Genomic DNA, 72,089 nt, shown 5'->3' with positions numbered 1-72,089 from the left:
AAGTGTATTGGAAATTTTGATGAGATTATAGCCCAAGTTCTTGAGGAGATAAAAAATAGAGTCAATCTTGAATCTCCTAAGCCTAGTATTATACTAGAAGTAGATGAGGAGGAGGAGCAGTCTGAAAGCTCAACCTAGGCTCAAAGAGGTAGGAAGAAAGAGAAAATGTTTGAAATTCCTCATAAATAAAATGATAAAGCCTTACTAGTTATGCCAAGGGTTAATGAGTATCCATAGTTTTAGTTTTAGTTTCTATTTAAATTTTTTTCATTTATGGATACTCATTTGGGTCAAATTAAGATTCCAACTCTCACAGCTCCACTATTGGTTTTCTAGGTTAGAGTTTTTTAGCACCTTGGGATACATGCCAATGTAGAAAATAGGTGCTTTTATAACTGAGCCATAATTATGACAAGTTGGAGGGTTTAAGTTGGAAGGATGATTATAATTATAATTTAAAGCACTATAGAAAAAGAATTAGGTCAAAATGCTTTGTGGTTTGAAAGTTGTTCAATTTTAAGTTGCTTGGAGACCCCCTAAGAGCACTTCAAAGTCAGATTTGAGGTACTAAATGGCCTCATATAGGCCCAAAAATGTAGGACAAGAAAAGATGATCCATAGAGCTATAGAGTGCTTGGAGAGATTTTCAAAAATGTAAACAATTCATCAATTGGAGTCCCAGATCAAAAGTTATGTCTCTTAGAAGTTGGACTACCATTTCTAGATTCTTCTAATTTTACACTGACTTCTGATGTGTTTTCTAGAACCTTCTATTTTGGAAATGGATGCCAAATGGAATATTCTTAAATTTATTCCTAAACCTAAACCTAATTTGGTTTACTTAAGGATATTTTTGGCATTGTAAAGGCAATTTTTGGTGGAGTTTGGAAGAAGGTATTGTGAAAAGGGCTTTCTCCAGAATCCGATAACATTGTAAGCCCATAGGAAATTTCATGGAGTCTATATTCATTTTACTAAACATAGTAGTAGATCACTTTTGATAATAATATTTCCCTTTTCCTGTGGCATTCATTTTTTTCTTGGGTTGTGTCTCTATCAAGTGGTATCAGAGCAGGTTTTCCTAAGCATGTAAACAGAGGGCCGATTGTGAGGTAGTTTGCCCCAGGACTGTGTGGTTGTGGGTTTTGATACAAGAAGATGCCTCTATTAAGGTAGTGTGTTCGAAGGGCTAGAGTTGTTACTTGTGAAGTTAGAGCCCTCTAGAGACAAGTCCAAGCATTGCAGGAGGAGATCTGTAGAGGGATAAATGTTATCGTAAGTGACGAAAGTGAGGAAGAAGACAAAGAAGAAGGAAATATTGGGTAGTAAGGGGAAGGAGATGGAAAATTTCTAAACCAAGTGGAGGAGTGGATTTTTAGGGCCATTTCCAAGCTTGCAAAAAGACCTAAAATTAAAGTCAGCATGTTTTCGAGAAATCTAAACCGGGATGAGTTGATCGATTGGATCAATGAGCTGGAGGAAAATTTTGAGTATGAGGATATTGGAGACCCTAATAGGGTTAAGTTTACAAAGGCCAAAATGAAAGTCCATGCAAAATCAAGTGGCAAGAGATTCAATTGGAAAGAAATCGAAGAGGAAAGGAGAAAATTACAAGATGGGATCCCATGGTGGACAAACTAAAGAAGCGGTTAATTCCTATTGATTACAAGCTTGATTTGTTCAAAAAGATGCAAGGGTTAAAGCAAATGGGAAAATCTATCCAGGAATACATAGAGGAATTTTACTAAGTCCTTATTAGGGTAGGGCATGCAGAAGCAAACAAGGAGAAGGCTTCCTATTACCTTAGTGGGTTAAGACCTAGCATTCAGGAGGAGTTAAGTCTGTTTAGAATGACTAGCATTGAAGAGGCACACTAGTTTGCCTTGCTAGTTGAGGAGAAGCTTAAAAAAAAGTTTGATAGAAGGAAAAGAGGGTACATTCGAGGAGGAAGGGGTGGTGGTGGGTCATTTAGAGACTAAAATGAGAACCAGAAGAAAAATGAAGATGTGGGTACTAGCTGAAATCAGAGGAATGAGGGTTTGAACCGCTCCCATGATCAAAAAATTCAAGATCAGAGAGGAAGAGGTAGAGGACATGGACAAGGTTGAGGAAGAGGAGGCTTCTGTGGTACCTATTTTCATTGCAATGAAGAAGGTCATCATGCCTTCGAATGCCCTCAATGCCAAAGAAGGACAAATAGGAAAGCTAATGGTCAAGCAAGGGTTGCTCATATTGATGATGATGTATAGTCATTGCATTCAAAGGATGTAGAAAAATGAGAGGTTCTAGTTAATGAAAGGGTCTTATTACGCAGTAAGACTAAACCTAGACAAAGGAGGAGTTTTTTTTGTACCAGGTGCAAGTGCGAGGGTAAATGTTGTGATGTGATTATAGATGGTGGAAGCACTAACAACTTGGTGTTAGAGGAAATGGCCTCAAAGCTAAAGATCAAGAGGGAGAAAGACCCCAAACACTATTAGATTGCTTGGGTACAAGATGATCATTAGGTCCTAGTTAGTGAGCAATGTTTGGTAAAGTTTAAGATTTGGAGTTACCATGATGAGGCTCTCTATGACATCATTCCAATGGATATCTGCCATTTATTATTGGGAAGGTTGTGGCAGTTTGATAGGCATGTTATACATGATGGTCATGCAAATACATACTTTTTGACAAAGAATGGAGTTCACCACAAATTGTAGCCCTTAATAAAGGAGGGTGAAAAGGTATGCAATAGTGCTAGGTTATGTCTTGTCGATGGAAAAATATTTCTGGATGGCATGAAACATCAGCATATGTGTTATTTTTTAATTCCTAGAAAAGATAAGGAAGGTAGTAGTGAAATTCCACTTGAAGTTATAGGTCTATTTAGTGAGTATGGAGATGTCATCTATGATAATGTTCTAGAAGGGTTGCCACTAGTAAGGCAAATCATTCATCAAATAGATTTAGTCCTTGGAGCTAGTTTCCTTAACAAGGTTGCTCATAGGATGACTCCTACTTAGACTGGGGAGCTAAACAAACAAGTTTAGGAGCTGTTGAGGAAAAGTTTGATTCAAGAGAGCCTGAGTCCATATGTAGTACCTGTAGTGCTAGCACCAAAGAAGGATGGAGAGTGGAGAATGTGTACAGACTCTCGGGCTATAGATAGAATAACCATCAAGTATCAGTTTCTTTTGCCAAGAATGGATGATCTTATGGATTGTTTGAGTAGAGCTCAGTACTTCACAAAGATAGATCTCAAGAGTGGTCATCACTAGATATAGATACAAGAGGGAGATGAGTAGAAGACTACATTCAAGAATAAGGAGGGTATATATGAGTGGTTAGTCATGCCCTTTGGATTGACCAATGTGCCAAGCACCTTCATGTGGCTTATGAATGAGATATTAAAGAAATTTTTGAGAAAATATGTTATTGTCTATCTGGATGATATTTTGATTTTTAGTAAGTCTTTGGATGAACATTTATTTCACATTCATAGTGTCCTTGAAGTTTGAGGGAAGAGAAATTGTTGATTAATTTGAAGAAGTATAGCTTTGTCAAAAGGGAGTTATTCTATTTGGGGTTTGTTGTATCAGCTGATGGTCTCAAAATGGACCCAGAGAAGGTGAAGGTCATCTTGGAATGGCCTACTCCAAGGTCTACCACTGAGGTGAGGTCATTACACAATCTGGCTAGTTTTTATAGGAAATTCATTAAGAATTTTAGTAGTATATGTGCACCCCTAACTAAAACAATGAGGGGAGATAGAAAAGAGTTCAAGTGGACTACAGAAGCTACCAAGAGTTTTGAATTGTTGAAGAAGAAGGTGACAGAGCAACCTATGTTGGCACTTCCTAATTTTATTAAAGTGTTCTAGGTGGATTGTGATGCTAGTGGAAGTGTTATTGGGGCTAAGTTGAGCCAAGAAGGTAAGCATATTGCCTATTTCAGTTAAAAATTGAATGACGCAAAGAAGAAGTATTATGTTTATGATCAGGAGTTCTATGCAATAGTTTAGGCCTTAAAGAAATGGAGGCATTATTTGTTGCCAAAAGAATTTTTCTTGTATACTGATCACTAGGCATTACAGTACCTAAATAGCCAAGGTAAATTGAATCAGAGACATTTGAAATAGGTAAATTTCATGCAAAGCTATACATTTATATTGAAAGATAGAAGCGGAAGGCCTAATAGGATTACAGATGCATTAAGTAGGAGACAATTGTTGTTGACAGTAATGCAGGTTGAAGTGGTTGGGTTTGATGAACTCAAGAATTTTTACCCTGAGGATCCTAACTTTGCAAAGGCTTGGGAGGCTTGTAAAGAACTTGTTACTCTAGATAGAACCAGGTGGTTGGATTACTTGATTCAGGATGGTATGTTGTTCAAGGACAGTCAATTGTGTATCCCAAGGTGTTCTATGAGGGAGAACTTGATCAAGGAGAAACATAATGGAGGGATGTTAGGACACTTTGGTCAAGATAAGACCATTGCCATTATTAGAGAACATTATTTTTGGCCTCAATTGTCACAAGATGTGAAGAAGTTTGTGTAGAGTTGTCAAGTATGTCAAATAGCCAAAGGATCTAGTCACAGTACTTGACTCTTTCAGCCATTGCATATTCCATCAAAGCCTTGGGAGGACATGAGTATGGATTTTTTTCTTGGATTGCCAAGGACAAAAAGGGGTAATGACTCAATATTTGTGGTGGTTGATAGGTTCTCTAAGATGGCACACTTCATTCCATACCATAAGACTCATGATGTAATACATATTGCAGATTTTCTTTTTAGAGAAGTGGTTAGGCTACATGATCTCCCAAAAAGTATTGTTTCTAACAAAGATACTAAATTTGTAGGGTATTTCTAGAGGACTTTGTGGAAGAATTTGAAGATAGAATTAAAGTTTAGTTATGTATATCATCCACTGACTAATGGACAAATAGAAGTAGTGAATAGGAGTCTGGGCAATCTGTTGAGGTGTTTAGTAGGAGATAAGCCAAGGGATGGGATTTGCTTCTACCACAAGCAAAAATTTCTTACAATAACTTTGTAAATAGGAGTACTGGTAGATCATCATTCCAAATAATGTAGGGGAGTACTTCAAGGATTGCACCAGAACTGAGGAAGATGGAGCAAGGGGAAAGGACAAGTGTTGAGGCAGAAGACTTTGATAAACATGTCAAGAACCTACATAAGGAGGTGCGAGCACATATTACCAAGATGAACCAACATTATAAAGCTAGGGAAGATCAAAAGAGGAGACATAAGGAGTTCCAAGTTGGAGATCAGGTTATGGTATATTTGAGGAAGGAACAATTTCCAATGGGTAACTACAACAAGCTAAAGATGAAGAAATTTGGCCCCTGCAAAATTTTGAGAAACGTGATTCAGGGAATGCATATGTGGTGGAGTTGCCAGATGGGATTCACATTTCTCCTATTTTCAATATTGCAAACTTAACAAAATATCATGATGATGGTGCAGATGGGGAGTTGATGCTAGAGCCATGTCTAATTCATACTTTCACGAAGGAAGAGATTGAAGAAATTATGGATAGTCATGTGGGCTGGAGTACCAAAAATAAGTAGTATGAAGAATACCTGGTGAAGTGGAAAGGACAACCAATAGAAGAATCAACTTGGATATCCGCAACATAGGTTGCCCATTTGGGTTTTTCTCTACTAGTTATAAAGTGACAGGGTCACTTTTCAATCCACCATAGGTGTCTAATCGAGGAGCATCCACTAGTGTAAGGGCAATCCTGTATCACCCAAAAATATGCTTAGTGTTAGTTTCTATTTAAATTTTTTTCATTTTTGGATACCCATTTAGGTCAAATAAAGATTCCAACTCTCATAGCTCCACTATTGGTTTTTTGGGTTAGAATTTTTGAGCACCTTGGGATACGTGCTAATGCAAAAAATGAGTAATTTTTTAATTGAGCCATAATTATGACAAGTTTTAGGTATGATTATAATTTTAATTTAAAGCACTCCAAAAAAAGAATCGGATCAAAAGACTGCGTTTTGAAAGTTATTACAGTTTTAAGTTGCCTGGAGACCCCCTAAGAGCACTTCAAAGTCAGATTTGAAAGACTAAATGGCCTCATATGGGCCCAAAAATGGGGGATGATCAAATCTGGTCCATATGGCTATAGAGTGCTTGGAGAGCTTTCCAAAAATGTAAATGGTTCGTTAATCAGAGTCCCGGATCAAAAGTTATGCCTCCCAGAAGTTGGACTACCATTTCTGAATTCTTCTAATTTTACACTAATTTCTAACATATTTTCTAGAACCTTCTATTTTGGTGGTGGATTTAAAATGGCATATTCTAAAGTTTATTCCTAACCCTAAACCTAATTTGGTTTACTTAAGGATATTTATGGCATTGTAAAGGCATTTTTTGATGGAATTTGGGAGAAGGTATTGTGAGAAGGGTTTTCTCTAGAATCTGATAACATTGTAAGCCCATAGGGTATGTCGTGGAGTCTATTTTCATTATACTGAATGTAGTATAAAATCACTTTTGATAATAATATTTCCCTTTTTGTTGTGGCATTCATTTTTGTCTTGGGTTGTGTCTCCATCAAGAAACTAGAACTAGAGGCTATGATGATAGATGATAGATGATAGGATCATACAAGCTAGAGAATTAATGAAAGATGACAATTTCATAAAAATAGAAGAGTTTAAAAGATTCATTTTCAAAATTAATAAAATTGAATTGTAATTACAATTAAAGTCAGGTGACTCCAATGAAAAGGTAGCAAAAATGGTCAAAAGGCTACAGGAGTATGATAATGAGAGTGAAACCCTAATTGTAGAAGAAGCAAGAGATGTGATAAAGAGAAGTGGCATGATCATCTTTCCAAGATGGGAAATCAGCTCTTCATTTTTGCTTGACCAAATGAGAAGACAAAAGAAAACAGTTTCTTTTAAAGATGTGAATCAACAAGGAGAATTAAGAGGGTCTAGTTACAGTATTGATGCACAAACCATGGCAATATGGGGCCTAGCTCTAGAAAATGAAAAGCCAACCCTCATGGAGGTTTGAGATTCCCCTAGTTGAAATGTAATCTTCTAGAATGTTCATTCTACTTCCAGTAATGAAATTTATGGACTAATGACTTCAGCATCATTGTTGGGAAATAATAGAATTGATGTGTTGGAGGAAAAACTATATGCAACCTTTGAGAGGTATGTGGATACAAGGAAACACTATGAAGAGGAGATGAAAAAGACATATGTCTTAGAACAAAGAACTCTCCAGCTAGAAAATGAGGTAAAAACATTGAAAGATACTATTAGGCATGTTGTTGAGGTAGAAGACAAAGATATACAAATAGATGATTATGCAAAAAATGCAGGTGATATAGCAGGCCAACCTATGGTCATTGACGAGGAAGAGATAGAATCAAGAAAGGAGACAAAAATTAGAACAATGCAAAATTTGTTCATTCATAAGATATGTTCTTCGAAACATTCTTCAAAGAATGTACATAGTACCTACATTGCTTTGCAAGGGGTTGAGTATCAGTGTTCAGAAGAAATTTCATTATTATCTCCTTTATTCACAATGTGGGGCTAGTATACACCATTCTTTGAAAACCTTGTACCAATCCTGACACAGAAGGAGTTACCCAAGGGAGTAATTATCCTTATTATAAAATTGATTCATAAAGTTAAAGAATTAAATAGTTTTTTCTTAGGGAAATTGCAATTGATCTAGAATAAAATGAAAACAATTACCACAGGAATTCCCAAATTTATGCCCAGCATCATTGATGAAAATTGAAATGTGAAGGAGTGATAGGAACTGTAATCATCTTTTGATGATATTCTAAAACATGTAATATTTATTGCATACTGTAACAATGAGGCAAATGTCATGGTGGTACATGATATGATTGATGTATTGTATAAAATAGAATTAGAGATGGGAAAGGTAACTACAGAAGTGAAGGCCATAACATATGCAAAATGGAATAAGTACCTTGATGAACTGAATATGATAAGAGATGCCACTTGGCCAGATAGTGATACTAATATTTCCATTTGGGAGATCATAGCTGGTCTAAAAGCCTTACCATCCAAAGATAGTGACTAAGAAGTTAGGGAAGAAATTGAGGTTATTCACAAGGAGCAGTTTGAAATCATAGCTAAATGGAAGAAGAGACAAAATAGAGAAAGGATAGTGATTATAACAGGTTGTTGAGTTGTACACATGCTCATCTTGGAAACACCTACAGAAACAAACCTAGACTGTACCTAAAGATCAATTGCCACCTGTCAGTTTTGGAACTAATTCCCATCTTCCATTCAAGTACACAGAATGTTTTGCAAAATAAAATATTTGATGTTTTTGTATTTATTTTTTAGTCAAATTTTGACAAGTGTCCTTCCATCTATAGCTTGTTTTCAATCCTTGTCTTATAAAAGGATTTCCAAGATGTGGAGTGAGGGTTCAATTTTTGTTTTCGTTTAGTAATAATGCTATTTTGCAGTCGGTCCAAATTCTTGTGTTAATTTTTGTTGTTTCAAATTTGTATTTTAAGAACATGGTGAATGAATGAAAGACTATCAAATCTTGAGTTATATTTTGAGTCTTATATCATATATATGTATCATTCTCAAGAAGATGAATACAAAAGGAAGTTACTAAATATTTGTGTCCTTATTTTCTATCTCCATTTTCATGTAGTTGTCATTCTAAGATTAAGTGAATAAAGTTTATTTTATTTAATGCGGCTTGGATAGGTTGTATATCAGTTCATTGTTGATTTTAATTCAAGCAATTTAATTAAATGCTTATGTGAGCTGATATGATTTCTTAGTATATGGAAGGGATATTATAAGAATGGGATTTAAGGTTAGTAGCTGATATAATTGATTGTAAGTTAATTATATGGATCAAAATCTACTGATATGACTTTGTGTAGTAATGGACAAGGCACTGATCATTAGTTAGGATGAAAATTGAAGCAGTTATTTAGTAGCACAAATCATTTTAAAACAAATTAATATATGAAGTGTGTAACAAAAATTTATATGTTGGTCATTCACTTATTGTAATAGCTCTTAAGTTTGTAGTTAGCTTCTATTATTCAACACTTGATTTCAATTCCAAAAGATTAAGAGACCAAATCTACTCTAAATGGATGTGTGATGTGAAAATATGAAGAAATGTTGAAATCCATAGGTAAACCCAACTTGGTTAGAAAAGCCTAAAGTGTAGGAAGCACTCTTGCTTCGTTACTTGCTCCAGATCTAAATGGGTTTTACTGAAAATCGAAAGTAGCTAATCCCTAGGTATCTCCTTATGTAGTATTATGGTATTTCTTTTAAACCTGTAGTTTTAAAAATTCAACAACTCCTTCTAGCCTTCCAATGCATGAACTCTTATCCTTCATATACCTTCTTTTCTATCATCTCCTTTCCATCACCCAATCAACATCTTTGAGCGTACCTTTTAGTGGTCCTTGGCTATCCTGACTCATCCTTTCAGTAGGAGCAATATAAAAATTCAAAAGGCTTGAAATATTTCTTTAAAATATTGAAACAAGAAGAAAAAATAGAAATCTACCTTAGTGAAAACCTAGTAAACAAACACCTTCTTAGAAAAAGTAAAGAGAAATAAATTTGTCTAATGGTAAAAACCACTTCTTTTGGTGCCTTGGGAAAGTGTCGTGATGAAAACTCAGTAAATAGGCATCATGTGTAATTCTACCATCATCCAACTTTTCCCTCTTTCCTCTTTGATCTTGACAATGTTGAGTTATCCATGAGCATTAGCTATCTTATCCATCAGCTTCCCTATCATGATCTTGTGCATTCACCCATAGCCTTCATATCTAGCTTCATTCTTATTTCCCATCGCTATTTTATTTAATTGACCCCTTGGTCTTGATCAAATGAATAAGAATAAAAATATGGTTCTCTTAAGGCTCCTTACATGTCTACTCTTTTGGACTATATGCTTTCATAACCTCTATTCATTATACTATATGTTATTTCACTTGTTGGCTTCTATATCCTATCCAAAATGTGATTCATATGGCTATTTTACTCTTTTCCTAGCTTGGGTACTCTTGAGGAGTTGGACCTTGAGTATCAATTTCACTCGCTTCATACTCCTTGCCTACCCATCTCTACTTATCCACCAACTTGTTACTACATCATACCCTACACCTTGCTTGACACTGGGACAAAATGATGTGATCTTGCTTAAGAGATAGTCAATTTTTCCAAGTGGTGAAAATTTGGAAATGGGTGCTACTTGAGACCCTTACACTTATGTCTCTCAACATATTTCTTTGCACTCTAAACCATTCATCTTATATTGCTTTTCCTTGCCTAGCTTGGAACTAGCTCTTATCTACACCAAGGGGGCATGAGTTGTATAGCTTATAATGGTCTCTTAGTTGTGTTAGTGTTTCTTTTTCATATCTTATAAATAATTTTTTTCAACACTTTCTCCTTGACATCGAGTGTTTCTCAACACTTGTTAAATACTTTAGCTACATTCTAGGATGTTGTGATATCTCTCATTGGTAGAACTTGAGTCCTAGGAAGATAGTCATGTAACTTTAACACTAGCACTTAAACTAAAACCAATTGAGGCTTGTTGGCTTATTTTATTTGTGTGATGTCTATGATGATTTATTTTTCAAGTGCTCCTTCCCTAATAGTCTCTCAAGGGTGTTATAAACTAGAGAAATGTGGGCATGGGGAATGTTTTTCCTTTTATTTCTATCTGCAAATGTACTTTGTAGATATTAGGTGTTTTGAGCATTTTTCTTGACCCACTTGACACTTAGGATCTTCAATGTTACATCCTCACCTATTTTTTCAAGTGCATTCTTAAGGTCATCTAGAAAATTTGTGTCTTTAGGTGAGCATAATCTTGCCACACTAAACCTAGGGAATCTAACTACACTATCATCTTGACCTTTATATCCTTGATGCATAGGTTGGGTTCCCACACTCTTATCTAATATAGATCATATTCATATCCTCATGGTTATAATAGTGGTTATTTTATCATCTTGTGATGTCCCTAGTAAGGCTCAATGATAAAAACTATACCTACTTATATAACACTCGCAATTTCACTTTTCATACTAGCTTGCATTTTAAGGTCATTATAGCTTAATTTCCATTTGAATGTCGAGAGAGTCTTCTTTATCTTTTTTGGATGTGTCAGTCACTTGTATTCTTCCTCTTGATTCTTCTCAATCATGTCTTCATCTTCTTTTGATATTTTATCTCATCACTATGTTCTTCCTTTCCTATCATCACAATGGGTTAATCTTATCATCCTATCTGATCTATCCTTATATACCCTTCTCACCTAATTTTTGGACTCCTCATATTTGCACAAAAATTGCACCTTTACCTAATTTCAACATGCTGGATCTATTTTTAGGATCAAAATCAAAATTTGGGTTCATCTTTCTAGTCAAAATTGCATTTTAAATTTGTGTCTTCTTCTACGTAGTTGGCTGACTCTTTGAGGCTTAATCTTCAAATATTTTGGGGCAATCATCACTTATTAATTTATACTCTCTTCTCTTTCATTTCATTTCACCTTTCTTCCTATTTTGACATAATTCTAATGCTTTATCTTTCTTGTCAAACTTACTCAAACTAGGGCATATTTTCATTGCCTAGTGGTCATTCTTTGGTCTTAACCTCTTATTTATCATCATGGACATTGGCTTATCTTGATTTGATAAAATATAAATCATTTATGCATCTCCTCTAAATAATTTTAATCTCAATATTAAGGGGGCAAGAATACTCAATCATTTTTTTTCGTTGCTACAAATTGATTCTACCATACCTATTTCTCGGGAGTATATGCTTGACCTTTCCATTTTCTCTTGATCTACTTACTTGTCTCTCAAAAGAATATGTTTGACCTTTCCATTTTCTCTTGATCTATCTATATATCTATGGTATATTCTTGACCTTTCCATTTTCTTTGGATCTATCTCTCTCCTAATGGCTAGTCCTTGTTGCTTATCGATTGTGCATTCAGAGTCATATATCTCTCTCTACTTTGTTCTTTTGAGTTAGATCTCTCTCTCTCTCTCAGTTTCTATCTTGACATATTCACTCTTTGACTTAATAATTTTCCAATATCAATCACACATTAGTCAAAGTGGGGCAAATGTAATCACCCAAAAATGGCCATTTAGACTATGAACCCCCTTGCTAACAATTTTGCATAATTTACTTATCACTTATCTTTGATCAAATCATCACATTGATATCTATTCAATTATGGCCTATGGTTTGGCTAATTTATCCTAAATATTTCATTTAATTGAAAGAAATTTCTCCTTTTTAATTAAATAAAATCACCAAGTCCCACTTATCCTAAGTGTGCACATGAAAAGCATTATTCCTATTTTGAAAATAAAAGAAAAGGGATTTTTTTCTCACATGAGGGGCACACTTTCCAAGGTGGGTAGAATCTTTAATTCTCTACCACACATATTTTTCCTCTTAATTACCAAGTTATATCTTGCTTAGGTGAGATTCTTTTTCACATGGACCACTCAAGGCTCATTCTTCACCATTGATTTTGCCTCTTAGTTTCTACCATCCATTTCTCTTTAAAAGGGGGTTCTTTCCTCACTCTCTCGTATAATTCTACTATTTGATAACATAATATTGTAGGTTTTCTTATAGATTTTGGAGCACTTGGAAAAGTCACCTTACATGCATCTTGCACTTGCATTCTCTTACTCACATCTAACTTAGTTTCCTTTTTTTATGCATTAGCTTAGCTCACCTAGTCTAATTGGGGGATCTTGTAATTCTTTTTTAGCTTACTCTTGAATTTTCATTTCACTTAGCCTAATCTTGCATCTTGCATCTCTTTTAATTTACTTACATTTGCATTTCACTCATCTTGATTCTTGGATATTGGTATTCTTGCCTCTACTTTTTGAATCTTTCATTCTATGGTGCACCTTGCAAGGGTTTCTTTAGCTAGGTTCATTTGAAAGCCACACTCATAGCTCTTACACGTCATAGATAGGAATCTATAAGTCACTTCTTGAGACTCCCTCTTCCATGGGTTTTGTCAAGTATAATAGTTTATATAAGTGTACCCTATTTTTGATATATATTGATTTTGTCATATGAAGAATTTATTTACACTTATATACCATAGGTATTCATGTATGTCATTGAATAGAAACCCTTATAGTCAAAATGGATTATAAAGTATAAATTAATTTTGTTGCAAAACTAAACTTGTATCATTATTATGATTTATTTGTATGTGATTTTGTTGCATTTTTTTGTAGTTACTTGGCGGTTTGAGATTTACCCTTACGAATTATGATCCAAAGGCTATAGGCGTTTATGTGAAAAAGATATTACCATTTTTATGTCATGATCAGTCTGTGTGTGATATTAGATTATATCTCTAATTAATGTCACTTGTTCCAATCATTTTATATTTTAACCAAAAGAGGTGATTACCATTGCTTTGTTGAAGTCCAATTTACCTAATCATTGTGTGTTGGTGTTTATGTTCTATACTTATATGGTTGTATTATGGAGAATGTTACTTTATGTTCATTCTCTAATCTAGATGGTTATCTTTATGAGTTGTGTACCCTATGTTGGAGATGGAGGATATTGATGTTAGTTTATCATTGTTCTCATGTTATGAGACTTTGTGGATTGTTATTATAATTATGAGATATTCATTACGGTATGGATGATCTTTTGAGATGTTATATTGATATGGATAATGGATTCTTGTATGGATCTGGTGTTTCTTCTTATGCTCCATTATTATACTATGGTGAATTGAATGGGTTATTAATTTTATGAGAATCATTTTAGAATTATTTATCCTTCTCTTTTAGTTTTTTTTTTATGGAGCATTAGGGTAGGTTATCTATGTGTATAGCGAGGAAGTGGTTAGCAATGGGGGTTGGGCCCTAAGTGGCTACATTGGTAACTCATTATGAGTAATTTAATTAAGTCATGACACTACACATTAAATGAGGGGTTTTTGAATAAAATAAATAAGATAATTGTGTTCCTCTCCCATGCCTTGTGTGTTAGTACAAGCTAGGATGGGAGTGAGAAAAGATGATTGATTGATGTCTTGAAAAGTTAGTAAGTCTTGTTTGTATGAAAGCTTATTGATGTTACATAAAGTCACTAGAGAGTCAAGGTCCAAAGAGACTGTTAGGGTAACCTAAGAGCTGACTCATGTGATGATATTGTTAGAATATATAGTCCACTAATATAACTGAGAAGGGGGGTGAAATAGTTATCCAACTATTATCACAATTATCAACCTTAAACAAACTTAACCATATGAGAAAATATAAATTGAAACCAAAACAAAATACTCATACAAATAACCCCAGATATGTTAATTAGGAAAACCCTTGATCAAAGGAAAAATCTCGGTGGGGATGGTACCCAAAAGATGATGTATTAATATAAATATTCCTTGTTAGAGGATGGGTCCTATTAGGAGTCTATGAATACATTTAATACATATGAGTCCCTGTTAGGAGACTTTGAATCGCTCTTAAGAGATTTCAACCCTGTTAGGAGTTGTGCCAACCTTGTTAGGAGTTATGGAAGACAACTAGACCCACTACCCAAATAGCTTCAAGGGAAAGACTAGTGAACCCACTATCCAAATGATCTTTGTATTATTCCTTGAAAAATAATAAAAAAGAACTGTACTTCCTTCCTCTTCTTTTGTATTTTCAACCGAACCTCTGCTCCTTTTGATCTTGTAACTAGATCACAACATTCGCATCCAATAATCCCTTGGATTTCTTACACGCATTCAGTAAGCACTCTACTCCTTTTCTCACTTCGCACTTCATACAATGATCACAGCACTCATGCTCTATTTACAAACAAGTAAATCATCTTTCCTTGATATCATATCTTCATAATAATTCCTTGAGTCAGCCTTGAGGCTTTCGCATTATTATAATAAGATAATTAATTAATTATAATTACAATAGCACTGTCGACTCATAGTCTATACAAAACTTCACACATGTGAGAGTAGGGCTTACGCACTTGTTGATGTCATCAACAGACAATCCTCTTTCACTACTTGACTACACATCTTCTCATTCCATCTCAGAATGTAAGATAGTGAACAAACATCAGGAACTTCTTTCCCAATACTCTATCTCTGAACTGCTCTATGTAAATCAAGTACAACTTTTGTACGTTTTCAACTTAGACTTTGCACACTTGACCACATCATTAGGACATTTTTTTGAACATGTCCATAATTATGTATCACCAGACAATCAAACCATTCTCTGTACCATTAAGATCTTTGTCTTCTACTCAACCAGTCTTTACAGAAACCATGCTATGTTGACATCAATGACAAACATAGTCATAAATGCAACGTATCAATACTCTCCAATGCTTACGATACTCCCCCAAAGTAGTATCATTAGCATTAATGCTAACAATTTCCCTATTTGACATCGATGGTAACATAGATTAAAAACCATTTAAGTTCCAAGAATAAGAAATAGTGTAATATTGTTGTTGCTGACCAGCATCAATTGTCCACATGCTAAATAGTCTCAATACAACAAGTGCATACTCTTGCTTCTTAGACATCAATTGTTTACTTCACACTAAACAATTCAAAATACATCAAGTGCATATTCTTTCTTCCATACATGAATCTTTCTAAATCTCTCATTCATGCATATTCTCTCCCCCATACTTAGGAGTTGTTTTTCATGCATATTCTCTCCCCCATTGACATTAATTTCAAAGGCCTCAATCTCAATATTACAACATACCAATTGTTAAATACTAATTGCTAATATGTTGCTTCAAGTCTTCAACCAGCTCAGGTGTCCAAAAACACTATTCAAAACCAAATACCAAGAGTCCTCAATAACTCTATTAATCACAAATACTCTCCCATATGGGAAACATCAGCATTCATTCTAGGCTAACAATTGTGCTTTGTACCACTAGACTAATGCACTCTTTGCATCATCTACTCAGAAGTAGGAAGGGGAATTACCCCAAACATACCTCTCAAGTACTCAAATGTATCTTTAGGAAAAGGCTTCATAAAGATACCTGCAATCTGATCTTTAGTACTGACATACTCCAATTTGATCTCCTTTTCAGTTGCTTTCTCTCTCAGCACATGATACTTAAAATATATATGCTTTGTCTTAGAATGCAATACAGGATTATTAGACATACTATACTTGTGTTATCACAATAAATGATAACAGGTTCTTCAAACTCGATTATGATATCCTTCAACATTTGCTTCATCCACATAACTTGATTATAGTTATTTGTTGTTGTAACATACTCTACCTCAGTTGTACTCTGAGAAATGTAATATTGTTTCTTGCTTAGCCAAGAAACCAATCTTCCTTCAAGAAAGAATGCTCTACTACTAGTGCTCTTTCTTTCATTCATATTGTCTTCCTAATCCGCATCAGTTTATGTACATAGAGTGAAGTCACTTGATCTATCATACCAAATTCCATAATCTGATGTTCCTTTCAAATATCTGAATATTTTCTTTACTGCTGCAAAATGATACTCCTTAGGATCATCTTGAAATCTAGCTACAATCCCAACTACATTTTCTATATATGGTCAGGTGTGAGTCAGATACTACAAACCTCTAATCATGGATCTGTACTTCTTCTGCTCTACTATAGGTGTCTTGCCTTTGTTGGATAACTCGTGACTAGTTATCATAGGTGTACCAATAGGTTTACAAATTTTTAAACCAAACCTTTTCAAAAAGTCATTCAGGTATTTTAGCTTGTGAAATAAAAATACCATCATTCTTCTATACAATCTACAATCCTAGGAAAAACTTCATCTCTCCTATCATGCTCATTTCAAATTCATTCTTCATCTCTTCAGAAAACTAATCACTTGCTTCATCATTACTTCCAAAAATGATGTCATCAACAAATATTACTATTATCAGCAAACCATTCTCAACTTCTTTCAAATACAAGTTACTATCTGTCGTACCTTTAGCAAATCCAAGTTTTGCCAAATAACTGTCAAACCTTGCATACCAGGTTCTAGCTGATTGCTTCAGACCATATAGAGCTTTTTTTGTCTGTATACCATGTCTTTGTCTTTTGATAAAGAAAACCCTTCACGTTACTCAATATATACCTCTTCTTCAAGTTCTCCATTTAGGAAGGTTGATTTAACATCCATTTGATAAACCTTGAACTTCTTATTTGCTACATAAGCCAAGAACATCCTTATTGCTTCCGTGCTCGCTACATGTGCATATGTCCCATCATAGTTTATGCCTTCTTGTTGTGAATATCCCTTACATAGAAGTCTAGCCTTGTTCCTTGCAACTTCACCTTGCTCATTCATCTTGTTTCTAAATACCCATTTGGTTCCCATCACATTCTTGTCTTTAGGTCTAGGAACTAACTCCCATGTATCATTCTTCACAATCTAATCTAATTCTCCCTTCATTGCTTGAATCCAATGATCATCTTTATATGCTTCATTTGTGCTCTTAGGTTCAATGTGAGATATCAAACATATCTCCTCATTTACTCTGTTTCTTGTCATCACACCTTTATATTTACTTCCAAATATTCTGAAATACTTCTTGCTTAGCCAAGAAACCAATCTTCCTCCAAGAAAGAATGTTCCACCACTAGTGCTCTTTCTTTCATCCATATTGTCTTCCCAATCCACATCAATATATGCACATAGAGTGAAGTCACTTGATCTATCATACCAAATTCCATAGTCAGATGTTCCTTTCAAATATCTGAATATTCTCTTTACTGCTGCAAAATGATACTCCTTAGAATCAGCTTGAAATCTAGCTACAATCCCAACTACATTTGCTATATTTGGTCAAGTGTGAGTCAGATACGGCAAACCTTCAATCATGGATTTGTACTTCTTCTACTCTACCATAGGTGTCTCGTCTTGGTTAGATAACTTATGACCAGTTATCATAGGTGTACCAATAGGTTTACAAAATTGTGAACCAAACCTTTTCAACAAGTCATTCAGGTATTTAGCTTGTGAAATAAAAATACCATCATTGTTCTATACAATCTACAATCCTAGGAAAAACTTCTTTTCTCCTATCATGTTCATTTCAAACTCATTCTTCATCTCTTCAGAAAACTAATCACTTTCTTCATCATTACTTCCAAAAATGATATCATCAACAAATATTACTATTATCAGCAAACCATTCTCAACTTCTTTCAAATACAAGTTACTATTTGTCGTACCTTTAGCAAATCCAAGCTTTGCCAAATAACTATCAAACCTTGCATACCAGGTTCTAGGTGATTGCTTCAGACCATATAGAGCTTTCTTTAGTCTATATACCATGTCTTTGTCTTCTAATAAAGGAAACCCTTTAGGCTACTCAATATATACCTCTTCTTCAAGTTCTCCATTCAAGAAGGTTGATTTAACATCCATCTGATAAACCTTGAACTTCTTATTTGCTGCATAAGCCAAGAACATCCTTACTTCTTCCCTTCTGGCTACAAGTGCATATGTCTCCTCGTAGTATATGCATTCTTGTTGTGAATATCCCTTACATACAAGTCTAGCCTTGTTCCTAGTGACTTCACCTTGCTCATTCATCTTGTTTCTGAATACTCATTTGGTTCCCATCACATTCTTGTCTTTAGGTCTAGGAACTAACTCTCATGTATCATTCTTCACAATCTGATCTAATTCTCCCTTCATTGCTTGAATCTAATGATCATCTTTACATGCTTCATCTATGCTCTTAGGTTCAACTTGAGATATCAAACATATCTCGTTATTTACTCTGTTTCTTGTCATCACACCTTTGTCTTTGCTTCCAAATATTCTGAAATACTTAACTCATGGTGAATAACCAAACCATGGTTCATAAGGTGTCTTGTTCATACCTTTTCTGATATGTACTCTATTTAGAGTGTACACTATTGTATTGGTTGCTTCTCTCCAAAATGTCTCAGAAACATCATTCTCAAACAACATCACTCTTGTTGCTTATGCTACTAACTTATTTCTTCTTTCAGCAATCCTATTCTACTCAGGTGTTCTAAGTGAAGATAGTTATCTTTTGATTCCATTCTCTTCACAAAATATGTTAAACTCTCTAGAGGTGAATTATCCTCCTCTATTTGATCTCAAACACTTTATCTTAAGACCGGATTCATTCTCAACTCTATTCTTAAATATCTTAAACTTCTCAAAAGCTTTAGATTTCTCTTTAAGAAATGCTACCCACAACATTCTAGTGAAATCATCAATAAAAATCATAAAATACCTTTCACCATAGAATACTCTTTTTTAGAAGGACCACTCAGATCTATGTGAACGATCTCCAGCTTCTTTATGGTAGTGAACTTCTTGTTAGGAAATGATACTTTCTTCTGTTTAGTCAAAATACATTCTTTACACACAACATTAGTAGGCTTTGTAATATTGGGTAAGTCTCTAACTACAAATGTACTACTAACCTTCACAATATTATCAAAGTTTATGTGATAGAATCTTCTATGCCACAACCAACTGTTGTCCACTTTAGCTACCAAACATGGCATTTTAGTAGGATTCAACTGAAATACATTACCTCTGGATCTTGCGCCTATTCCAATCAACTTACCATCTCTATCTTTGATAATGCAAGTCTTCTCAGTGAATTGCAATTGATAACCCTTGTCCACCAACATATTTTTATCTTCTTACAAGAAGGGTTATTCCTTCCTCAATCTTATTTTCTTCATCAAATTTGTTGCTACCAGCAAAATCTCCTCGTGTGCTTGCACTCCCTATTAGATTAGGTCGAATGTTCAGGGCACTAAAAGTTGTTTCAACTCAAGCTAGATCTCCAGACTATCTCAGATCTACTTCTGCATATTCTAATCTTCCAAGCAACGTTTCCTTTGTGAAATCTTTAGCACAAGGCATTACTAGTTGAATCATCTTAGCTACTTGCTTGAATGGTGGTGTCAAGATTTTCAAGATCTTCCATATTACTTCATCTTCTTCCTTGGTTCCACCATGAGACTGAATTTCTATAATAATTTCTGATATTATACCAATATAAATTCTTACAGATTCATCTTCCATCATCTTAGCATCTTGAAATGCACATATCCAATTTTGCAATCTCATTATCTTTGCATGTATATCACCTTCAAAAGTAGATTCTAATGCTTTCCAAATTTTATGAGATGTTTCAAATGACTTTACCTGACTATATTCATTCTCTACAAGATTTGATAGTAGAGCTTCTTTGGCTCTCATGTTACACATGAATAAATAAATCTCATCTTCACTGCATCCTTCAAGCTTTTCTTCATCAATGATTATCTTCAATGAATATATAGTCCACTAATATAACTGAGAGCGAGGGTGAATCAATAATCCAACTATTATCACAATATCAACATTAAACAATTTAACCATATGAACAATATAAACTGAAACCACAACAAGATACTCATACACAATAACACCAGATATGTTAACTAGGGAAATCCTTTATCAAAAGGAAAACCTCGATGGGGATGGTACCCACAAGATGATGTACTAATATAAATATTCCCTGTTAGAGGATGGGCCCTATTAGGAATCTATGAATACATTTAGTACATATGAGTTTCTATTAGGAGACTCTGAATCCCTGTTAAGAGATTCCAACGCTGTTAGGAGTTGTGTCAATCCTATTAGGAGTTATGAAAGACGGCTAGACCCACTGCCAAAATAGCTTCAAGGGCAAGACCAATGAACCCACTGTCCAAATGATCTTTGTATTATTTCTTGCAAAATAATAGAAATGAAATGTACTTCCTTCCTCTTCTTTTGTCCTATCAACTAGACCTCTACTCCTTTTGATCTTGTAACTAGATCACAACACTCGCATCCAATAATCCCTTGGATCACTTGCACGCATTCAATAAGCACTTTGCTCCTTTTTGCACTCTGCACTTCATACAACAATCACACAACTCATGCTTTATTTACAAACAAGGAAAACAGCTTTCCTTTATACCATATCTTTATAATAATTCCTTGAGTCGACCTTAAGGCTTTCCTAATTAATTATAATAAGATAACTAGTTAATTATAATTGCAAAAGAATTGTCGGCTCATAGTCTATACAAAACTTCACATGTGCGATTCTAGGGCTTGTGCACTTGTTGACATCATCAACAAAGTATCCTCTATCACTTTCTAACTGTGCATCTTCTCATTGCATCTTAGATGTAAGATAGCAAACAAGCATCAAGAACTGCTTTGCCAATACTCTGTCTCTAAACTGCTCTTTGTAAATAAGGTACAACTTTTGTACGTCTTCGACTTAGACTCTATGCACTTGACCACATTATCAAAACACAATATCAAACATGTCCATAACTATGTATCACCAGAAAATCAAACCATCGTCCATACCATTTTGATCTCTGTCTTTTATTCATCCTTTCTTTGCAAAAACTATTCTATGTTGACATCAATGACAAACACAATGATAAATGCAACATATCAATATTCTCCAATTCTTAGAATACTCTCCCAAAGTAGTATCATCAGCATCCGTGCTAATAGATACCTCCCCATGTGCATATTAGGTTTCCTATATATTTATATTTGTGTATTTGTGCTAGATGCCTCGTGGATGTCCTTGTTTTATGTGTAACACCACTTGATATAGAGGGCTTTTAGGATCCCTTGCCTAGGATGTGTGTTTTTGAATTTGTGATTTGAGTATTCATGTGTGGACCAAATATTATCTCCGCAACATGATGGGAGTGGGATTGATTAGGATAACACGAGGTTAGGAGGTAGTGACTCTATTACCGTTGGGGTCCCCATAGATTTAAATCGATGTTGGATGTTCCATTATTATAGTTGTATCATTTTCATTCTTATCTCTTTGAGACATTCTCTACATCCAATTGATGTATCTATAAATTCATGTATTATGTAGTGGTATCTTGAGGTCCTTATTGGATAATATATTGTAATGCATTGTATTTATTTCATCACTAAATACATTGCAACGTGCAGTGGATGTCATTTATTTGGATGCACTTTGTGGTATCTGTATGCGTGAAAACCTAACCTATCGAGAGCATGTGTAAACAAGAAAACATTAGTTGTATATGTGCATATCATAAATTGAAAACAAAACAAAATATAACTAATCTTATACTTGAATTTTACAACTTAATACAACAAAAAAGAAAGAGTCCCCATGCAACCTCAAAGCAGCTCAACAAGGTCGCCCATAAGAGGCTTTGTTAGTGTGCTTTAGATTGTGAGATGTGAATGTGCTCTCCCAAACACAATTATGAATCCCAATGGCATGAAAATGCAATAATGAATGTAAACCTATGATAAATGATCAAAAATGCCTTAAAGAAATGGCTATGAGTGAGTCAATCTCAAAGGATTCTAGAATGTGAAATGGAAATGCAAAGAACCAAACTAGTAACAATAATCAATCATAAAATATGCAAGAATAAGTGCAAGAAATCTAATATCTATCAAAGGGTTAGTAATATGAAAAATCTCTAAGAAAGTTGTAAAATTAAACTACCATGATAACAATGCAAATGAGGGAGACGTTAAATGCTTGAGACAAGGGCTCTATTTATAAGTTTGAAAGATGCTTTAGGGAGGTGGCACCTATGTGGCATCGACATTGGTGCCACAAGGGAGACACATGGGCCAAGGAGACAAGTCGTGCAAAGGTCAAGATAAGCCTTTTTGGTGAAAGTGATGGCTCAAGGTTTTCTCACACGTGTGAGAAACGTTGAAGAAAGGAAAAGGAGACAAGTGTGTAAGAGTGTACGACTTTTTGGATAAAATAATAAAATAGAAGCTTTATTGGATCTTGAGTTGCTCATGCATGTGTGAGCAAATACTTAGGGACTAACATGTGTTTAGAAAGGTGTTTAAGATTAGTTAAGTTAGATTAAATAGTGGGTAGACTTAAGAAAGATGAGAGTGATGGTGTAGACTAGGTTTTAGGATGGGATTGGGATTAAATTAGATAGGATTTAACTTAATCATAAGATTAAAAAATTTAATAAAGCAAAGGGATTTAAATAAATTAGAATTCATTTAAAAGGGGATTTATGGAGCTTCATGTATATGAATAAATTCTAATTATCTTTCTAATGTCTTTTAAAAGGGGATTTATGGAGCACGTGAACAATCACTCCACTATTATCTCTTCTTGTTATTATCTATCAAAAAAACATTGTATGCCAAGCTTACTGAAACTTTGGGCTAATTTCTTTTGGGCTCCCTCGCGTGACATTACATAGTGTAACATCAATTTAACTATTAGAAATAGTGTCATTGAATTTCTCCAACCTTCTCATATATCTTACAGGGACACATCCAAACAAAACTTCTCTACTCCTAGAAGAGCACAAAATTTCTCATCAGTACACAATTGATAACTTCTCTCGTGTATATTACCATCAAACTATCGATCTATTTAAATTTTAATATGTAATTATAATGCAATATGAAATATGTTGTGAATTTTAAATACGACTCTTCAATGCAAGATTTGACATTTGTGCATTTAAACTTTAAAGTTAATGTTAAACTTTGTCACTGCTCTTGTTTTCAAAATTCTATATCATCATATTTTCTAGAAATTATTACATTGCATATGACCCAAAAAAATAACTGATATTGTACCAATCTTATACCCCTACGCCAGCCAGATTAAATTTGAGTGTTAGGTCGGCTCTTAGTCTTTTCTGGCATTGCTGTGATTATCCTTGTCACATATGATCAGCTAAAAAGACTAAAACCAATGTTACCGGTTCATAAAGGTATTGGTCGCACCCATTCAAGATCCGTAAACAGCACACAAAGGGTTTCTGTCATAATGGGGATTCATCCCAGATGAACCCGGCAGAAACCACCCCCACCCATGAAAATGTATTTTTTATATCATTCTGCAATCTAAAATCCCCCGCCATATTTGTTCCCGGCTTCTTCCTTCAACGGGAACAAAGACCTGAACCTTTATAGCCATTGTACGCAAAAATGATATGTGGAAGTAGAAAGCAGGAAGAAAAGTTTCTTTAATCTCCACCTTTGAAACGATAAATAATTTGCAATTGTCTTCTATTTTTTTATTATGCGTACGGTTGTCAGCAGGAGAGGAAGAATGGAGAACAATAAAGAGTATTTTAATCACATTTTGTCTGATTTGCTCTGAAATGTGTCTCGAAGCATGAGGTGAGAAGGGAGTCGGATCTCAACAAACAAAAAAACAGAAACAGAAAGTGCCACTTCACCTTTAATTCCTTCTTAATAAACATTAGCACTTGAAATGGAAACGGAGATGAGATAATACATAGTGTATCTTAGGAGACCGCAAACTTGTTTATTTAATGTTACCGTGACTTTTAATGCTAGCCTCTGTGCAATGAGTGCTCTGAAGCGGAGAGGGCACCAAAGGACATGCAGAGAGGAATGTAATATATTGCTTGACATGAATACTATAGGGCTTCTTTACGAAAATCAAACCTTTCGGACATGTCATACATTGCCTGACATCATTTTTTAATTTTGTTGTAAATAAATATCAAAATATGATTGTTTTGTGTTTTGTATGAACCAACCCAAAAAGAACAACTCCTCATATGGATAACAACATGACTTGCAAGTAACAGAGTTCAGAAAAATTTACATGTGAAAAAATGAGTTCTTACAAGAAGGAAGAGCTGTGACCCCTCAAATCTTTGCCTTTGCAAGATAAGACACAAACATTAACTACTGAGTATTTAGCAACCTGTCGGTAGCCCAGTGTTTTCCAGAATTTTATATTGGTCCTATATTGGAAAAACATTCCAGGGAATAACAGCCTTCGCGGGTTCTTATCCTGACTCGTGATTTCTGGTCAACATTTACCATATTTTTTAGCATATATCCAAGCAACTGTTTAGCAATATCCTCACCCCGTCTTAGGGAAGGCAAAAGAAGCTACAAACCTGCACAACAAAATGAAGATCTTTTCAACAATATTAATGATTCTATGATGACTGCTTTAAAAATCACATGTTTTGCAAAGAAAGACTTCTTATGCCACCAAAAGGCTGCATAATATGTTTAATGCCAGAAAACATTTATAGAAAATAACAAGCTTGTGATTTGCATACCATAAGAAACAATTTAACAATAAGAGATTTCTGGGGACCTTGTCTAGCTGACCAGCATATGCTTTTGGTGGGAAAATATGGACAAATCTGTATTAGAGATGTGATTAAGATCGGTATTAATGTTTTACGGGAACATCAATAGTTTAAAGGCAGCCAACATATACAAGATATTTCTGATATGAAACTTCTTCAGGCATGTATTAGAAGCTACATAATGGATCACATAGATCGTCTTCCGATATCATACAAAAAGTTGTAACATTTATGATTTTGGTCCTTTTCTCATCATATTCTATCTTCTTCCCATCCCTGGTCTCTAGTTGAATTTATGTTGTTTAAATTTAGCTCTTTTGGCCTGTATTAAATTCACTATAAAAATATTAGTTTCTCCCAAGCCTAATAAATTTGGCAGTGTGATGCTTACCATTGGGCCTATAATAAATTGGATTTTAGCAAAATACAGATCATCTCCACTTAATTTGTAGTAAATCTATGACTCGGATATTATCTTCTTCCCTGAACCTGTTGTAGACTTCTTGGTAGGATTATAACCTGAACTATGTGCTAAACCTGCCAGTTGGTCCATCGGAACATTCTCCTGGGTTTGAAGTAACAATACGACTGGGATCATTACATACCTTTATAAAGAAGAGTTGGACATGACAAATTGGTTAGACTCTCCACTTAGGGAACTTCAACACCAACACGTGGAATGCTATGACCATCAACGGATATTTAGCCATAAATCCGTTTGGTGTTGGCAATGCTAAAGTTCATCATCAACAATCTGGTAACATGTTAATCATCAATGATCTCGCTTCACACCCTGTGCTTTGATTCCCCAACCAAATGCAGTAATGCTTATAATTGTTATAGCCATTGTCTGTCCTGTGTTTCCATCAATGATCAAGCTAGTGTAATAAGTAATGTGTTTAAAAGTCAACTGTTGAAGTAGATGACAAATATTAAATGTATATGTTTCTCTTACAAAACTTGGGGAAAAGAATACACAAGATTAAGGTTTCCCATCATGCAGTAATATAGTGACCACATATTTGAAGTTTAAAAAATCAAATCTTAACGCAAGTAAACCTCCTCTCACCCTCTCTTTCTCCAAACATAAAAGATATATAGGATCTTTAATGATATTTCAATTTTCAATACTTGGGATGATATCTACCTTACAGGTTGGGAATTAATCCAGCACACCAGATATATAAGCCTCTATGCTTGCAGGAGGATTATTCTCTCTCAAGATACGAAATCCTCTGACAGTACAAGCATCCATGTATTCAGCTTTCCAGGACTCTCTCAGCTCTGTAGAGTCAGCATACCATTGCCTACAAGAAACTAATCAGGAATCAGCGTATAGTCTATAAAGATCAAATGTTCTAATCTTCATTTGGCCGTTGGATACAATATAAATTTTAAAACATGTACATGTTTCATTCTAGAAAGCCCTATTAATAAGTAGCTGCATACATACAAATTGAAAGAACCAACAACCTACAACCTATGTGAAGCCAAGATATATACTACACAGCTAACATAATATAGCCCCTTAATCATAAACCAGATATAATTCCAAGTTATCTGTAAACTTGACAAATGTATATTTACCAAGTGCTTTAGTCATTATGTCTGCAATCCAGTTCTGATAAAATGAACAAATGGACCAATGATAAATAATGTAGAAGAAAGGCCTTGCTTATATAAGCAAGCTGAGAGGATACGATAACAAAAGATTATGAGGTGTCACAATCATACATCATGAGACACAGTTTTTTTTTAAAAGTGAATGTGCCCCAAGTAAACTAACAAGTATGAATAAGAACCAAGAGGAAAGCCACCAGTTTGGTAATTACCCTATTCACACCTAAGCCCATAGGTCGTACTGATCATTGATGTACATTCTACTTAAGATTAGGCAATTGTTTTGATGATTGTGTTAGAAAGTAAAGTCCACCAAGATAACTGAGGGGGAGGGGAGTGAATCAGTTATGCAATCAAAACTACTTTTGTTATCCTCATTAAATCTGAACCATGTAACCAGCAAGTGCAATAACCACAAGAAGATAACCATACACAATAACACCAGATTTGTTAACTAGGGAAACCCTTGATCAAAGGGAAAACCTGGTGGAGATGGTACCCACAAAATGATGTACTAATATATAAATTCCTTTCAAGAGGATGGACTATGTTAGGATCAAATTAAATACACTCAGTACACATCAGTCCTGTTAGAAGACTTTGAATCCCTGTGAGGAGATCCTAACCCTATTAGAGGTTGTGGAAGGCAGAAGGACCCACTGTCCAAACAGCTTTAGGAGCAAGACCACTGAACTCACTGTCCAACTGGCCTCTGTATTATACCTTTCAGAACAATACCAAAAGAGAAACTGTCCACTAGCACTCTCTGCCAAATATAATCACTGCACTCATCCACTGTGCCTCTACTACAACAAATACTTCTCAGATCTGCAAATTCGCATAAGACAAATCCCTTAGATTGCTTACTCGCATGTAATCAAAACTTATTACATTCACTTTCTTACACATGTCATTACCAAGAAAATAACTTTCCTTTATACCAAGTCCTCAAAATAACTTATTGTGTCAGCCTTGAGGCTTTCTCAATTTACAATTACAATAGGACCTAATTAAGATAAAACAATATACGTTACATTATATCTTTTCATAATTACACAACACTGTCGGCTAACAGTCTTTACAAATCTTCACACATGCAATCTTGGGCTTCACGCACTCAACCACAACATCAACGTGATGTCTTCTTCCTGTGTCTAACCGGGCTTATCCAGATTCTATCCCTGTTAGAAGATATAACCCGATTACCAGAAACCACTTCTCAGGAACTATGTTTGTCTACTATCTTCTATAAATCTCAAATAACTATCACCAATCTTCGACTTTTGCATGCGCTCTTACCAATGGAATCAGTACACTCTATAGAACATGACTTCAACTATGCCTAACCTAATCTTCAATCCTCGAACCATATGACCTCAAACACTGTCTTTTGCTCTGTTAGTCTTCAATATGTTGACATCAATGACAAACGCTGCCATGAATGCAACATATAATCATACTAACAATCTCCCACATGCTCCAACAATGCTAGGATACTCCCCCATAGGAATTTCATCAGCATTCATGCTAACAGATTGCTCTAGCAAGAAATTACTCCTAATCCAAAAGTGAAAATATAACCTATTGTGGATTTGTTGAAGTCAAGGGAGCCTTTGACATATTCAAGAACACATTTTGCAGCTTGCCAATGTTCCTCTTGAGGTTTAGATATGAAGGCAATTGACTACAAAACATTAATCGCTACTAGCTCTAGTTGAAGTAAGAAAAATCAAACTACAGCCCTATTGTTGATACTTTGTTTCATTGACAAGTGATGATACATTGCTGATTGAGAGCTTGACCCCAATTTCCATAGGTGTCAATGCAGGATTACATTGAGTCATTTGAAAAAATTCTAAAGGAAATCTGGCATGCTTAGTTTATGATACAAAGTTTTTATGATTAGTTTGTTAAAATTCTACACCTAAACAATGTTTCAGGTTGAAACAAGCCTAGATTTGTCAATTTCAAAACTAATCATATATCAATATTTCACTCCTCCCATTATAATAGGGCTACTTGCACTAATGGTCTGATCATCAACATAAACAAGTAGGATCACTATGTTACCACTGTTGATTTCGACAATATGAATTTAGAATGGTTATTTCAGAAATCTAAATCTCTTAAGATATTGATCAACTTTAAAATATAAGGGTTAAGGAATCTACTTAAGTCCATACAAGAACTTGGCCAACTAGCAAACCAAATGCTCTTTATCTAAACTGGAACCCCTTTGGTTGAATCGTGTAGACCTCTTCCTCCAATTCTCCATTCAAGAAGGCAAATTAGACATCAACCTGATATACCTTGCATCCAAGTTGAACAGCGATTGAGAAAACCAACCAAAAGTTTAGCAGATGTCTCCTCGTAGTCTACTTCATCCTGCGCATATCTGTTTGCAACAAGACAAGCATTATACTTGTCTAAAGAATCATCTAATTACTTCGCTTTATAAATTCACTTGCAACCACGGGATTTCTTTCCTATGCACAATGTTGACAATGCCCAAGTCTTAATTTTTATTCAAGGAATCAGAATTGAACTTCATGGCAGCTTCCCATTCGGACTTCCCCTTGGCCTCTAGTACTAGCAGTGAAAAATCTGTGAAAATGCAAATAGAGCAACTTTTACACTTCACTTTGTATATGCACTTGCAACCAATGGATTTATTTCCTAGGGGCAATGTTGACAACACCCATGTCTTACTTTATATTCGAGGCATCAGATTTGACCTTCATGGCAGCCTCCCCATTCAGACTTCCCTTTGGCCTCTAGTACTAGACTCAAATATCTGTAAAATTGCATTTAGAGCAAAATTTACCTACTCACCACCTTTCCCAAGTTAATTCCAAAAAGGTGTAGATAGACCTTCCATCGCCTTTGGCAATTAATCCTCTTAAACATCATTCATCATGATATAGCAGTGTTTCATAACTTGCCGTGAGTGATGCGAGTTCAGGCAGGTCGCAGATCATGGAGTGCCTAGCGAGTTTATATGATCCGTCAGGTCATGGGCCATGACTTGCATGACTCGTCGAGCCAGCGGGTGTTGCCATGACCAGCTGGATCCATAGGCTATGACCTGCGGGCAGCAGCAGTTAGCTGCCAAGTTAAAATTAAAAGAACCACTTACTTTCTCCTTAATTTTTTCTTGCCTATCTTTTCATTGTTGCCCTAAAAGGTGTCTTATTTGCTTGTTTATGAGACGGGGGAAAGAGAGAGAGAGAAGAGGTTGTAGGTTTGCAACCAGTGGGAAAGAAGACCATCAAGGAGTCCACAAATCACATTGGGAAGGCCATAGGTTTGCATAGAGCACATCAAGGAGTCCACAGCAATTGTTCCAAGACTTCTCAACTCATTTGAAAGATCAACTCATTTGAAAGAGGTACGTGTGAGATTTTCTAAAATTTGTTGGTGTTTTTTTTTGCATGTTTATTGGTTTTTCATTGTTTTTTGTTAAATTTTGAACTTTCCAAATCTTGAATGTTTTCTATTAAAATATGAATTGCATACTTTAAGTAAAACAACAGCAAACCCTGAATTTTTTAAGAAAATAATGTATACATGTATTAACAATTTCCTCTAAAAAAAATGTAGGGTTTGTTGATTTTTCTAAAGTACAATGCACAAATGGTACTTTCTTCGTAAAATTGTCTAATTGCAGCAGCCTTCAAAGTTTTCAAAACATCAATTTTTCCAAATGCCTCCAAAGGATGAAGCTTGGAAATATATTGAGTTTCCTAGTAAACAAAATGCATGTTTTGTAAAATAATTACTAGTGTTACCGGGAGATGAGGAGACTTTGAGATTTCCAGTATTCGTACTGGTACCGATATGGCTATTTTTCAAAAATACGAGATGGGAGTACTTGGAGACAGAAATTGTTTTTGAAATAAACATAATACTTCTAAGAAATACCATTGACTCGTAACATAGTGTCTTTTAAGTTACTAAAATAGAATATTTCTAATGATCTTTGGCCAAGTTGGAAGAAAAATGTTTGTTATATTTTTTGAAGTTATAAAATAAAAAAACAAATGATTAGATCATTTCAATTGCCATTGGTTTTCCAATAAAAAAACATTAAAACGAGGGCCAAAATACATTAAATAATTTAATATTATATTCTAAATTTATTTTTTAATCAGGAGACATAGGGTAGACTTAAACTTTTTGGATTTGGAGACCCAATGTCTTTAGGGGACTTTGTCATGCAGTCTCCAATCGTTTTTTAGGTCTCTAGAGACGCAAAAAGTCTTTGCAACGTGTCTCCATCTTTGGGACACATCTTGTAGGGGGGAACGTGTCTTCCTAACACTGATAATTAGTCATGGTGGCATCAATAGATTTAAAATACCATGTCAACATGCCTGGTAATGATGTTGACCCATGTGATAAAGTAGCTTCTAAGGCAATTCACTTTTGTTAAGTCCAATTAAAAACAAATGGACAAGAACAGGAAACTCAGAAGAGGCGACTAGAAGAGTTAAATGCTATTGGCTCCCATTCATCCACAACCGCAATCATAACCACATTCGCAAGTTGTGTTGGAGAGGGTTCTTTCATGACTCCTTTTCGTCCTAATGCTAGTGCTTCTACTTCTGCTCATCTTAGTGGCACTATTACTTGCGGCCCTAGAGTTTGGAAACAAAATTGGACAATGATTTTGTGCAGCACTACTCTCGGTGCACAACCCTCACTTGAGAGAATGGATCAGCACAAGGAGGTCCAAGATACTACACGAAAACAAATTTGCAAGTTTTGCTACTTTTTCAACATTTGATTTGTTGCAGTCAAGTAATTCTTCTTAATTTGATTGCTTTAACTTTAAAATTAAATTTTAATATTTATAGTTTGAAGTTAAACTCTGCTTTATCACATGATTAAACCTAGTCTATTTGTAACTGGTCTCTCTCATAACCATTTGTGAGGCGGATTTTAGAGCCCCTACTGATGCTGAGTTAAGTAGCCCCCTCTTCTTATAAATGGTTAATGATATGAAAGTTAAGCTAGAGAACCATGGATGGTCTTGGAGCCAAAATGGTTGCACTGTCATGATAGATGGTTGGACAGATGGGAGGAATATGACACTCCTACAGAAGTGATTGATCATTCTACTTCACCAAATGCATTGAATAATTTATATTTTAATTTGTTGATTGATCCATGATAATTCATAATTATTTTGTTTTATTTTCAGGATCTACCATGTTCTTGAAGTCTATTGATGCTTCCTTGCATGTCAAAAATGCCACATATGTGAGGCTATCAAGGAAGTCATACATGAGGTAGGGGAAAAAACATAGTGTGGGTGGTGACAAATAATGCAACAAGTTATGTTCTAGGTAAACTTTTGATGGACAGGCACCTAAAAAAATTTTACTCTCCATGTGCAATCCATTGCCTCAACCTCATGTTGGAAGATATTGGTAAGCTTGAACAGGTGAAATCATGCATTGAAAGGGCCAAAAATATTTGCAAATTTATCTACAATCATGCATGGTCCTTACCATTTTAAGGCAATACATGAGGCAATAGGAGTCGGAACATCTTGCCATTGCAAGATTTGTCTCAAATTTCCTCTCACTAAAATCTTTGATGAAATCAAAAGGCAACTTTGAGATGCATGTTTGTTGGTGAGGAATGGATTGCCTCATCCTATGCTACAGCTACTGCAAGGATGTATGTGACATATTGTATTTTTTATGAGCCTGGTTTTTAGACACCTTGTAAAGAGATCATGTAGGTAAATATATTTTTGTTTTGTTTGCAACTTTCCAATTTTCTAATATTAATGCACACTTGTTACTTTTTTTTTTAACATTATTTGCAAGTCACTGAGCCCCTGGTAGTTATCATATTATATGTTGATGGGGAGAAGCCCTCTATGGGCTACATATATGAGGGCATGGATAGGGCCAAGGAGGCCATCAAATTCGTGCATGCAGGAGTTGAGGATAAGTATGGGGCTTTAAAGAATCACTTGATGAACCAATTAGTTTATTTTGTCTTTCTCTATTCCTTGTGAGTTTTTGCAATGTGCAAGGACTTGGCAAAGGAAAAAAATGATGGTGGCAAATCATTCATTATCAATACCAAATCCCACTCCTCCACTGTTGTTTCAATGGCTGCTGATCCATCATTGAGACCCTTCACATGCAAAAGATAATTATGAAAACAAAACATTTTTTAATACAGCTACCATGGCTTCATATGCTTAATATTTTATTTTGAGGCTTTCCCACAATGCAGGAGCTACTGTGGCATTTCCATGTTCTAGCATTAGTACATAAACAATAGGCAATTTCATAAACATTCAAGCTCCCTTATGCCTTTTATCATAGTTTTTAGATAAACATGCCTCCTTGTTCAACACAATTTGATCAAGATCACGATACAAATGCTAACTATTTTATGAATCCACACAATAATTCTTGTTAGTCAATTTGTGCAGGTCAATCAAAAGAAATGTTTGCATTCCTACTACATTAGCTCATTCAACTAAATTTGGGGTCAATGTAAACAATTAAATAGGCCTATGCAAGCAAGGTATGGCCAATACCCTCAAGTGTCTTTGTTTCCTTTTTGTTTTATTACTTTAAAGAAAATCTAGGAACAAATTTGAATGCACGTGAAGTGCACATAAAACTAACGCAGCCTACAAATGTCATTTATGGCAACTGTAAGATGTCCTCGAATTTTTTGCAACCCTTAAAAAAGTTAAAATGTCTTTTTCAGCTATTCCAATTTCTACATTAAGAGGGACAAAGCACTCTTTTTTTTGACATTTTAGGTTCAATGATGATTCTTGGTTTACACCAAGATGAGCCATTTTTTCTCAAAGTGAAATCACAAATCCAATGACTTCATACAATATTGAAATTGATAGAATGAATGAAGGAACTTTAATAACATCTATGAGACTAGGTGGTCTAAGGGACCAAAAACTACAACATTAACACATTTTTATATTTCTTTACATCACAGCTCTTCTACTGTGAATCTCAACCAAGAAATTTGCAAACTTGTGAAGCCTTGTCTCTTCAAAGAGCTCATTTAGACTGACCACCTTCAAAGTATCTTCAAATTGTTTACAGATATCCTCATGTGCAACACACTCATGATGAAGTTACTAGGTTATTTTTAGCATCTTCAGTTCTTGCTATATTTAGCCCATTCTTCTAGAGCCTTAGTTATTGGTCATTTAGGCCTTCTTTTAAGTTTTTCTCAATTAAATCTATTTTTAGACTAGCCTATTATTAGGGTCTGTAAATTCTATTTAAGGTTTCATTTTTAATGCAATAATCATTTTGTTTTCTCCGTTCAATTAGTCTTTAACAATTTCATGGTATCAGACCAGGTTGATGGGGTTTCTGAAAATTTGGCAAATTTTTTGCCTCATCTGATCTGGAATTTTTTTCCAAAAAATAGTTTTCCAAATTTATTTTTTTATGGAAAAATATCATTTGAGTTCTATTTTAAAAACTTGGCTAGGGTTTTTTCTGCACATTTGAAGGCATCAGGTCCAAATTGCAAGTTAAAGATTTCAGAAGTAAACGTGGGTTAGAATGGAGAAGTGTGGCTATTAAAATCATGAGCTTTTTGTTTTTTTTGACCATTTTCAGAATTTCTTGGGACAACTATCTACTAATTGTTTTGGCTGTGGAAAATCCTGTTTTTACAAAACATCTGTATTCTTTTTATGGTCAACTTTGTCTATTAGTGGAGTTCTCAGTTTTACCAATTTTCAGCACACAGTTTTTCAACAAAACCCACAATATTAGTTTTTGAGGCCCGTCTATCTCACCCCGTCCAATAATAAATATTTCAGTTGTTTGTGGTTTTAGGTGGTCTTCAGCAAATAAGAACAAAAAAAATTAATTTTTTGTTTCTTTTCCAAGCCCACGATTTCCTTCTGGGCGACCTGGATGTCAACGGCGCCAATCAGCAGAGTTTTCCTGCACCCAGTCAAAGGAGATATGTCAAGTGTCCGATATGTTTTAAATGATCTTAGTCCGCCTGTGACTTTTGTTCTTAGCAGCAGTTGTTTTCTTCTAAGTCCCCGCTATTTTCAGTGTCCATTTTCGGCAACAGTTTTCTTGGGCCCACGCCCCATTCTTTCCAGTTTCAGTGCCTGTTTAAAGCAGTCAATGCAATCCGCATACAAGATCGCATGTCTTTTCCTGCAATTTTTCAGTGTTTTTACAGTACAATATTTTTAATTTTTTGCCAATATTTTTCTAGGTTCTGTGGTTCTATGTTCCTTTTGGTTTGTCACCCTAAAATTTTAAGATATTGAAAAAAAAAAAAAAAAAATCAAGCGAGTTTTAATGATTTTTACCTCAAAAATTATCTGATGGGTTTTAGTAAATTTTCCTCAAAAGTTATCAGATGGGTTTTAATAGTTTTTCCTCAAAAATTATCTGATGGGCTTTCATAATTGTGTCCCTTTAGCTTTCATAAGTTTTCCCCTCAAATAATTATGGTGGATTTTCATAATTTTTTCCCTTCAAAATATTCAGCGAGGTTTTATCGTTTTTCCTCGAAAAAGGAGTTATGTAATCTTTGATCCATATTCTTTTATCTGTGTTTCTGCTTCTGCTTAGTTTTTGTAAATGTTTACTAAGTTTATATCAGATTTTATAGTATGACTTTCTTTTGGTTCAGAAGCTTACTGTTTGAATATTGATATGTTGCAGATTCAAACATCAATGTCAATCAATCTGATATACTGCAGACATTTATATGTATATGCACTGTTATAAAGATAAGAAATGCTTTTAATCACTGAACTGTTATTGTTCTCCAGATCTTGCTTTGTATTTATTGATTTGGATGCTTGCAAGAATGAATTCATTTGATATATATAATCTTATGGTAAGGTACTTGGGTGAATGGGCATTTCTCTAAATTAGAGACATGACCATTCACCACAATATCTTAACATAGATTTGTTCACATAAACAATTGCTAATACAGATTGGTATATGTAGCACGAATTATTTATTGTGTATAACTCGCACATAATCCTTACATGACCGATGATATCAAAATGCCAAATAAGGATCGGCATTTCCAGTCAGGCCGATAATCATAAGAGATAAACAATGATTGGCATCTACAGCCATGCCGATTATCATATGAAATACATTTGAACTTTCCACAATGAAATATATATATATATAAAAGAGCATCAGCTGTTTTTAGAAATCAATATCAGAATATCATCAAAATTATATATTGATATATGTGTATATATGATAAGTCATCTTGATATGTATATATGCATATAATTCAGATTTGATACTCAGAGAGATTATCTAACCAAAGCTACATACTTTAACACTCCCTCTTAGCTAGGGAAGACAAAATATAAATTTCAATAAGTTCACCTTATTTGAAGTAGTGATATCACCTAACTCGTGACATCAAAAGATATAATAAGCCTAAGAACATCAAGTCACATAACATTCTTCTTATATGTATATCCAAGTTATAGTATGTGCACTGAAATCAAGTCACATACTGTCTACCATAACAGATCATGATATATCGATAGATATTATAACTCGTGATATCTACCATGATGAAAGAGCATAATGATCTTCAACTGATATCAAGTCTCATGATATCTATCAATATGTCCAATTTACTATCATGACATGTCCATGAATATCAAGTCTTACGATATTCATAATGATAGTAAACTAATCATTATAAAGTCGTCACCTTATAATGTTAGAATCAACAATTCATTATTAGAAAGATTGTCACCTTTCAATAATGTACAGAGGGCAGGCCCATAAGTGATAGAGTCACACATATGACAAAAGAGTTTACACTTTGAACATCTTTATTTATATTAATACAAATTACAAATTTGAGACCCAATCTCAATAATTTACATTTCAATCATACCAAGTTTCTTTCTGAAGTGTTCAACTTTCACTATGGGAAGCGGCTTGGTGAGAATGTTAATTGTTTGATCGCTTGTATTAATATACTCTAACTGGATCACATTTCTTTCAACCATATCTCTCACATAGTGGTATGGAATCTTTATATAATTCGATATATCATGAAATACTGGATTCACTGATAATTTGATACAACTTTGATCATCACAATGAAAGCTAGTAAGTTCCAAAGGCTCACCAAATAGTCCCTCAAACAATTTTCAGAGTCATACTACTTCTCTTGCTCCCATTGTAGCTGCAATGTATTCTGCTTCAATTGAACTTTGAGCTACTGAAGATTGTTTTCTACAAATCCATGAAATCATAGCTGATCCCAAACTAAAACAACATCCCGATGTGCCTTTTCAGTCTGTCACGCTTCCGGCCCAATCAGAATCAAAGTATCCATGCAGGTTCAAATTGGTATTCTCATATTTAAGTCCATATCCAATAGTATTCTGAAGGTACCTCAATTTATGCTTCACAGCAACAATATGTATCTCTCGAGGTTCACACATAAACTGGCTCAAGGCATTCACTGCATAGCAAATATCTGGGCAAGTGTTAATTAGGTACATTAGTGATCACCTATCTATATAAATTAGGATCTGCAAGTCTGGACTCGGTTGTTGCTTCTTTTAGGTTATGTAAGTTTGTTTCTATAGGTGTTGACATAGGTCGACAGTTCCACATTCTAAATCTTTTCAGAATATCAATATTGTACTTCCCTTGACTTAGAAAGATGTTCCCTTATTTTTGTTAGACTTCCAATCTAAGGAAGTAGTGTAGACTGCCCAAATCCTTCATGTTGAATTTAGAAGCCAAGCCTTTCTTACACTTATCAATAAGGTGATTTTCTCCTATAATTAGAAGGTCGTCAACATATCACCATTAGTTATCTTAAAGTAGAGATTAGGGTCAGCATCATTCAAAGAGAATCCAAGACCCAATAGATAGCCATTGATCCTTTCATATCAGGCTGGAGGAGCATGTTTAAGTCCATAAAGGGCTTTCTTCAACTTACAAACATATGAAAATGCATCATGAATCACAAAACCTTCAAGTTGCTCTAAATAGACTTCTTCAATAGTCTCATTCAAAAATGCAGTTTTCACATCCATATGGTGGATCTTCCAACCTTTAAAATGGCTATCACTGCTCTAACTAAGGTATAGAGAGCAACAGGTGCAAATGTTTCTTCATAATCAATACCTTCCTTTTGCGAGAATCCTCTAGCTACAAAACATGCTTTATGTTTCTCAATGCTACCATCTACAGCATGTTTAATTTTGAAGAGTGTTTGGATGAAACAACAAATTTCTCTTTTGGTCTAGAAGCTATGTCCCAAACATCATTTTTCAGAATGGATTGATACTCTTCTATCATGGCATCTTTCCAAACTTGATACTTGATAGCTTCAGAAACATCAGCAAGTTCAGAGTCAAGAATCTCACACATTAATGCAGCATATGTTAACTTGTGAGGTTTTTTACTCTCTTTAAATGTCCTTTTAGGTGGCGTCTGCTTATCTGCTTCCTGTATCATCTTTCTTGACCAAAGTAGTCTCTAATGATTATTGTTTTGATTCTCTTCTTGAATATCAGTAGGAGTTTGAGTTTCATTTGTAGTATTTTCCAGATACTCCCTCTGAATCTCAGGAGTGGAATTCTCTTCTATAGCTTTAGGTATTTCCTATGCTTCCATTTCATTTGAACTCTTTGCTCTTTTAAAAGCATTGTCTTCTTTGAATATGACATCTCTACTAAGTTTTATCTGTCTTTGTCCAGGTATGCATATTTTGTAAGCCTTTAAGTTTCATTGTAGCTTGCAATGAATTCCTTTCCTTCCAGTGGGTTCTAATTTTGACCTTTTATCTTTAGGTATATGGATGTAAACTAGACAACCAAATATTCTTAAATGGTTAATCTCTGGTTTTACACTTGTAAAAGCTTCTTCAGGAGTTTTGTTGTCCAAGTGTGAGTAAAGGCATTTGTTTTGAATGTATACTCTTGTACTTGATGCTTCAACCCAAAAATGCCATATTCAAATTTTGATTATAAAGCATAGCCCTAGTGGCTTCAACAATAGTCTTGTTTTTCCTCTCAGCAACCCCATTATGTTGAGGATTATAGGATTTAGTGAATTCCCTCTTAATACTACCATTTGTGCAAAATTCTTTAAATATTTCAGAAGTGTACTTTTTTCCATTATCTATTATTACAGTTTTAGTTTTCTTTCCTAAAGAGATTTTAGCAATTGCTTTGGATTTTTAAAACTTCTTAAGAATCTCTTCTAATTCCTTGCACTTCAAGAAGTATATCCAAGTCTTCTTGGAGATGTCATTAATAAAGATTACATCGTACAAAAATCCTCCTAAGGAGGGCACTGACATGGGTCCACATAAGTCAGAGTGGACTAATTCTAACACAGCTTTAGTTTTACTCAAACTATTAGGAAAAGAACTTTTAGTGTTTTTCCCCAAGGCACATCCTTTACAAGACTCACTATGGGATTGATTTAGGTTAGGTAGTCCAATTACAAATTTATCCATAGAAGTTAGGGCGTGAAAGTGGATATGACCTAATTTTCGATGCCAGCTCTCATTTGAGTCTGAGATCTCATGAAAAAGAGCTTAGTTCTTAGAGCAAAGTTCATATAGAAGTCCTTGTCTCGTGCCTATTTTGAGTCTTATTTATAATTGAATTCTTTGACCATGCTAAGACTTTACCCTCCATGAATGTAACTCTATATCCATCATCTTCAAGTGTTGATATAGATATTAGATTTCTTTTAATACATTGCACATATAGAACTCCAGAGAGTTGAATAGAGTTTCTTGATTTCAATTTGATAGTGCAGGTTCCAAACCCATTTACGAAATGTGCAGAATCATCCCCAATTGTAAGTTCCTCATCTGATTCTACTTGCATGTTTTCTAGATTGTCTCGATATCCTATGAGGTGCCTTGATGATCCACTATCAATTATCCATGTGTTGAATTTGTTTACAACTTTGCTGAACAATGCTGAGTAGAAGGCAAACTTCTCAGGATCTTGTTCTATGTTTGTCTTATCAACTTTGGCAAATGAGGCTTGTAGCTTTGTTCAATCAGGGCAATTTTTTGCATAATGTCCATATTGATCACATCTAAAGCATTGGATTTTAGACAGGTCTTTCATCTATTTGGATAATCCCTTCCAATGAAAATTATTTTTCTTTTAAAATTCTTCTTCTTGCCCTAGAACATGAATGTCTTCATCTATAGGCTTTTGTTTTCCTTTAGTCATTTGTCTCAACTCTTCTTGTAGGCAGACAGACTTAATCCATCCAATTTTGGAAGTTTAGGTCTTGCACTTATACCATGTACAAATGATTCCCATGAATTTGGTAGAACACCTAAGGCTATTAGGGATAACTCTTTGTTATCAATTTCTTATACAACAGATGACAGTTGATCCCTTAGTTCAGTTATTCTCATGAAGAATGCATTTATAGATTCTCCCTTATTCATGCTTATATGATTCATTTGTCTCTTAAGGGCAAGTGTTTTGCAAGTATTATTTATTACAAATGTCTTCAAGGGCTTTGAACATGTGGTATGCAGTTTCATGTTTTGCTACTATAGATACTATGTGATCTCGGACTGCATCCACTATAATTTTCATGGCCTTCTCATTGTTTTCAATCAATTATGTTTTGTCCGGATCATCTTTTGGTTCTTCGTTTTCTTCTTTCACAAATGATTCTATTTCATTCTCTCTTTAGCAGTAAGCATTATTCAAAGCTTCCAGGATACAAAGTTGTCAGCACTTGCAAGACGGTCTTCAAATCTTATCATGTTTGACATTTTGAAGGATGATATGTGACTGCAATAGCAAGCTATAAATCTGTGTCTCAAACTTAATAGGATCTTCCTCACCTATGCTTTGATACCATGTATATGTTTATAAGTTAATATCAGATTTTATAGTATGACTTTCTTTTGTTTCAGAAGCTTACTATTCGCTTATTGATATGTTGCAGATTCAAACTTCAATGTCAATTGATCTGATTTACTGCAGGACTTCATATGGATATGCACTGTTATAAAGATAAGCAATGTTTTTAATCACTGAACTGTTAATGTTCTCCAGATCTTGCTTTGTATTTATTGATTTTGATACTTGCAAGAATGAATTCATTTGATATATATAATCTTATGATAAGGTACATGGATGAATGCGCATGTCTCTAAATTAAAGACATGGCCATTCACCACAGTATCTTAGCATGGATTAGTTAGAATAAACAATTGCTAATACAGATCGGTATATACTGCACCAATTCATTATTGTGTATAACTCACACATAATACCTGCAAGATCGATGATATCAAGATGCCAAATAAGGATTGGAATTTTCAGTCATGCCGAAAATCATATGAGATAGACAATGATCAACATCTACAGCCATGTCTATTATCATATGAAATACATTCGAACTTTCCCCAATGAAAAGAAATATATAAGTGCATCGGTTGTTTTCAGAAATCAATATCAGAATATCATCGAAATTATATATTGATATATATGTATATATACTTATCAATATGTAAGTCATATTGATGTATATATGCATATAATTCAGATTTGCTACTATAGAGACTGTCTGACCAAAGCAACATACTTTAACAGTTTTGGACAATTTTCCACCTCAAAAATCATTCTGTTTTTGTAACATGTGCAGTTTGCGTGGGATGTTCATTCAAGGTTTTTGATCATTTTTCTCCGAAAAATGGTGCTTTGTACTCTTCAAATCATGATATTGTGTAGTTCGTTTAGGGGTTTTCTGCTCATCTGCAATTGTTTGGAGGGTTCCACACCTGTTCTCAATGTATTTATGTTTCTAAAGGAGGACAGTTCAATTATCTATCAAGTTGGGTATTTTTGTGATCATTTCGGGTCAACAATTTTGCAAATTTTGGAAGGGTCGGCAGAAGAGTCTATAGCAGGCTCTACCATCTTCTTGCAAATCATTCTGAAGAAGGGGACCACCTTCTCCATTTTTTCTTGGTTACACTTGGTCATTGACATTCGGCAGATCTAAGGAGGTTCTCAACAACAGCAGAATGTTCTAAAGTATTTACAACTACAAGACATGTATTTTCTTTTGCAAGGTAGTTCATAAAATGACCATTAGAGAAGGGTATTAGATTATTTTTTGCATCTTCAGTTCTTGCTCTATTTAGCCCGTTCTTCTAGAACTTAAGTTAATCATCATTTAGGCTTTCTTTTTAGTTTTCCACAATTAAGTCTACTTTTAGACTGAAAACTGTTAATGCAATAATCATTTTGTTTTCTCTGTTCATTCAGTCTTTAACAATTTAAGAAGTGTACATTGGTTTCAACAACTACTTTGCTACGAAAGGCACAAGTTCTGTCCTCGCACTTTTCTATGGGAGTAGTTGATCTACCCATTTCACATCTAAAGTGATGAGATCTGGCACTATTGTGTTATTAAAATTTCAGCCTTCTCCTTTATTGCAGCCTTCAAATAGGCGTTTTCACCATGCTTCCATTTGAGATTAAATTCTTTGACATCATGTGCTTCTTTTCTACCATTTTGTTGTGTCCACATTGCAGTTCTAAACTTTTTGAGCACCATCTTTTTAACTTCAATGTTAGTGTTAGGTCATTTATGCAATTTAATGAAGCAAAGGGAGGTATTGTTGTTTATTCAGAGAGTCTCAATCTCTCCCCTCCTTCGGGTGCACAGATCAGAAGTGCCTTGCCCTCTAACTTAAATAGACTTCAAGGCTTCATAACCACTCTTTCTAGAAGCACATTCACATCAGGATCAGGTTCAATTGATCACATCTTTTTTTCATGTGGTTTCCCCAGTTCACGGGCCACACCCTCACCCAGAGGATCTCAGTAGCAGTCTAGGGTCTCTTCCAACCCTAAGTCCCATCCTCCAATTCTAAACTTCTTCCCAGTTATTCACAGTTGCTAGAGTGGCTTCTAGGCTCCTCTTCTCAACTTCGCATTTTTGTATCTTGCTCAGTAGTTGTTGTCTTTGTTTTGGTTCTTTCTCTCTTTTCCCCACCCACCGTTTGGTGGGCCTGCTTTTGGCTTTTCTTTTGCCGCACTATTGTAGTCCCTTGGACCCGTTGTCAGTCTTTTGTTGGGCATTAATAAATTTATCTCATCATATATTATGTTCTCTTCCTACAATTTAGTTCATCTTCAACAACCATGATGCTTATCCATGCTTTCAACTTTTTTTATGTAGCTTAGCAAATGAATTATTAATTTATTATTGATGCTTCCATCAAGAACATACTAGCCTCAATAAAAGGATCTCACATGGCATCATTGACTTGACCTTATGAATGGCGGTGATTAAGTGTTTTTGAATTCTTTCTAATTGTTCCGACTTACTCACCCAAACTTCATAGCCATAGAGGAGAACATGCATGACCAACAAACCAAAAAAAGTCTTGGTTTTCCAATCCCATAACTCTGCTTTCATACATCTCTTCGAAAGAAGATAAGAAACTCTCCATCCTCCTTGATTCATTTTTTACCTGCATCTCTCCCCACTGAGTCTACTATGAAACTCAGTTCCTAGATACTTGTATTCTTCCACTATTTCTGAAGAAATTTCCTCAAAGACAAATTAACTTCTCTGCTTTTTCATCTTCAATGAAAAGATAATGGCTTTGGTTTTGTTGGTGTTCACTTGCAGCCCAAACTTTTCGCAAAAGAGCTCTAAAGCCTTCAAATGCTCTTCTAGTCCCTAGGCAGATTTTGCAATTAGAATTAGATCATTTGCATATAGCAATAGCCTCATCACATATTCTCATATAGCAATAGCCTCATCAAATATTCTGCTAACTGAACACCCTCTCCCTTATTGTCGTTTAACCATTTGTCTAGTAAAACAATATATAGACCAAACAAGGTGGAGGAAAGATAAGATCTTTGTTTGATGCCAATGTCACTACTGAAACACTCAAATATACTTGACATGCCCTTTCCACATCATCAACCATTGCAAATGATGACCCCCTCTTTGTGCTTTAATAATTAGAAGTTTGTTAGTTTAAGTTGTAGTTTGCCAATGTTTTGAGGTATTAAGGGTTGATGAAGGTTGAAATTTTGAGCAAGGTCTCAATTGCAAGCAATTCTCAACATTTGTTCAAATTTGATTTCAAATGGAGAAAGAAAGCTTTGGCAAACGTAAGAAAAGAATTTGAGAGTTGATGAAAATGTCTAATTTGAACATGCTAAACACACAACACTTAGTTAAATTTTCGTTAAATTTTAAACATCAACCATAGCTGATGGAGCCCAAGAGCATGGGGATTCCCACCCAATTGGTAGGACTCCCACATCTATCAATCTCAAGCCAAATGTCAAATTCAATCATGCAATCAAACGTGTAGCCCCTCTACAAATTGGCAAACAAGTGGTGGAGATTCTAATTTCAATGACAAAATGAATTTCTGATAACAATCTGAAATCTGGAAGACACCCATGGATTTGTTAGTATTGATGAGATCAAGATTACTGAGAGTGGGGTGAATTAGTAATCTATCAGATCTATAGACTAAAACCAAATTTCACAACTTAACTGATAATTCACCATGAACATAAACTTGCAAATGAAACCATCAACAACAAACCAACTTAAACAACCATCCACACAAATGCAAAGATGACACCAGTATGTTTTCTCATGGAAACCTTGGGAATAAGGGAAAACCACAGTGGGAGTTGGTACTCACAAATATGAACTCTTTTAAAATGTGCCTTCTTAAGGGTTTGGCCCAGTTAGGAGCTTACAACAATGTCCGGTTAAGAACAAACCCTATTAGGAGCCACCCGATTAAGGGATTTATCTCAGTCCTATTAGGAGCTTTGATCTATTAGGGTCAACCCTGAAAAGGGATTTGAACCCAAGTTAATTAGTCGCCCTATTAAAGGATTTACAAGAAAAATCTGTTAGGATCTACCCAATTATGGGATTTGCTTGTACAATGATCTCTGAATAGCAACACTCCTCTGCTTCATCAGATCCAACTTAGCACAACAATACACCAGTAAAAAGTCACTGCTATAATTACACTTGATCGCAACCTATCATCCACAATCTATACCGAGGATTTCATCCTACATCATTATTTATTAATTTCATTAAATAATAGGGCACAACCACCTTAACTCCTAATTTATAATCATTCCCACTCAAACAACAAACCCTAAACAGATTATACTTCTAGAACAATCGATTCCATACATAAGTCAGCCATAGATTCCATTGCACATTGAATAAACACATAAATAGTTAGTCATTTCATGACTTTTCAGTTGTGCACCCAAAACCTTCAAAAATTCATTCATTGCAGTAATCAAGAATCACCAAAGGTCATCATCATGACAACTAGGAATCACGAACATCCACCGCAACCAATCAAATCATGACCACTCATCGATTTGGCATCACCTGTTCATAATTGCTCAAACATTCTTATGTTCTTCAGTCATCGATCTTCAGTAACCAAAACATACATGTTGCAGTAGTCCATTCCTGCAAGGATCATAGAATATCGTAGACACTCAAGCCAATCAAATCATTCACTGGCTATCACTGTGTGTTCTCCATTATGCTTCCAGTTTGTCTTACTGCACTTGACTCAATCATAGCTCAATACAACTGACTCATAAACATGTGTGATCGTGCAGAACATCACTACAGACATCCTTGTGCCAAACTGTATGACCACACCAACAAATTCATATTGTAAACAGACTGCAACATCAAACACTACCTAGCAGTATATCAAGAACACAATCAATATGCAAATAAAAAAATGACATTAATGACAACACAATAATTGATCTTCCTATCATCAAACTTGCATCAAACCTTAATCATCATCACTGCATTAGTTATGCTGACAGGATTGCCTAACACTTAGGAAAATTTTGAAGGCAAACACAATATCTGAGCCCAAGGGCCTAAAAATTTCCACCCCAAGTTGGACCTCCCAAGCTCAAAGCTAGTGTGAAATCTGACCTAAGGCCTCAACAATGAAGTGAAGACTTGGAAACAAAAGGAGAATCTAAGCATTGTTAATAAATTTTCCAAGCATGAAACAAGAGGTTTGACAAACATTTAGCCTTTTAGCAAACATTGAAAGACAATCAAAGATAGCAATTTGTTCTGCATTCTAATGAAATAAACCCCAATGCAAGATGAAACTTGGACTCAGCATGATGAAGTTGCCAACACTTAGAGAAATCTAGAAGCCTATTCTCATGCATTCCCACAACAATCATAGAATTTTTGCTACATCTTTGGGAGTACAGACCTCACAAAAGGTGGAACAAAACAAGATCTGCAATTTCAAGAAACCAAAGGCAAATCATAAGTTGGATGTTATTTTAACATGCATTTTGCAAGACATAGCAATATTTTGGGGTAAGCTGATGGAACCCAAGCAAGGTTGGATTTTCCTCTTCCTTTGAGCTTTCAAGCCCAATACCACCCTCATTTCTGCCCAATATTCTAAGCTCCTAAATTTGCAAGCTAAGACAAGATGAAGGTTGGGATGCTAAACAAGATGAATGCTTCAATGGAAGACTTGTCAAGAGGAAGTTTATTCTGTTACAAAATTAACAAACCTCGGAAAACACATTAAAAATTGAAGTCAATCATTACAATGATCAGCAATTACAAGTGCAAAAGCCAAAAACAAGTCAAAACATGAAAATTTGACAAAACACTTGCAAATTTAATGGAAGGACAAACTTGGGAAGACCTGTTAGTCCTAAGTGAATAGATTATTGAGAGGGGGGTTGTACCAGTGATCAACAAATCAAACAACTTTCACCTTTTAAACCACTAATCGGTAATCAATGTTAAAGCATCAAATGAAACATCCAACACATGAAATTATTCACACATTTGACAGATATTTCATTACACGGAAACCCAACTTGGATCAAAACCACGGTGGGGATTAGTACCCACTAATAATTTGTACTTTTTTGAAGTACGCCCCATAAAGAGTTTACAAAGACACAGCTAAGTGTCACAATGTCAAGGGATTTACCTCTAGCCCTGCTAGGAGTTTTACCCTGTTAGGAGTAGTCTTGTTAAAAGACTTTAAACACTAGTTAAAGTGCCACCCTCTTAAAGGATTTACAATGAGGACCTATTAGGATCAACTCGGTTATGGGATTTCACCTATCGTAATGGTTAGGGAACAACAAAAAGATTGATTTGTAAAACAGCACTAGCTCTGCCTAATCAGATCTGCTTAAGCTCTCTAACCCTTCTCAACTTTCTCTCCACTTCTTCACACACAAATTGGACCACAATCAACAACATCAAACATGTACTCCTTTCACCTATTATATTGGTCTTTGTCGCTTCCACTGACTTAACCAAACCCTGAATGTATTACAATTGGGAAATTCAAATATCGCGCTCGAATCCAACCACTATAATGTTATGTTGCAAATCACCTTTCACGACCATGCCAACTAATTCATACTATTTTGTGCTAGAGGTCAAACACATATTGACCTATCATAAGCTTCCTCTACAATCTCAATCTCGATCACTGTAATGCAAAATCATGGCCTCCACGTGTATATCTAAACCACTAGATTACAACTAACTCACCCCAAGTCATTGAAATCTTATTACTTGTCACTAATTCCAGTAAACCAATCATTACTCAAGAACTCATTCTTTGTCAACTTGTTTGTCTCTTTGTTAACTCGTCTGTCACGAGTACATCGGTCACTTGTCTAACCTGAAACTATCTTACCTGTCACCTTTCCAAGCTGGAAATGGTTTGCTTGTCATGGTTATGAGTTGCTATCGTAACTAAATTATCTTCACTATCTAGTGAACATCATCTTGTCATCGCTCCGCTCCATTCATCATGGATTTGATAAACCTATCAACTCAACTATCGATTGTCACTAACTGCTCATAGTAGCTGCATTATTACCTCACTGATCATCTTATTCTTCTCTGCACCAATTGCATCATACACCTTATTCTCTTTACAACACTTAATTATACTTGGCAACATACTAAAAGAACGGATCAAATATTTGACATCAATGACAATACAATAATTGATCATCATGCAATTAAATAATCACTTCTTTCCAAAATCACATCATCAGTTATGCCAACAATCTTGTCATACCATCAATTATGCCAACAGAACCCAAGTAAGGTTGGACTTCTAACCTCCTTGGGGCTCCAAAGCCCAAGAAAGGACAAATTTTCGAACCTGCTTTGAGCTCTAAGCCCAACAACCCTTATGATTTTGTGCAGCCTTTGATTCAAATCAGAACGAGGTTAGTTGATATTTGAGCTTACTTTGGTGTGAAATAAAAAAGTGGATGCATTTTAAAGCAAGTATAAGTTCAAAACTTGAAGCATTTAGAAAAAATTATAATATGATCTCAAGCATTGCAAGCCACATCAAGTTTCATTTAAGAAATCAAACCAGCACTTAGCAAGTTTCCAAAAGGTTGGTCTTATGTTTGCCCAAGGAAAGCCTAATTTCCGACCAGCTTGACCAAGCAAACCATGATTTCCACCTAAGCTTGAGTTTGAGCCCAAGATAGCCCTCAATTCCACTCAAGTCAAGCTAATAGAGCCCAAAAACATGCATATTTTTTCACAAATTTGAAGTGCGGGCCCAAGTAAGACTGATTTCCAATGGTATTTTGAGCTTGGCTCCTATGTATGGTCTGATTTCCACCATGTATTTGAGCTTTCTATTCAATGCCTTTGAAACCGAATTTTGATCTCCCAATACAAGGGTGGATTCAAATTGCAAGAGGGATCATTGGCCATGGAAACAAGTTAGATGATTTGCAAGTGTTTAATCAATTAAAATCATGAAATTCAAATTGCAAGATAGGTCAACAAAAGGAGGATTAAGTAGATTGCATTATTATTGAATTATGAATTGGTTGACTTAAGATCAAGTCGCCCCTTTCTCAAGAGACAACACCTTTGAGTGAACACCTATATAAGAAGAGCCAAGCTCAACATTTCACAAAAATGCAATTTGAACAAAACAACTTTTTGGATAGATAATTCGAATAAAACAATTTAATCATAAGAAGAGCAAATAAAATAAGTGAGACATTCAAAAATAAGGCAGATCTGAATTGAAATCAAGACAATATTTATCAAGTCAAAGCAAATTTAAAGGGCAAAACCAAAGGCTTGTATGAATTTAAGGTTGAAGGCAACTTTTATCAAGAAAAACAGGACTTAGACTGCAAGTTAACAACCCAGATTTCACAAAAATAATTACAATCGGGTTAGGTTTAAAATGAGCTAAGCAATGACAAAATGCATATTGAGTCAAATAGATTCAGAGCATGCATCTATATAGCAATCAGAATTAGAAACCAAAACTGGAAAAAAACAGAATTTAGTTCAAGGAAATGAAGATGCAATCAAAGATGATTTCAAGTACAATTACATATGAAGGATTTCAATTCTTAGGATTAGAACTTACAGCTTTAAAAGGAAATATGAAATTCTCTCTATGAAAATTAATATTGTCTTGTAGGGTAAGGATGACATGGATAAAGGAATGACACCATAACTTCAAGATTTTGAGCAAGGTGATAGATGAACAAAGTGTTGGAATCGCGAAGTTCAAGTTACCACCACAAAGGAGATCCAATATTCACATGGAGCTGGACATTCACAAGCATGGGTAATGTTCAGAGGTGAGTACTTTACAATTACCAGATCAAGGTTGACATGTGAGCACGAACAAGGCGTGCACAAATCATTAATCATGCTAGCAAAAAGGTTTGAGGTTGAAAATCAAAATGAAAAGACAATTGCAAGTGCAATGGCAAAGTTAGCAATCCTAAGGCTTGAAGGAGAGATCATGACAATGACAAAAAATTGTGAAGGAAAAAACATCACAATGATCAATGTTGTATATCCAAATTTGTTGGGAAACTCGACCAAGGGTGATGATTGAATTGCCAATATACGCATCTCATGGAATGAAGAAACCTAGATGCGAATCAAGTTCAAGTTTAAGCCGTGAAACAAGATCAAGGCCAAACTATCAAGATTAGAACCATTTCAAGTAATCAATTTCAAGAACACTTCAATGAGAAGATTTCCAAAAACAAGGAGGATGAAGAAGTGTTGCTGAAATAAAGGCTTCAAGATAAAAATGTTGAGGTGATACTCATCTTTAACCAATCAGCGGACTCCAACTCCGCATGTCCAAAATCATTCAATCAAGTTGTTTATGTTAGGATTAATAAGACATAAATAACAATTACATGCAAATATAACCAATATCAGAAAATAATAAATCGCACGAAAGAGAACTCAAGGCACAAAGATTTTGCGCAGTTCACCTAATCCTTGGGCTACGTCCAACAAATAGCAAGTCCAATATTCTTATTATCTAATGATTACATCCTGATTACAATCTGTAATCCCTTACAACTCAATACTACCGCAAGAAACTACAATCTCATCATACATCATGAAATCCCTAACATTAAGAGATTTTATACAAGCTTTTTTTGCTTACAAAATTAGGGCTAGAATAAGTCGTCCAACAGAAAAATAGCACCCAATGTCTTTTACAATAATAACCCTGAAAAACCCCGCGCGGGAGTTACCCCTTGAACCCACATTGTACCGCAATAGGGAGCGCACCTGGGGCATTGCCCCTTGATCCCGTCTTGGGGGCACTGCCCCTTGATCCCATCTTGGGGGCACTGTCTCCAAACCCCTATAGTAATAATTTGGGAGGAAAAAATTAACCTCCAAGTCTAATTAGGCTCCACATCACAACAATCTCCCACTTGGAGACTAATCATAACACCGTTGAATCTGTAGCTCCCACTGGAATGTAAAACCACCCCGAACTCTGTTGTTCTTTATTTTGTTTAGGCTAGAAGACCAACCAAAGTTGAAGAGGAGCTTAGCTTCTCCCTTGTCACTGTCTTTATAAACATATCTACTAGATTATCATCTGAATGTATCTTTTTCATCTTTAACTGTCCATCATCCAAAACTGGCCGAATGAAATGGTACCGTATCTATATGTATTTTGTCTTTGAATGTAGAGCAAAATTCTTCACAAGATGAATGGCACGCTGGCTATTTGTCAACAAATAATTATCCCTCTGTGGGTGTCCCAATTCTTTCTTCCATGAAGAATTGAAGCCATATCATCCCCTTGATTGCCTCTATAGCAGCAACATACTTTGCCTCTATAGTAAATAATGCATTGACCTTCTGCAACCAAGAAATCCAACTCACTTATGTCCCACCAACAGTAAAGACATATCTTATAATACTCCGCTTAGTATTAAGATCCCCTACCAAATCGGAGTCAACATAACCTTGTAAATTAGTAGAAGAGCCCCCAAAATGTGAACATTTACTGGATGTTCCTCTTAAATATCTAAGAATCCATTTGACTACATTCCAATGGTGAATTCCAGGATGACTCATTTACCTGCTAACAACTCCCACTACATGTGCAATATCTAGCCTAGTACATACCATGGCATACATTAAGCTCCCTACAACTAAAACATAAGGTACCTTGGACATCTTAGTCTCCTCGCCTTGTATCTTTGAACACATCTTCTTAGTCAATTTTAAATGACCAGGCAAAGGTGTGCTGACATCTTTGGCATTCTCCATAGAGAAACATTGCAACACCTTCTCAATATAATCAACTTGAGATACTGTAAACTTTTTGTTTTTTCTATATCCCCAAATCCTTCATAGCAAATGAATGTCCTAATTGTTCTTTTAACCCCTTAATGTGATCCATGTTAGACCCAGCTACAAGCATATCATCAAAATAGAAGAATAAAATAATGTAGCTATCATCATCCAACCTCTTAAAATAGACACAATAATCTAAATGACACATAGTGTATCCATGCTTATGCACAAAACTGTCAAATTTAAGATACCATTGTCGAGGTGCTTGCTTCGAGTCATAAACTTTTCTTCAATCTACACACTAAATTCTCCTTACCTTTGACCTCAAATCCTTGTGGTTGTACCATACATATTTCTTCATCCAACTCATGAAGAAAAGTTGGTTTAACATCAAGCTGGTCCAAATGCAAATCTTCAATAGCCACAATACTTAAAATAGTACGAATAGAAGTCATTCTAACAACTGGAGAAAATATCTCATCAAAAGCAATGCCCTTTTTCTATGCAAATCTTTTTACAATTAACCTAGCTTTAAGTCTTCTCTTACATCCATCCTCTTCTTTCAACTTGTAAACTCATTTATTATGTAAAGCCCTTTTACCTACAGGTAACTTACTTAAAACCCAAGTCTGATTTTTCAACAAGGAGTCCATTTCTTCTATCATTTCAGACTCCCATTGAATCTTTGTATCCACCTACATAGCTTCATCATAACATTCAAGTTCATCATCATTCATTAATAAAATAGAACACAAAGAGGGAAAAAATCTTTTTAAGGTCTATTTAACCTTGTTGACCGTCTAACATTCATTGGGGTGTGTGATATTTGTTGCTGCGAAGCATGAGGGACTATTGGAACATCATCTTTTGGAGTATCATCTAACGCTACATAATCATTTTTTTCTTCTCATATTGTTGCAAGTTGCAACAGGTCTTTGTACAACACTTTCTCATTGAATATGATATCCCTACTTCTTACAATTTTACAATTTTCAAAATCTCAAAGCCTATAACCAAATACATCAATGCCATATCTAACAAATAAATGATTCTTTGACTTAGCTTCCCGCTTGGTTCTATTTTCGGAATCTTTATGTGCAAATGCTTCACAACCATAGGTTCTGAGAAGAGAATAACTCACCTTCTTACCAGTCCATGCTTCTTCTAGAATACCACAGCCCAAAGGAGTAAGAGACCTCTATTGATCAAATATACAGCAATATTGATAGTCTCGGCCCACATGTTTAAGGGCAGCCCAACATGCAACCTCATGCTTCTTACACGATCCATTATTGTCATGTTCATGCGTTCAGCCACTCCATTTTTTTGCGCAGTCCTTGGAACAGTTTTTTGCATACGAATACCATTAGAGACACAATAATCTTCAAATTCTTTGCTGTAATACTTGCCACCATTATCAAAGCTGAGACATTTTCGCTTTTTACCAATCTCATTTTCAACCAAGCATTTCCATTTCTTAAAACTTTGAAACACATCAAATTTATGTCTAAGAAAATAAGCCCATAATTTTCTAGTTGTATCATCAATAAATGTAACATAATAATGAGAGCCACCAAGGGAAGAAACCTTAGCTGATCTCCATACATCTGTATGCACAAGCTCTAATTTCTCATCTTTTTTTCCTTCCCAGTCTTCGCAAAATGCACTCTCCTTTGTTTTCCATACACACAACTTTCACGAAAATCCATATTGACACATTTCAAACCTGATAAAACTTTCTTTGAAAGAAGTAATTTCATACCTTTTCACTCATGTGCCCAAGTCTGTTGTGTTGTAGTGTTGTATCAGAATCTACAACATTTGTTTGTTCTCCCTTCTCCACTACGGCAACTATTCCTAAACTTTCAATTTTCTCTAAAACAATTAAAGTAGTAGGAACAATAGTACCAGTACAGAGATATAAGGTGCCTACTTTCACACTTTTTGCTACTACAAGGGAACCTTTTGAAACCTTCCAATTTTTATCATTAAAGGTAATTGTGCAACCCTCATCGCCCAGTTGCCCTATTGAAACTAAATTCTTGCTCAGCCTTGGAACATGTCTTACCTCTTGTAGTAGCCAATGATTCCCTTTCTAACAATCTAACAGGCTTCATTATCTCCCAAAATCCCCTTGGACATAATCAAGAAAACAACTTCTATGGGGAGTAGCATGAAATGAAGCCCCTAAGCTTAGAACCCATGAATCATCAACACTTTCTAAAGAAAGAAGCAATGCATCCTCTTCGAACTTATTACTTACCACATTTGCCTCCTTGTCCCTTCTTGTTTGTCTCCTTCATTGTTCTTTTGAGTCCAGCAATCTTTCTTCTTGTGCTATGGTTCTGCACAATACCAACAATCTCTCAGTCCTATGAATTGAGGCCTCTTCCCCTTTGATTTTCCTCTTGATTTCCCACAATTTTTAGAATTACTTCCTCTCTCATTCGTTCTGCCTCTGCTTTGTGTTCAAGGCACTTCCTAATGTAGATCCTCTGCTTTGTGTTCAAAGCACTTCCTAATGTAGATCCACCTGAGGTTTTCCTATGAGTTTCCTCACTAAGAATAACACCAATCACATCAATAAACTTTAGGGTATTAGATCCAGAAACAAAATTACTCACAGCCTTTACCAAGTCATTCCAGTTTTTAGACAAAGAACACAAAATCAAGAGAACCATAATTTCTTCATCAAAATTGACATTTACAGAAGATAATTGACTGGTAAACCGTATTAAACTCATTTAAATGATCTACAACAAATCCACCTTCTGCCATCTTCATATTAAATAAACGCTTCATGAGAAATACCTTGTTTGAAGCATAGATGGAAGACTCGTCGGTTACTCGGCGAGTTTTTAAAACTCGCCGCGTATTTTGGGACGGCAAGTAAATCGCCCAAAAACTCGCCTGCCAAAAAACTCAGCGTGAGTCCAAAAACTCGCCGAGTACTCGGCGAGTTAATGTAAAAAACTCGCGGTTCAGGGAACCCGCGGCCAATGACACCTAAATAGGTCAAAATGCATTGTTTTTTGCATTGTTTCTTTCATTTGTGTGGAGCAAAGAAGGTTTTAGCTGATTGCAAGTGATTAAAGGCAAATTGGAGTGGATTTTGGAGGATTCTAACCGAATTTAGAAGAGAAATTTCTTTCCAGGTATGTTCATCTTATCATTGTTTGAAAACTTTTTATAGTTTTAAGCAAAGCTTTTATTGTTTTTGTTGTTGTTTGTAAATGATTTCAAATCATTTGAAAGTTGAAACCCTAGTTGTTCTAAACTTCTAGCTTCTAAGTTCTAACTTTGTTTATTCGTTTTTCTATAAATTTAATTATTTATGTGTAGGGCAGCGGACAAGCATTAAGAAAGCATGACAAACCCGCAAGAAGAGTGGCCACAAACCCCATGCCCATCTGGATATATAGGCACTCGGCCTAAAAATGCAAGAGATAAGGCATGGCGGTATGCCTATGAAGCTCCAAGTCCAAATGATATTGGGAAGGTGATATGCATTCCCTGTGAAAGAATTATTTCTGGAGGCATAAACTGCCTCAAATACCACCTTGCAGGCATAAAGAAACATGACTCAAATCCTTGTCTCAAGGTAACTAATGAAGAAAAAAGATTCATCCATGCCCTACTTGCAGCTGCTGAAGAGAAAAAATTGAATAGGGAGAGGGCAAAATTATCTATGAGGGCAGCCATAGTTGAATCTGAAGGAGCTCCTTTTGATATGCAAGAGGAAGAAGAAGCACTTGAGAACATACCAGGATCTCTTCGTGGCCCACGGATCCGCAAACAAAATTTCTCTTTTACCGGTTCCACTTCTTCTACATCTCCTACTTCTTCAGCATCACCATCCGGATTCCCATCAGGGATAGGTGGTTATTTTGTGCCCAGGAACACACCTGGAGCACAGCCATCATTAGAGGGCACTGCATGGTTTAAGGAGGTGCATGAGCAAACTGATATTGCAGCAGCTGATTTTTGGTTTTTCAACAATATCTCAATGAATGCCGCTGATAGTCCCTATTGGGTCAATATGGTGAATGCAATGACAATATCAGGCAAAGGGTACAAGCCGCCTAATCGCAAGGATATGAGTGGAAGGTTAGTATTTTACTATTTAGTAATTGTAAATAATTGTGATTCACTTTAGTTCATTGTTATATTTTAAATCTTAATTGTTATAACTTATTTCCTAATTTTTTACTAACACTTACACTTTATTTAATATTACACCTAAATTTTGTAGGTTGCTTGACAAAGCGGTTGGTAGGGCAACATTGTTGATAGAAGACCAAAAGAAAGAGTGGAAGAAGTATGGCTGCACCATTTTATCTGATGGGTGGACAGATGGAAGAAGTAGAACCATTATTAACTTCTTGATTGCTTGCAAAGATGATGTGGTGCTTTGGAAATCTATCGATGCCTCCAACAAAGTGAAAAATGCAGCCACATTGGCTTTAATGTTGGAGAATGTTGTCATGGAGGTGGGAAGAGAGAATGTGGTGCAAATAATCACAGATAATGCAGCAGCATATGTGGCAGCAGGTAGATTTAATTTTTTATATTTGAATCAATATGAATCATGAATGTAATGCTATGGTATTATTCAATTTAGATTTGATGTAATTTGTAAATACGAAATATGGAAAGTTTGTTACTGATTATTGAATTTTTGCTAATCTTTTAGGTAGAATCCTCCAAGAGAGGCATCCCACACTTTTTTGGTCACCTTGTGCAACACATGTCCTTGACCTTCTTTTGGAGGACACAGGAAAACTTGATTGGGTGAGTCCAGTTGTGGAAGATGCTAGGCGAGTCACGAAATATATCTATAATCACCCATGGGTTCTCAGTTTGATGAGAAAAGCCACTAAAGGCAAAGATTTGATGAAACCTGCTATGACAAGGTTTGCAACGGTCTTCTTGATGTTGCAAAGTATTCTTGACCACATATTGGCTTTGAAGCAAATGTTTGTGTGTGCTGATTGGGTTGCTTCACCTTACTCAAAGAAGCCCAAAGGAGAGGCTGTGGCACGAATAGTCTTTGATGATAGCTTTTTTGCAAAGGCTAAGGAGATTGTGGAGGTAACTTCATTATATTTTTAGTTTATTCAAGTTTCATTATCAATTCATAACTTACTATGTTATTAACTAATTTGTATTTTTCAAATTTCAAATGTAAATGTCTCTGCCCCTAGTTCTAGTCTTGCGCAGATGTGATGGGCAACAATCCCCAATGGGAAGTCTTTATGAGGCCATGGATAGGGCGAAAGAGGCTGTTAGAAGTTACTATCACGGGGACAGTCTCAGATTTGACCCCATTTGGGAAATAATTGATAGGAGGTGGAACAATATGCTCCACCAACCTATTCATGCAGCAGGCTACTTCCTCAATCCCAAATTCAGGTACTATGATAATTGATTGTCCTTGAAGTTGGAATTTTAATAAGTCTTTATTTTACTTTACTTTTTAAGGTTGTGTAGTAAGACTTGATATCATTTTCTATTTGTTTTAGGGCTGATGATTCCTACTCAGATTCTAATGGAGAGGTCATGGAAGGTCTCTCTAAATGCATTGAGAGAATGATATCAAGTGAAGAGGAGAGAGACCTTATTGTGACCGAACAACAAATCTATGTGGAATCAAGGGATCCTTTGTTCTCTTCTATGCTAGCAAAGAGAGCAAGATCTACTCAAGCACTAGGTAAAGCATCAAACTTTAAAACTTTTGCTAATTGATAAGTTGTGCTTCTGAATTTTTTTTTTATTGCTTTATAACTTTTTTAATTTTGTTTTGCAGATGCTTGGTGGGCAAGTTGGGGTGGCAATACCCCCAATTTAAGGAAATTTGCTCTCAGAGTCCTATCCCAACCTTGTAGCTCATCCCATTGTGAGCGCAATTGGAGCTTATTTGAGTCCATCCATACAAAGAAAAGAAACAGAATGACTCAAAAACAGCTTAATGATCTTGTTTATGTGCACTATAATCTTAAGTTGCGCATAAAAAAGGCACAGCTCTCAGAACTACCTGGTCCGCTTGATCTAGATGAGATAGATCCTTATTCTGATTGGACAACACAGGAGCCAAGTCCATTGTTTACACCAGATGAGATCGCTAGGGGGAGGCTAACACTGATTTTTAGTTCACTATGGATGACATTGAGGATGAGGACGAGGATGATGATGATTCAGGCGAGGATTAGGCATTACCATTAGGAGGAGATGCATCCTCTTCTAGGACGCCGAGCCAATCAGTAGGGACGTCGAGCGAGGGGGCACAGCCACAGAGTTCACAGTCACGCAACTCACGCCCTATCCCAGTGCGGGGCACTTCTTCTAGGACTAGACCCCCTCGCTTTCCTGCTAGTGCAAGTGGAAAGAGGAAGATGTGATTGACATTGTATTGATGTATTTAGACTCTTAGTATTTACTTCTAGTTTGACAGATTGAAACTATTTAGTAATTTACTATTTTGCTTCCTCCCATGAGCATTCTGCATGAGAATGCAATTTTGTACACATTATGCATTTATATATATCTAAACTTTGTTTCTTTCTTTTGTATTGTCTTTAATTAACTTATTAGATTCATCTTCTCATTAAATTTTGCAAAATAAATGTATTTTTAATTAAATTTCAGCGGGTTTTTAGGTTCCCGAGTTTTTCCCGAATTTTTTTTTTTAAATCGCCGAGTTTTTCCCGATTAAACTTTTGGGGGGCTTGGCGAGTTTTTGCATTTGGCGAGTTTTCCAACTATGGTTTGAAGTGGAGGGCTTTTCATACAACCTTGCTAGGGTTTGCATCATCTCTTCTGTTGTCTTAGCTTTCGTAATATTAAATGTCACTGATTACACCAGGCATAAACGAATACTTCCAAGTGCCTTTCGATCCAAAATATCCCAATCCTCATTTGTCATAGTTGTCAATTTCTTGGAATTTCCTTCTAACGGCCACCATAAATCCTTATGATAAAGATAGTCCTCCATTTGCATTTTCCATAACTAAAAGTTTTGCCCATTGAACTTCTCAACCTTTAGCTTACACTCATCTACCATCGCTCCCACTCAACCGTGAGACCTTCCTACAAAGAATAGGTTTAAGAAAAATTTGACACCTCGCTATGATACCACTTGTTAGGATTAACAAGACAAAAATAACAATTACATGCAAATATAACCAATATCAAAAAATAATAAATTGCACAGAAGAGAACACAAGACACAAAGATTTAATATGGTTCACCCAATCCCTAGGCTATGTCCACCAAATAAGGAGTCGAACACTCTTATTATCCAATGATTACAACCTAATTGCAATCTGTAATCCCTTACAGCTCAATACCACCGTAAGAAGCTACAATCTCATCATACATCATGAAATCCCTAACCCTAAGACATTCTATACAAGCTTTTGTCGCTTACGAAATTAGGGCTAGAATAAGTCATCCAATAGAAAAATGGCATTCGACGCCTTTTAGAATAATAAAGTCATTTGAGCTTTCGGGGGTATCCGACGCCTTTTACAATAATAAAGTCATTTGAGCTTTCTATGACCCCACCCAGTACTACGATAGGAGCACACCTGAGGCACTGCCCCAGAACCCCGCAAGGGGCCCTGCCCCCAAACCTCTGTAGTAATAATTTGGGGGAAAACCACGCCGAATAAAGCAAGAAAAAGTTAACCTCCAAGTCTAATTAGGCTCCAAATCACAACAATTTAAAGTGTACATATTGATTGCATTTGATGTTTTAACTTTATTAAAAAAATTTACTTTGTCGATCCTCAAGTAGATGAGTATTCAAAACCAATTTAATTTTCTCATTGGCCCATAGATTGGTGTCTTATTGTAATTAATTGGCATTTAATGCTTGTAACTAGTAATCACATTAGGGTTATGTTAGCATAATGTTGGTAGCTGATTTCGAATTAATTTGAGCCATTCAATGTACTTGAAGCTTCTATTTTACGCTTGATCAAATTATTTGTACGGAAGACTTGACAAAATTATTCCTCATTCGTTGTTGCTTTTATGGTGAATACTCTTTCAGTTTGGAAGTGTTGCATGATTTCCACATTTCTCACTTAGTTTAAATTTCTTAAGATGAGTGGAAGTTGAAAGTAGTTTAAGTTGTTTAAGTTAGATAGATGATGAAAGATATTGTTGTTGAAATCGTGGTAAAACTAGTGTTCATACCTTTTGGTACTTGTTGATGCAAGTAACAATATAAGGGTGGTTTGAACCTCATTGCAAGCCCTTCACTCCAATTGCTTGACATTAATTGATTTGCATAGTGTATGGTTTTGATGAGCATAAGTAATTTGAACATCATACACACACCCTTAGAAAATAGCACCCTCTGTAGCATAGTTGATTTGGCAAAGCAAGAACTGATTTGATCTCACCACAAAACCAACAATGTCTTGTATAGTGGAGTTAGAATTTGAAGTAGCTTAGATTTCAAGAAATTCATCCCATTTGCATTTTTTTCAAAACATTGTTAGAAGTAGTTGAGCAACTCAAATTGCTATATCATTCAGATTTTAGAAAGTTGATAGATCCTCTGCAAAAGGCTCACATAAGTTGGCAAGTGAATATCAATAAATCACATCATGAAAACTTCTCAATAAATCACATCATTAAAACTAACTTATGTCCAACGCTACAGTCACAAGTACACAATGTAAACTGTTACCTCCCAATTTCAGGCTCAATTTAAAATTGTTCATATAGTCGTTGAGGTTTCATGTAAAGTCAGTTGACACGTAAATTAGTTATGATTCGTGTGAAGATGACATGTTAGTTAACCGTTATGATGTTATTATATCATTATCTTGAAAACTTGGAAAATGATCATTCATTATGAATTCATGGGAAATCATATGGTGGTTAGCATTGTGTTGGTTTATGAATAATAACTTGTTATGGTAAATATTATTGTATTGAGGAATATGATATAATCGTAGAGAATTTCTTTGCAATAGCACATCGAAGGGAGGAAGCACTGCCAAAAAAGAACTGGGCAGGGGGGGCACCACCATCACTGAGCAACTAAGTAGAATACCTGAACCACCATGGCTAAGGGTAAACGACTAGGGAAGCAAGTGTGTACGTTGGACAATACTATGAGCTACTTGGTCAATTTTTATAACAAGAGAAATATTAAACATTTAATATCATAAGAAGAACTATTACCTCTCTTTTATTTTGAGACTGTTGAAGTGGTCAACATTGTAACTTTATGTATGTGTGTATATATATATGAATTGCACTTACACGCATATATATATACACATATGTGTGTGCATACTTAGAGAGAATATAATGATAAAAAAGGAATTATACATACTCTCAAACTACACACGCATATAGTATATGTATATGTATGTACAATTATAGGTAGAATTCAATAGCAAATTATAGGTAGAATTCAATAGCATGATGACATTATATATATATATTTGCTTTAAAACATGAGAAAGTATAATCTTTATGTTTTATTATGACTCCATATCGATGAGCGTTGCCACCTTCTTATCGGCATCAAACTTTTAAAATTTGAAATTATGAAGTTCTTGTAACCAATATCAAGCTCTTTCTTGAAACTAAAGAAGCCACAGGAGGCCTTAATTTATTCTCCTAGCGGCTGAGGACAAACATAATCATTCACTTTCTTCTCCACCTATAATTGTTCAGAGCCGAAGCTTTTTCTCCTTATTCCTTTCAATAGTATTCTAATATCAATTATCATACCTCAATGACAGTATTGGCCACACTTAAGACAATGATTCTGCATGGTTGTGTTATAAGATCACGCCAACAAATTCTAAGTTGCATTTTAGGTCATGAAATCATTTTCACTAGTCTTATTTCATACTTCATATGCTATGCCTTTTACGATGCATCTTTTCTTTTTGAATCTCACTTCAAAATGAAGGAACATTGTAATAATGTGCAACTACGATCTTGGTTATGCATCTTGGCCGTAACCAATGCTCAAAACGTATTAAGAATTTTGATAAGCATCAACATTGTTCTTCTTTACACAATAGTTCTTTTACTTATGCATATCGGGTGCTAGTATAGACCCATGGAGTATGATCTGGATTCTGAAATGGTCACATTCAAAATGTTGAACAAATATTGCATGATGCATAATATTGTACGTTGTCTAAGGTATGTTCCAACATTGGCATAAAGTATTTTTTTGACTTATACACTAGCATTTGCTATATACTAGTTGTGATAATAATCAGAATGGTATTCACAAAATCTAATTGAAAAGGATCTCATGATTACCACCAATCTCCTAGGATGCATCCAAGGCTAGCAGAGCCAACTATAAATGCGTGAAGAGGAGAGGTATTTCTACAAGAAGAATAAACTATTAATCAATGTCTAAAATGCATGAATATTTAACGAAAGAAAATTGTTTGGTCCAATTCAGCTCATGATTGTCCAAGTATACTCAGTTGTCAAGTCAAGCGGTAAGTTGATACTCTAAATACCACGATACTCTGTGGTAGGACAAAGTGTTCCCTCTCTATTTTCCAGGTAGGGAGGGCCTTTCTCGGATGAGATTGTGTGGGGATAATTAAGGGTTCGCAATTGGGAGGTTAAGCCCCTGACAATGCTTCCCTTCTCCACCAAATGCCAAGATATGCACAAAACAAAGATAAATTATGCATTCAAACATCTGTTGGTAACAGGTATTTTACTTTTATGATATTTGAAATTACAAGTTGAAGATATGTTAGATTGATTTATATCGTTGAATCAGTTATTCCCTTCAATGAAATCAACTTTTCTCGTCAATGTAATTGGTAACCAGTTAGATCAGTTGATCTTCCAATTGAACATGAAATATATCTGTATGCTTGAGATAGGCCTATTTGATGGATGTTATAATTGTCCTTCCTTTATGTGAATAATGAAAATGGACGTATCTTTTAACTATATGTTATTGCCATAATTAGCAATAGAAAAGAAAAACGATGATACAATGGCATTTGATGCCCTAAATGGTAATTGACATTTTGATAGTGGTATAACTATTTGTGTCCTAAGTGGTATACGTGGACTAACCTAGATTTTGCAGAGGCTGCCCTGGGCGGATTGCGGTTTCGAAATTTTGGGTATGGAAAAGTTAAATCCTCTATTTAAATTTATTGATGATGCCTTCAATTGTTAATTACAATAATTTAGTTAAATTGATTGTAACCATTAATCTCTTTCTGCATGAACATAACTAGTATAACTGCCTTCTCATGAACGTGATGTAGTATCTCTATTTCATTGATTTGCTAGTTGTTAGCTAAGGCTCAAAACAAGTGGTTGTTACATAAACCTTGGGGTTGCTTTACTTGATCAAACAATCATTTATATTGTTTAGCACTTCAAGCTTCCTTGTTCAAGAGAGGATTAGATATTTGGCGTTTCATCTTGGAATGCTAAGTGTTTCATGCTGCAAATTGAGATGATCACAAAACTCACATCAACAATACCCTCTTTTGTTCTAATTCTAGCTCTGACATGATCATAAAGCTTATAAGCAGCAGCTCTATACTCATTTGGAATCCCAATATCTTACATTCTACTCCATACTTTGTGTGTCAAAAGCTCTTTAAGTACACAAAACAACAAAATTCTTCTCCATCTTGGAAATCCCAGACTTTCTCAATAAGGCACTAAACTAATGCAGTGATCAATGGTAGAGTATTTTGGCCTGAAACCAGCCTGCTATTTTGCTCTTTTACCTTCTCTTTTTCTGCCCAACTACAGATTTTGCATTCTACCACGCTTCCAAAGAGTTTACCAAGAAGAAGATTGCTCAAAATAGTACACTGATTGAAAGGATTATTTATGTCACTATTGTATAAAGGAATAGCAACATTAGTTGCCCACTCAGCTGAGAAGTTGCTTTGTGTGGCATTGTTGAAGACTTTTTTGATGTGCATTGCCAATTCAAAAATCCACTTTAAAAATTCTGCCTATAACCCATCAATTTCTTGAGCTTTGTCATTTCCTAACTTTTTAATACCTATCCCACAACTCCCAATAATCACTTGCAATGAAAACACCTACCACATCTGAAGAGAAAAAGCCGTAATTGTTCTATAAAACCTTGAGGGATTGGTTGAACCACAGGGGAATCTAATATATAGATTAAACTGAACCAAACACAATTGGATGATTACAAGGTACAAATGAATGTTTATAAAAACAAAGAGCAAACCTGAAGTGAAGATTAAGTTATACCATGACAAGTCCTCATTTTGTGCTATGAAACAACATGACCTAGATATTGATGTTCTTTAATATATGAAAAGCACTCCTAAATTTAGATTAAGCATAGTGAAGGACCTGAATAATTAATTGATGGTTAATTAATTACAAGGTAATTGCCATATCCAACTATACCTATATTAATAGAACTTAAATATAAAAAAATCCACGTTGGATACTATATTAGTGTTCATATTCATACAACTCTGCTAATCAAAATATTAAACTTTTAATTTAATTAAATTTAAGAGTTGTTGTGCCAATTTAAAAATATTAGTAACTAGCAGTGGATCTTCCATAACATTAACCACTAGTGGATACTTTAAAGGCCATTACTCTCATTTATACTTAACACCCAGCATTGACAATTCTTAGATAGGGGTCCCATGAGGGGGGCTAATGGATACTTTAAAGGCCATTACACTCAGTTCTACTTAACACCTAGCATTGACAATTCTTAGACAAGGGTCCCATGAGGGGGGCTTAAGCTCTACTTTTTAGTGTTACATCCCAATTTTTGGACCTAGCTTGAAATATAACCATTGAGGTTCGATGAAGTCAGTTGGCAGTTTAATTTGATATAATCTGGCGAAATGGTAAGATAGTTGGTCGTTATGATTTCAAGTGAAGATGACATGTTAGTTGATCATTAATCGCAAATTCATGGAATTAAGATGAAAGGTTAACTGTTATAATTAATTATGATTAAATAATTTATAATTTAATTACGTAGAAATTCCTTGCAAGGAGCATGTTGAAAAGTTGGAAGCATTGTCAGAAAATAATTAGGCAGGGCATCACCATCACTGGGCAGACAGGTAAAGGACCTAGCGATTTGAAATAGAATACATCTACGGGACTTGCATGAGTTATTTAATAATTTAATTAAATAATTGAGTTAAAAATATAAACATATTTCGAAGGATTTTAATATATCTTTCATAATATTATTTTAATTAATATTTATAAACGTTCATATTTGTATAAATGATTTGGTACTATTATAATCTAATAATTAATAAAGTAATGTTGTTTATTCATATAAGATTTTATTAATGTTCGAATTATAATAACATTTCAATTATTATTTCCGAATTACAACCTTCCAACTTTATTCTTTTCAATTTAATATTCTTTGTTCTTAAATGATAACACTTGGCATAGCTAATTGATAAATATTTTGGCAATTCGAATTGTTTTACAATCTTTCTCCAACCTTTTTATTTTACCTTTTAATTTGAAATTTTTGATCTATTTGAATGGTCATCTTGGGAATTCGAATAGCTTTCTTTATAACTGAAGGTAGCCGATTAGACATAGCCGGCCATTATTTAGAATACCATTGATTGTATTGGAGACAACTCTCTTCTTCATATTGCAATTTACCTCTACCTTACATTTGTCGGAAGCTTTGCAAGCCAAGTTAATCTCAGAATAATTTCAACATTCATATCTAGCCCTTTTCGAACTAAATCCTGTTCCCTTCTTCACCGTCAACAAGAACTTAGCAATGGAAACCGTGGGAGTTCTTCTATTTAGGCCGTGGGAGGAAGAAACACCCTGCTACAGGTCACACTTTTTGCACCCAAATCCGTGCGGTATAGCAAATACTATTACTTTGTTGTAGCTGTCAGATAGAAGTCAGATTCAAGCCTCAGATTTGCAGGAGGGGAGGAACAAACGAAACCCAGGTCATGAGTTCTGATAATAATATATTCTTGTTTTATTTTCCCAAGATGAGTCGACTAAAAAAAAAGATCTTATTTTCAAAAAAAGAATACCATGGAAGCAATATAAATCATGAATCGAGTTTACTAAGTTTAATGGCTATCTTCAGCTAATACATAATGATTGAAAATGAATTAAATAAAAAAAAAATTTAATCCCTTTCTCTATGTTTGAGTATAAATCCTTAGCCGGCTAGGCATGTTAAATAGAGATCAAATTATAATACCAGTTGTTTGTATTTTGAAAAGTATATGAGATCATTCACCTAGTATCTCTGAGTATATATATATATATATATATATATATCATTTGTGAAAATCTTTTGGCAGTTGTATTAAACTTGATTGAATACGTAAATCTAAATCAATGCACATGTTTTTATAAAACTTCCAAACATATTCAGAGTATTTGTAACACCGAGGAATTCACCGACAGAGAAGCCATGAAAAAGGTGGAGTTATTCTGCAAGAACGCAATAGAGGAATCAGCTATGATTAAATTAATTAAACATTCAATTTTGAAATCTTTAAAGAACGTAATTATATAAACACAGAATGTGAAATGATGGATGTACATAGTCTTCTTGGATAGTTGATAGAGTCGTTTGCTCTAAGAATTTCGACTACCTGGAACTCACCCGGCTATGTAGCCAAGAAGATGGGTGATGAGGTGTGAGAAAGGAATCATCAATAAAATGAATCAGTATCAATTATGACATTTCAATATTTATCATTTAAATTAACAACTCATTCATAATCCTGTTAATGTAATCTCCTGCTACCAAGTCGTATGGTGAGTTAATTACCAGGAAGCCCAGTAGATGGCAAAATGATCCCTACCAATTCCGAGTAGGGAGGGCCTTTCTCATTAGAGATCGTGTGGGGGCAATTTGTGGTCCGAGGTTGGGTGGTTAAGCCCCTAGCAATGTTTCACCTCTCCCCAAGAGGTCAGTAGTGTGTCAAACAGAGATAAGCTTTGCAATCAATTGTTTATCGAAAAACAAGTAATATCACTTTTATTTATGAGGTAAGATTAAATTGAGTTATTTCATTGTTACTGTTAATTTACACCTAGATATAAGAGATAGAATCATGGATTGCTTTTCATTTATATGAATATCGATTATAAGCCTATTTCTAATCTTGCGATACTGTCACAATTAAGTAATCGGAGGGAAAGGAATCTGAAGCCCTATTTGAATCAGTGGTATCGGAAGCCTTAATTGAATCCATGGTAGCGGAAGCCCTAAGTGAGTTAGCGGTACTAGAAACCCTAAATGAATCGATGGTAAATGATGTGCTAATTGATACAGTGGTAAGTGATGCCCTAATTTAAATATAGTGGTATTTAATTGAAATTATCATTTAATTTTGAGATTGCGGTTTTTAGATGTTGGTCATCATGTGAAATTGTTATAGCATATTTGTGGACTAACCCTGGTGGTTGTAGAAGCATCACTAGTTTGATTTCGGTCTCAATTTTCCGAGGTATGTGGTTTTCAACTTCTGTAGTAATTTCAATTGATGGTATTTCAAGTTTTTAGTTAGGAAATTTTGTCTAACTGATTTTAACGGTAATTCTTTTTCACATGAACCTGAATGATATAACTGTCTTCCTATGAAACAAGTAATAATTGTATTCTTCGAGTATGATAGATGTTAATTTAGACTCGGGATAACAGGATTACATTTAGGAAGAGGGTGGTCACATGAACAAAATATTATTTTGCTATGGGATTATTTGGAATCTTCTCCTAAAAAATAAGAGTCCCTACTTTTTAGCAAGCGGATGAAAAAGGGGTGGGGCTAGAAATTAACCCACCAGCTTAGGATGGTTTTTTGACACTATTAAAAGTTAAAACATTTCAATTTCAGACTTTTGTTAAGAAACCATTTTAACAAGAAATTAAAATTTTAACTTATTTTTCATGCACAAAACATAGAAGACAAAAGTAATTATTTTTACGAGATCACCAATTTCCTTAAATTCTGCAGTTCAAATTTTTAAGCTGAACTAAACCACATAATTCATGAGACCGCTAGCTTTAAAATATTCCTAAACAATAGCAAGTGGCTCCAGCTCTATTTTTGTAAAAGCCCCCTTCCATGAGACCCCAGCCTTATACAGACAAATCCTAACGTCCCTTCTTAATGTCAAAAAATTTCCTCCCATCAAATTGAAGACACAAAGCGAAGTTTCGCAGTTATTTTACAAAATAGATAAATAGAAAATTTGAAAAATATTAATATTATCTTTTATGCACTATGCAATATGCATTGACCATTGCAATGTAATCAGTGCACAAACATAAATTGAGAAAGAACTGCTAAACCCTCATCTTTATTTCCTACTTGTATCTCTATCGTAATAGAATGCCTGTAAAAAAAAAAAGATGGCAGGCTTTCCCTTCTTTTTTTTATCTTTTTTTCTACATCTTTTGGAAATCCAATTTTTCCAGAGTAAATCTCATTTTTAAAGCTAATCTTTGATTTTTTGGTTTACTGATTTTTCCCAAAAACGATTTTTGCTGCAGTGAATATCACACTTCATTGCTCAACTGCAGGAGAATATCTCCAACAGAGGAGCCCTCGTAAAGCAACCCCAGAGGATGGCAGTTAGTTACTGCACAGTCTATCTGGCTTACAAATGGCAAAAGCACAGTAGTATCACCCCCGCATAGCTGATAGAATCTCATGCTCAAATCCCCCGCGCTAAATTAAAGTACTCCCACTGCCCCATAAACCTAATGGGCGCGTAGTGAGGTTCTGATGTAAAGAACGTGATGCACACGAAGCGTGAACCAAGCTCACTTCATCCTAAAAAAATCCACAATAAAGGCAGCCCAAAACCTCGGCCTCAGTTTTTCTTCGGGAAAATTTGATGAGCTGGTAATCTCCGCTACAGGATTTCAGTTTCTGAGTCTTAAATAAGCCTAAATCTTCCAGCTGATAAAACGCGTCTCCTAGGGAATTCATTATCTTTCAGAAGTCTCTCCCTCGCAGGTCTTCCAAGGTTTTAGAAAATATTAAACAAAAATTATGGTTGAATTGCATTTCCGGTTGTGCGAGACAAAACTCCGTAAAAAACCCCATCACGGGGAGTTTAGTATAAGATGTCCAGAAAAATAAAGTAATTTGTAAGAACTAGTTCCAGAACAGGGTTTGAATACCTGGAAACAAGAGAGCAATGAATGAGGTCAACGCAATCGAGCTGGCAAAAGACTCGTCTGATAACATCTGGTGAAAGGTTAAGTACCACGCATCTCCCATCCTCTTCGATATCCCTCATTCTACAACCCTTCAATCATTTTTATTTAGACTCGATTCTCGAGAGGAATAAATATGCACTTCGCTCGGTGTCGGAGGCGGCTGACTTTCTGAGATATTGGAATCTTCGGATATGTTGACACGGTTCCAAAATGATGAAATAATTGTTATTATTAGTTCCTGCCTGGGCAGGATACTATAGCATCCTAGTGGGTGCTATTTCTTTTTTTTCTCGACCAATCAAATCGGTTAATTTTAAATGTACAAATGTTTTCTTATTTATATTTTTTTTTGGAGATATTCATTTGTCAATTGTTGATTGGCCTATTCCGTGAACGGTAGGGCAGGCACTCCCAAGGCTGTTGTAGGAAATGGTTCCAAAAAAATAAATACCTAAACCTAATTAAATTTCGAATTTAATGTTTTTTTGGTTGTTTGGTTTGTTTTTAAAGATTTGAAATGAGATCGCAAGGACACGTATGTATGAAGGCTATCGTGGGCTCTTAGCTATCTATAAAGTAATAAATTCGGACTAATCATGTCAGCGTCCTTTTGTTGTATGTTTGTACAGAGCTGGTGCTTATCTCCTCATCCACTGCCTATTCAAATTATTTTTTCAACGAGGTATTTGAAAGTCAAACCAATAATTAAAAACACAAAACAGATTTACCTTCTCCAAATGCACTCTCCATTAGAGTGATTAATAAAATGCTTACAATGGTAATGTATGACATTATTTGTTTCTAAGTCGGATCAAAAGGAAATTAGATATGTCGGTTGCAGATTTTATTAACTAATACCCTCACTAACTAATGCCATTCCAAATTTTCATTACTTTTTCAATGAAAGATTGAATGGATGTCTTCAATAGACGTTTTGTGGCGAGATGTCAAAAACCAGACTGTAGGCAATTAATGCTTGGAAATTATCTCATCCGCCATTCATAGTAATGAGTGTTGCTTTAATGCACTTGAAGTTATTTGCTTTGCCATTTATAATTAGGTGTGAGTAGTTTCAAATACATATGTCGTTCAACATTTGCAGAGTGAAACTGGTATTTCAGCAAGGTTTTCTTAGTAGGGAAAACTGTTCGCAGTGGTGCTCCGTAAAGGTATGTTTTTCTGTTCAGATTTATTGTTGTTTGATTTTCTAGTTTCTTGGTAGGTAGTTTTTTTTTTGGGTGTTGTATTTGCAGTTGCATTTTTGGTTGAAAGCTAGAGATTAATGGGATTTTTTGCCTAAAGGCTTTGAAATAGGCACGATGAAAGATATCTTTCTAATGTTTCAGCTTCAATCTAAGCAGTAATGGGTATTTTCGAAGTCGTCTCTTTGTGTTATAATCCACTCTTAGGTTTTGGTCGCATCTTACTATGCAACTTTCATGATATCAAGTTTTGGGCACTTCATTTTATTTTTGCAAGTCAGGTTTGTGTTGTACTATTGAATCAGACCTTTTTGATGTCAAACCCTATTAAATTGGGAGTTCTATGAGCTTTGTGTTGTAGCAGGAAATGTCTCAAAGATAGATATGGCTTCTATGCTTGCAGATGTTGTTACATATATAAATGATCTTAGGTCTGAGGTTAACCAACGTGGCTGATAACACAGGACATAAAGAATAAAATTATGCCTCTTGGTAGAGCCTATACTGTCATAGGAGCTATATAATCTATAACACCAGTTCTGGTAGTTTGAATCCACACCATACACGCCTAGTAATTTGACTTTTTCATGGCAAAGAATGAGATTCTAGTACACATCAGGATCAAAAGTGGATCTCTGGGTGAGAGAATTTTTAGATAGAAGAATCCATTTTGTTAAATGGGTATCCACTTTAACAATTGTTCTATATAACGTAACATACAGTCATCGTCATTGTTCTATATTACGTTCTTTTTTATCAAGTCATCGAGAGACATGTCCAAAGCATTTGCCATGGTGGCTAATAAAAGCAACAGAGAGAGTCACGGCTTCAACCCTGGTGCAATAAAGAAACGAATGACAAAACTAGGGTATCAAGCTGCAAAACTAGTACACAAAAGAAAATCATTTCACAGAATATACAGAGAAAACCAATCGTGAAACGGATTGCAATATACCAAAAAGATACTCTTTAGATTGAAATCTCAGTGGGGAGAAGAAAGTGAGACTACTGAGTCTTCACCTACTTTAACGAAGAAGAGATGAAGAATGAAATTATCAGGAATCTCTCCAGTTGTATCTATGTAGAAAAGGTGTAGACTTCATTCAAAGCTGCTAGCTTTGCTAAATTTGGAAAGGCAACTAAGGTGCAGGCTTATGTAGGAAAGTAAACCCTAAAGAACTCTTCTTTGATTTCTTTATGAAGTTTTTGATCTCTAGTCACCTATACAACTTTTAACGGAGACTTCACCATTAGACAACTAGAGGTATCAATGGTTGTAGGTAGAGAGGCGAATAGGAGAAGTTATTATCTTTATTCTGAATGCACCCAAATCCACCTATGGTCAGCGATCAGATATTAAGGTTGAACCACCATACGTGTCAAACGGTCTCTCCAAGTTAACAATTCTATATGCGTGTCGTAGGCTAAACTTTCAAAAACACATTTAATCAAATTATTTTTAAAGGCCTTTTACATTATGTCTCGTGGCACTATTTTTTTTAGTAATTTCCATTTTTTCATTTCTAATGAGTAAAATGGAAGAGGGTCCTCTAATAGTTAACCAGAACAAGATCTTAGTGGAACACTTAAAATGGTCATATTATATTTACTTCAAAAAAGTATTTTAAATTTTTAAGAAAAGTAATTAATTATAGAAATTCATATAAGCATATTAATTAAACATGGTTTAGTGTACAACTATTATTATTATATTTATTTTATTTAGCCTATCATTTTAGATATGGAACATGTGGACCAAAATACTAGCTTTCGATTCTAGTTTCCAACACTTTCCACCGACAGTTGTCAAAACACATTTGTTGCCTTGAAAGCTATAGATTTCACATAATCAATCATTTGGGTTTCATGAGTGCAGATCTTGACCATCATTAAACATACGAACTGGGCAGGTGAGGTCCATCTAATCTATTGTGTTGCTCATTAATCGACAATTTTTTACCTGTCATACCTTGTCATTTCATGCAAGGCAGTGCAATCTTACAAAATGACTAATTATACAAAATCTATAGCTTTCAAGGCAACTAACGTGTTTTGACAACTATCAATAGAAAGTGTTGGAAACTAAAATCCAAAGCGACTAAAGTAAG

The 72,089-nt window shown here is 35.1% G+C and overlaps 2 protein-coding genes and 1 long non-coding RNA gene across 6 annotated transcripts; 2 read left to right on the top strand and 1 right to left on the bottom strand.

Annotated features, from left to right (window-relative positions):
* Positions 1-24,693: 24,693 nt before the first annotated feature.
* On the bottom strand, positions 24,694-69,003 carry LOC149554005 (uncharacterized). 4 transcript variants are annotated; one of them, XR_016353217.1, is made up of 4 exons: positions 68,741-69,003; positions 26,373-26,542; positions 25,831-26,080; positions 24,694-25,024 (listed from the first exon to the last, which is right to left on the bottom strand). It is a non-coding gene; the product is annotated as an uncharacterized LOC149554005 (long non-coding RNA). The 4 variants fall into 4 exon arrangements; XR_016353215.1 differs by having other exon boundaries at positions 26,373-26,532; positions 68,741-68,991; XR_016353216.1 differs by lacking the exon at positions 25,831-26,080 and having other exon boundaries at positions 68,741-68,994.
* Positions 54,383-56,147, top strand: LOC149554007 (uncharacterized). Its single transcript, XM_089789562.1, has 3 exons — positions 54,383-54,440; positions 55,404-55,662; positions 55,808-56,147. The coding sequence occupies exons 1-3, from the start codon at positions 54,383-54,385 to the stop codon at positions 56,145-56,147; spliced, it is 657 nt and encodes a 218-aa protein (XP_089645688.1).
* On the top strand, positions 56,283-68,190 carry LOC149554006 (uncharacterized). The gene is made up of 3 exons (XM_089789561.1): positions 56,283-56,967; positions 57,078-57,265; positions 68,105-68,190. The coding sequence occupies exons 1-3, from the start codon at positions 56,744-56,746 to the stop codon at positions 68,188-68,190; spliced, it is 498 nt and encodes a 165-aa protein (XP_089645687.1). The 5' UTR covers positions 56,283-56,743.
* Positions 69,004-72,089: the final 3,086 nt, after the last annotated feature.

The sequence above is a fragment of the Cupressus sempervirens genome, chromosome 6 (assembly GCF_028749045.1).
Source record: "Cupressus sempervirens isolate cs-2001-9-10 chromosome 6, ASM2874904v1, whole genome shotgun sequence".
Classification (NCBI taxonomy): domain Eukaryota; kingdom Viridiplantae; phylum Streptophyta; class Pinopsida; order Cupressales; family Cupressaceae; genus Cupressus; species Cupressus sempervirens.
Note: the sequence above shows the minus strand (reverse complement) of the source record. Positions and strands in the feature narration are given on the sequence as shown.

Excerpts from the sequence above, each read along its gene's own strand:
- LOC149554007 (XM_089789562.1), top strand. The coding sequence starts at position 54,383 with ATGGAAGACTCGTCGGTTACTCGGCGAGTTTTTAAAACTCGCCGCGTA. Across the intron at positions 54,441-55,403 it reads TCGCCGCGTATTTTGGGACG|CATCACCATCCGGATTCCCA; the intron begins GCAAGTAAATCG and ends CTACTTCTTCAG. Across the intron at positions 55,663-55,807 it reads CGCAAGGATATGAGTGGAAG|GTTGCTTGACAAAGCGGTTG; the intron begins GTTAGTATTTTA and ends TAAATTTTGTAG.
- LOC149554006 (XM_089789561.1), top strand. The coding sequence starts at position 56,744 with ATGTCTCTGCCCCTAGTTCTAGTCTTGCGCAGATGTGATGGGCAACAA. Across the intron at positions 56,968-57,077 it reads TTCCTCAATCCCAAATTCAG|GGCTGATGATTCCTACTCAG; the intron begins GTACTATGATAA and ends TATTTGTTTTAG. Across the intron at positions 57,266-68,104 it reads AAGATCTACTCAAGCACTAG|TGAATATCACACTTCATTGC; the intron begins GTAAAGCATCAA and ends TTTTTGCTGCAG.